This window comes from Patella vulgata, chromosome 4 (genome assembly GCF_932274485.2).
Source record: "Patella vulgata chromosome 4, xgPatVulg1.2, whole genome shotgun sequence".
NCBI classification, from domain to species: domain Eukaryota; kingdom Metazoa; phylum Mollusca; class Gastropoda; family Patellidae; genus Patella; species Patella vulgata.
Genome location: NC_065882.2, coordinates 56,533,287 through 56,601,735, shown reverse-complemented (window position 1 = coordinate 56,601,735; position 68,449 = coordinate 56,533,287). Strand labels below are relative to the sequence as shown.

Here is a 68,449-nt window from a genome sequence, read left to right as displayed (position 1 = left end):
AGTGATTTTCAACACTGTGAACGTGATAGAGGCTATAGTTTTTTACTGGATTTATTTTCAAATTTGTTGTGAAGCATTGTCTTTTTAAAAGGATGAACCCAAAGTATTATGAACACAGTCAATTTAAAATTGGGTGTAAAGCATTTGAATCTGAGCGGATGAACTCTGTTGAATTTATACAATGAGATAGGGGCACAAAGGATCGTTTTAAAATTTGGTCAACATTCATGTTTTCCTTTCGGATAAGGTGCTGTTTATGGCAATCTTACATTCGAGACATAGCTGCTTTGCGGGCCTATTTGCACTCTTTGCGTGACTATCTTTAATAGTGGCGCGACCCATGACCCACAAGCAAACGTGATTATCTGGTGATAGATCATTAGTGATGTTTTTATTATAACATTAGAGGTATTATGGGATCTTTAACGGGCAATAACAATTTGTATACGACATCGGGGTTTCTTAAAATTTCCTTGTCTCCCCCACTGGCTTCACCTCTGGCAGTTGGCAGTTCCCCATTAACACAACCACCGGTAAAGGATAGTCTACACGCACTACTAATTTGTACACTAAGCTCGAATTTTGGCATCACCCGTACGACTAGAGACAATTTCCATTTCAACCCCACAGGCGCCACACCTGATAAATTGATCGAATTTATATTCCGCATTAATAATATAAAGGTAACATATATTTGAATAATTTGTATTAATTGTTCTTTTATTTAGTAAAATATACTACTATCATACTACTATCATAGTCAATACGAATATCTGTAAAGCGGCATCACACTGTCCGAAATTGACACCATTTGGACACATGATAGAGTGGATGTTCAAATTCGGCTCTGATCGTAAAAACAACGGGCCTTTCGCGAGGGCATCTTAAGCCATGGCACCGATGATCAGACGAAGTAAATACGAAGATGACACGATTTGACAAGATGCATTACAATGGCTTAATGAAGGGCAAAATTAATGGGTATTTTTGGGTATGCCAAAGATTTGCCAGCGCTCACGAAGTTGCTGCCGGAACCTGAAAAATTTTACAGGCGGTCATACGATAGCGTAAGATGCCCGATGGTTTTACGATAAGAGTCGAATTTACGTTATCGTGTAACTGGTGTCAATTTCGAGAGATTATGACGCCCCGTAAAGCATCTTCCTGAGTCAGTCCTCAGCAATTCTACAATCATTGTGTGTCCTGCGGATATAACCTACTATACAAAATTCATATCTTCTTATTACCTTCGTCTGTGATTCGGTCGGGCGCTACCATCGTGTGACGTTCTGTAGGCATCGCATTTTCTGCCGCTGTTGATTGCTTTTCGATTAATTTTGGGGCCATCTTCGCGCTAAATTCAAAATTCCATATTCGCATTATTGGCATCTGGTGTCAATTTCGGGACAGTGTATACGAGAATTTAATCAGGAGTGCGAATTATGGGAAGGTCACGTTTTATTTCGCCCACTTCCGGTTTCCATAAGTCGAAGGAGAAAGTCAACAAAAGACACGAACTGAACGAAGCAAAGATACGAAGTTAAGTATAATTCGATGATACGACAATCAAGCCTTTTGTTGTGTATTCGTGTCTTCGCCATTGTCTTTTTATGGGCGAAGGCGAAGAAGATACCGTATAGCCGTTTTAAGTCATGATAGAGTTACAATAAAGCACATAACGCTTTAAGTTACAGAAATGGAGGGGAAGCCGGATAACCTAAAGAACACCAATGAGTTTAGGTTGGATGACAAATCTTCTTGGAAAACTTCCTATTAAAGTTCTAAAATTCCGATCTCATTTATTAGGAATCTCATAAAGTGGATTGAGTTCATTTTCTGATATTGACATGAAGAGTCTTTGTTTATGTCAACCTGTCAGATTATATTATTCGGTAGAATTACTGAATAAGGTTGCATCAATCTGTGTTATACAGAATCGATTTTCTTCATATCATATCCTGAAGAAGTATCGTTTTGTATGCAATACCAGGATCGAATTTAAGGGCACCAACAAGAAAACTGTGTCTTTAATCAACCACATTGTAACCTTAGTTACAAATAAAACACCACCTGGCTTATAGAATAATTATAACCTTATTGTTATACTTCATGTATATTTGACCAGGGCCCGCGACAGGGCGCTCAGGGCCCTGGGATAAGAAACTCGGCGATGGTGTGTGTTTGGAAGGAGGTGGGGCTTGAAAGATACATGTTCTGAGGCATCATTTTGATGTATATCTGGGGGCAACTAGAGGCCACTCACTCTCACACCAGTGTCTGTTTGAAGACGAGCGCTGATCTGATTTGCTGTGATGACACGATTTCTCAAGGCCAAGGTACGGATAAATCGATCCTGGGCTTGAGTTGTCGCCCTTGGTCGACCTGAGCGTGGTCTGTCCTGTACAGATTGTGTATCACGGTATCTGGACCATAGCCTGCTTATGACAGACTGAGAAACATTCATCGTCCGCGCCACAACCGCCTGTGTTGTGCCGAACTGTAGCATGCCAAGGGCACGTAACCTTTCATTTTGGGTAAGCCGACGCATACCAAAATTTGTTTTCTGGTCACTAAAACAATTAAACTGATGTTTCCACCCTGGAAATCAATGCCACAATGACTGTAACATTCAAAGTCAGAGTCGTGCAAATCTTGGGTTGGACCCCTATGATGATCCCAAGCATCACCTGCATTCCATGCGGTAGCTATTGGTGCGTTTGGGCGTCACATGTAACTGGAAATGTTTCTTCTGTTAGGTTCTATAGTGACTTTTTTGTAGTCATTTGCATATTTTAGTATTATGCCCCCAAAATCAAATATCCCCTACTTTTTTTGAATAGTATATATATATGGTCATGTTGTATTGTTTCACTTTCTATCTATCTAGATTTACAACACATTCAAAACAGTCCTCTCATATTACTCCAATACTATACACTCTTCACTAGCTACCAATTCAATATATAATTAGGTTTAGCATTCTGCTTCTTACATACAAATGTTTGGGCCATAGTATATACCGGAAAACACCGGAAAACAACCGGAAAACACCGGAAAACAACCGGAAAACAACCGGAAAACCACATTTTATACTGAATACCGGAAAAACACTAAATACCGGAAAACATCCTAAATACCGGAAAACACCCTAAATAGGTAACCCGGAGCCTGGTCCTCTGTGTGCGGTTTTGGACCAAGTGAGCGCCGATGAAGGAAGGTCAAGGTCATTACGATGTTCGTTTTACAAATAGCCCCCCGCCCCACCAAAAAAAAATAAAAAAATTTCCGATTTTTTTTCTCTAAAATTGTGTTGATGCCTATTATGTTTTGAATGTTTTAAAAGACGCAATCAGTCTACCTCCATCATTGACCATATTTTATTTTGTATTTTAATTTTAGTTTTCAGTAAATTTCAGTAGATTTCAGTGTTTCAGTATTTCATTAGATTAAACACTGCCCTCGGAGGGCCCCATTATATGCCGGTTGCGCCGGTCTCCTGGTTCTTACCAGTAACGCTGGCATCAGGGTGGTACGAATTAGTGGAAGGCACGACTAGGCCAACTCCTCCCTAGGTAATAAAAAATCGCATCATAAAACAGCAAGTATCATCAAAAGCGAGTTAATAAATCTCTGAATAGTTCGAGTTGAAGTTCCAGGTTTAACCGCTATGTGTCCTAATCACCAAACGAAATGGATGCCAAGCAATTCTCGGACAGACTGTAATCTGAAAAGTGTTTATCCTTTCCAAGAGCTATCCATCTCGTTGGAAGGGCTAAAAATTTACTTGTTTCTGAGCTTACTTTCATTCCAGGGTCAAATATAATCACTTGAACCATAATAATATTCAACATATTCCATCATATTCCGAGGGCCGCACACAGGATTTTTTTCTGGATTACTTTTCGAGCTTTTTCCCCCAACTTGTTGACCAGATTTCCTTGAGAAAACCCCAACTTTCGCCCAATTGTCCATGAGATAACTGCATAATCTATCTTACTGCATTGACGGGAAGTGGTAAGCTGGACGTCTGTGAAAAGGGTTGATCGATAAATTTTCAAGGAAGCAATTGTTGTTTTTGTTTGTAAAATAGAGGACTCTGGCCGATGAGGCTACTTTCCCCCCGAGAATCTCAGGCAACCAATTTGTTTTATGCACTACTATCGTAATAAAACATTACTATGTTAACCACTGGTGGCTGAAGACTTACACCGAATGCGTATTCGGAAAAAAATGTCCCCGAGAAAATGTTTTTTCCGACAATCGATATGTCTTCTTTTGCACAAATTATGCTGCACTGTGTAAGAACTTGCATCCTTTGATCTGAAGATTGTAGATGGAAAAGTATCATTTGCACTATTTCAAAGTAAACCTGCAATTTCGTATATCATCCCGTAATTTGTGATTAAAGGGGAAGACCAACGATTTTCAATAAGGTTTCCATAAATAATAAATATATATTTAGAAATAATCCCTCCTATAACATATGCAAAAAATAATTAGTTTGGAGCAAGTTTAGCGCTGTATTTTGTGATCGTTTCGCCGTTTGGCAGAAAATCTGATGAAAGGTAATCTTTATTAGGATATTAAGAACAAGAACTTACGGTGTTTTGAAGGTATAATATACAACGCGTTTGTGTAAATAAGTTTCTAAACTGGACACTGTGACACAATTTAAGCCACATGGCTAATTGTTTACATCACGTGATAGCTGGCACGTGACAGATATTAACCGAACACAAATTGGCGACCTATTCGGCTAGCGACCTATTCGACCGATCCAGTATTTTTTCCAGTATTTTTCTCTGTAAAATTATTTTCTACGGAATGTTTTTTTGTAAAACCAATTTTTCGGAAATTTTTTTTTTTGGGTGGGGGTGGGGCTATTTGTAAAACAAACATCATAATGACCTTGACCTTCCTTTATCGGCGCTCACTTGGTCCAAAACCGCACACAGAGGACCAGGCTCCGGGTTACCTATTTAGGGTGTTTTCCGGTATTTAGGATGTTTTCCGGTATTTAGTGTTTTTTCCGGTGTTTTCCTGTATTCAGTATAAAATGGTGTTTTCCGGTATATAGTATTGCCGCAAATGTTTCAACAACTTCTCTCCTGCATATCTATCAGAACTTCTTGTATTGTATAGCCCTATACGCAACCGCAGCGCCCCCACCCCTAGGCCAAGATATTAGAACATGCCCCTAAATGCCAATCTTCAAATAAAGAAAGCACTTAAAACACATCTTTTACGTAAACGTCTAACATATTACTTTTATAATGTATTTAAACCTGATGTTTGTTTTAATATTTTATTCTGTGTGCTATGTTTAGTTATTTTATTGTATTTAGTTCAACAGGCTTACAATATGAGATCTTAAAATTAATTACATTTCAAGACAAGACAAGGATACTACCAGTCGTGTTAAAAGTAAATAAACAAGATGTCACCCAAGCGATTAGAATACACTACATCAGCTACACCTACGGTCAGGCCCGTAGCCAAGCTGCTGGCTGCGGAGAAGTATTGAACCTTTTAGGGGGACGGGGGAGGTGTCTCTCTCTCCAGACGAAGCGGGTACCGGGGTTCTCCGGTGGAAAATTGGACGACCGCAAACTTGTTTTCAAGCCCATAAAATCTTTTTCTAGCAAACTTTGAACAATGAACACAGTTACAAGACAGGGGCCCACACGACGGTGGGTCATTTGGCAAGTCATTACAAAACATATGGCAGATAGTTGTCAGAGCATAACCAATAATATGTAATATATACAAACGTCTCCAAATCAATACTCCACATGATGATCCCTGACTGCTGTATATTACAAATAGTATACTTTCCACTGAATTACCGTCTTGCCTATAGATGTAAGTATTGCAGACACAGTGCTTTTACTGTGAGGCGTTCTATAGGCAAAACACAACTCCCTATTTTTTAATTTTTTTTTTTACCTTACTTATGAGGGGTACACTGACAAATGACAGAGCCCGATCCCTATTTGGCATTATCTTACTAACTACCGTGTAGGCTGCCTGGAAGGAGAGTTATGATAATTCTTAAACACGGCTTTAATCCACTGTAGGCATGCGGACGACCCCATATGACTACTCGTGCCCTTCACATATACTGTCCCCCAGTGTTTCAGACAAAGTAACAGTTGGGACACTTGTCTCTTACGGCAAGGGCCGGTAAATCAGTGAATAGTATACTTTCCACTGAATTACCGTCTTGCCTATAGATGTAAGTATTGCAGGCACAGTGCTTCTGCTCCGGAATCATTTTACGAATATCAAAACTAAGACAATGACAACAATATGAACTTTATTAACATCCAATACTAACTCAACTCACAACTCACTTAGCCCCATAACACACTTCACCCCACATCACACTTCGCCCCATAACTAGGGTGACCCATGTACTCACAGAAATACAGTCCACCGCTGATAGTTCGAGACTACCACTGAAGCGTGCACATTCGCCGTGCCGAGACCAACTTTCTGACAGTATGATACGATAAATAGCCATGGCACGTGCAATTCTCTACAAATCTATCAACTATTACAGCCGTAAAAAAATTATTGTTGACGATTTTGAATAGCAGTAAAATTAAGCTTCTTGGTTATTACAGCAGATTTAGAAATTACGTTCGTTTCATTTTTTAAATCGCTTTATCATTAACTGTACCGTTAAGAGCGGCATCTTTTGGTTCAGTACAAATAATATCCCTGATTCACTCGAGTTAGACAGGAACATGATACTAGCAGTAGTTTCATTTTACTTTTACAAGCTTCTTAAAACGATTGTTGAGCTACCTAACGTGCTTATTTCTAAATTCAATTTCTTGTTCTAGCTTTGTTATGTTTCGTAAAAAAGTAGTCTTGATTATCCCGACCTGTCAATCAGACGTAGAATGGTCGATAGGCTGGTTAAGCGAGACTAATTTCAAAACAAGGGCACGTAACCTATCTTTTACTCAAAAGTGTCTGGATGTTATGGACGACTCTTGGAACCAGTTTTCAGTCTATTATTTATACATGATTAATGGTCATAGCTTATTAAGTACAACATGATCGTTGTTTTAGTGACTATAATTGTGGGAAACTGATTTTTAGTGACTATAATTGTGTGAAACTGATTTGAGGCTTGGCATATATATAAATATTGTGGCGTAATTGTCGAGATATATGGAGATATTTATTTATGGTGGGTCACCCTACCATAACACACTTCATCCCACCACATATTTTTCCCGTTTAACCCATTTTTGGTAACCTCGGTCAATTATTCCGTACATAAGGCTTTGAACTGTTATACATTCTGTTCCCATTTTTGAATATCTTCGTGGTTTCAGTCCCGATAATTTAACCCCTATGATTCTCTCTAAATTTTAATGTCCCAGATTAAAAAGGTCATAATGGCTATTATAGATGACTACCCAAATCCCAAATTGCTTTGCAACCTTTCTTTGATTTCACACAGGTAAGCCCCCTTAAAAACTATGCTTCCACACAGGTAAGGCCCCTTCCACACAAGTAAGCCAACTAATCTATGCTTCCACACAGGTAAGCCTCTTAATCTGCTTTCACACAGGTAAGCATCATTTTGCTTCCACACAGGTAAGCCTCCTTTTGCTTCCACACAGGTAAGCCGACTAAACTATGCTTCCACACAGGTAAGCCCACTTACTTTGCTTCAACGTGACAGGGAAGCCATCTAAACTATGCTTCCACACAGGTAAGCCTCTTAATTCGCTTCCACACAGGTAAGCCCCATTTAATTTGCTTCCACACAGGTCAGCCATCTAAACTATGCTCCCCTTAAATTGCTTCCACTCAGGCAAGCCATCTAAACTTTGTTTCCACAACTTTCACAAAGGTAAGCCCCCTTTAATTTTCTTCCACACAGGTAAGCCCCCTTAATTTGCTTCCACACAGGTAAGCCCCCTTAATTTGCTTCCACACAGGTAAGCCCCCTTAATTTGCTTCCACACAGGTATACCCCTTAACTTTGCTTGCGCAGAGATAAGCCCTCTTAGTGTATGTCTTAGTGTATGTCCCATGTTAGATTGCGGACACAGTATAAATAAATTAAAACAGCCTTAGTGTATGTCCCATGTTAGATTGCGGAACAACAAGGCTGAACAGTTTCACTCTAAATTAAATTAAAACAACCTTAGTCTCTGTCCCATGTTAGATTACGGAACAACAAGGCTGAACAGGTTCACCCAAAATTATTAAAGAAAACATTAGCTTTAGTACTTGCCTGCACACAGGTAAAGCCCTTTTATATACTAAAAAAGAGGTCAACCTTAGCGTATGTTCCATGTTAGATTGAGGAAAAACAAGGCTGAACAGTCTCTCCTAAAATTATTAAAGAAAAACATTCAGTTTACTTCTTGCCGACACAGTAGAAATAAATTAAAACAACCTTATTGTATGTCCCAGGTTAGACTGCGGAACAACAAGGCTGAACAGTTTCATTCTAAATTATATACTATTCAAAAAAAGTAGGGGATATTTGATTTTGGGGGCATAATACTAAAATATGCAAATGACTACGAAAAAAGTCACTATAGAACCTAACAGAAGAAACATTTCCAGTTACATGTGACGCCCAAACGCACCAATAGCTACCGCATGGAATGCAGGTGATGCTTGGGATCATCATGGGGGTCCAACCCAAGATTTGCACGACTCTGACGTTGAATGTTACAGTCATTGTGGCATTGAATTCCAGGGTGGAAACATCAGTTTAATTGTTTTAGTGACCAGAAAACAAATTTTGATATGCGTCGGCTTACCCAAAATGAAAGGTTACGTGCCCTTGGCATGCTACAGATCGGCACAACACAGGCGGTTGTGGCGCGGACGATGAATGTTTCTCAGTCTGTCATAAGCAGGCTATGGTCCAGATACCGTGATACACAATCTGTACAGGACAGACCACGCTCAGGTCGACCAAGGGCGACAACTCAAGCCCAGGATCGATTTATCCGTACCTTGGCCTTGAGAAATCGTGTCATCACAGCAAATCAGGTCAGCGCTCGTCTTCAAACAGACACTGGTGTGAGAGTGAGTGGCCAGACGATTCGGAATCGACTGCATAGGGGTCACCTTCGGGCCCGACGTCCTCTCGTGATCCCTTGTTTGAGAGATCATCACATTCAGGCAAGACGTCGTTGGTGTAGGGATCGTCAACACTGGGATAATCGACGCTGGAGCAATGTGATGTTTTCAGATGAGTCAAGGTTCACTGTTGATTTTTTGGACAGACGTAGGAGGGTGTGGCGTCGTCGAAACGAGCGCTTCCAAGACGTTAACGTCATCAGACATGATCGATTTGGGGGTGGTTCTGTTATGGTGTGGGGAGGCATCACTGTTGCTGGAAGAACGGCTTTACATGTTGTTGCAGGGCGTGTTACAGGCCAGTACTACCGGGACAACATCTTGGCAGTCCATGTTGTGCCGTTCGCACGACGTCATGGCCGCCGTTTCATCTTCCAGGATGACAACGCAAGATGTCACAGGGCCAGGATCGTTACAGCTTACCTCCAACAACAGAACATCACCACATTACCTTGGCCAGCACTGAGTCCCGACCTCTCCCCCATCGAGCATGTCTGGGACATGCTTGGACAGAGGTTACGTCAACGTCAACAACGTCCTGCCAATGTCCAAGAACTTGCTGCTGCGTTGCAACAGGAATGGGACAATCTGGACCAAAATGACCTTAGACGTCTCATTAGGAGTATGCCACGTCGGATCAATGCTTGTTTGGCAAACAAAGGAGGATTTACCCGTTACTGACTTGGTTGTGATGCTGTGGTAACTTTGCTGTTTGACCCCAGGTATCATTTTACCCTTATAATGGTCAGTCTGTGCCTTACTTAGTCTAACGATCATTTGGAATAAATCGATGAATGTGAACTTCATTTCATTTTGTCATTTGTTTCTTCGTCAGTTTCATTAGGTGACTTTAATAACACTTAAAAATCAAATATCCCCTACTTTTTTTGAATAGTATATTAAAGAAAACATTTGCTTTACTTCTTACCGACACAGTTGAAATAAATTAAGACAACCTTATTTTGTGCTCCATGTTAGATCGCGAAACAACAAGGTTGAGCACGACTCGCCCAAATTATTGAAGAAAACATTCATAACTTTGTCTACACAGTAGAAATAAATAAGACAACCTTTGGTGGATGCTCTATGTTAAAATTATATTGCGGAACAACAAAGCCGAACAGGCTCACCCAGACAAACAGACATTTAATACATCCTAATCAATCTACCACGGCTAAACACAAGTCACGCGTCACGCATGCACGTGCGTGACCCATATCAACCTTTTTCTTCAAATACTGATATACATATAATATGTTATTACTATACCTTCTAGATTCAGATTCAGATACTTTCATGTCGAACACTTTAATAGCCGAGAACTAATACCAGATAATCCTCCATTCTAGCATCCAAGATTTTCTCTGGCCCGTTCATTATCAAAGTTTATGTCAGTCGCAAACCTTTTTCGATCTACATGTATTGCATTAGAAGTTTCGATATTTACACCAGGTATAATATTGGTCAATTTCTTCGGGGTGAACCATTTCCTCTTAACGCCTTCAGAAATTTATTTGCAAAGGGTTTACTTTCCCGTTCCACGCTGTTTGCGACATTTCAACAGATCGTGAACTTGAGCGCGAACTGACTTGACTACTCAAGTGTTTCAGACAAAGTAACAGTTGGGACACTTGTCTCTTACGGCAAGGGCCGGTAACTCAGTGAATAGTATAGGTATTTTAGAACTATGACCCGTTATTACCTTTTTGGGGGGTTTCCAGGTTAGATCAAGATGTTGGCTGAGAAAATTCATCGATACACTGCTGCTTGGATCTTGACTAAATGTGAACGATAAGCCAGATCTATCTCGCTGTGTAACCCGACTGATGGACCAGGATCGATTTGGATGCAGAAATTTACGACAGTTTCGTCATATATTCATGAAAATGGGAAATCGTAATGGCATGCCCCGAGGAACTATAGCTTACACTGCTGAAAAAAAAGCTGTTTATACAACTCACGGACATGTTTACATGAAAATTAAGGAGGTTTAAGGTGGTTGTAAGATCCATACATTTCTCAACAAAACATCCCTTTTCATTAATTAACATGACACAATCACAAACAATATACGAAATAAGCCTACCGATATGAAGCATGCTATTTATCATATTCAAAAAAGGTTACGTTTGAATAATAAATATTAATGGAGACATTTAAAAATAAACACTGTTTTCACTATGATATATGTAGGCCCACCCGTTCCAATATTATTACCGCCTAGAAGGGGGACAACAATAACGAAATATATCGGCCTATAAGGATGTAAAGGGCAACATGTTTTACCGTTCGGTAAATTTATGACCTCCATCATTGGGACATAAAGACCAAGACTCTTGTTATAGAGTGAGTTTACAAGATAATAACCCTTACCCTAACCTTAGCGAAACATAAGTCCACCACGCACACGGAAGCTTTAAATCAGGGACAGTCGAGATAACTCCACAAAAGAAAAACATATTTCAAGATATTATGAATAACCTACAACATACACATCATACCATAAGATACGAATATTCTGGAAAGTGAGTCTTTATGTATGATGGAAGTCATACCGAACGCTCAAATCTGATTGCTGTTTACCTCCCTATAGGCCGAGTTACAAGGTGTCGGTAACAAAATTTCAATTATCCTGTCGGTGGTTACATGTAATATGACCTCTTGGGACTAAACTTTCATTAGAGTCCATTTCTGACTGTGTGGAACACATTCACATTTCAGAGCTGCATATAGTTGCACCGGCTGCAATGAAAAAGTTTTCCATACAGTTTTATAAACTGAAATATATTTGTGATTTCTCTTTTGATAACAAAGGTGTGGGCGATATGCCACGATAGACCCCTCACTTCCCAATTGAATATGCCACTGACTTTTATTCCAAATTAATTAATAATCCTACGGTTGCAGCCTGTTTTGTCAATTATTCTTGTGTCAAACACATCTTTATTGAAAATCGTCTTCAAGCACATCTAATAAATATATCAAAGAAATACTGGTATTTGATTTTTCTTATTAATGTATTGAAACGTAGTAAGATCATGAATGTGTAAAGGGAAATAACCCATTCTAAGCAGTATTATATTATTTTGAAATTTATTTCGATCAGCATTTCTTAAGTTTTGTCTACATCGCAGTTCGGTCATTGCGTCTTGTATGGGCATGTTAACAATCTGGGTAAGAACATTCGGGTGGTGCCCATTTTTTTGATTGCTTATGCGCTGCCCCCGATCAAAATCACGAATATTTACCTAAAGCAGGTAGAAAATATGAATTTAGTATTCAGACAAATGTGATGAAAATTACATACAGGTCTGATGGATTCTTACTAATACTTACATTTTAAAAAACACATTTTATACTCCATGTGTGGGGACCGACGATGACTAAGTGAGTAAGAGGGTTCGCAGGCATGGAGGTCGCGGGTTAGATCCCGTTGTTGGCCGAGAAAGTTCATCGGGATATTCCGGGGTGGTTTTCCCTTGTCAGTGGTGCAGGGCAGGGGCCTGGATAGGACATCTGCCTAGTCGTTCGGATGGAACGGAAGAAAAACGAGGTCCCATGTACACATTGGCGTGTATGTAAAAGATCCATTGTCAGCTGGAATTCGATATAAGAGTAGGTCGTAGCGCCGCCAGGGGCGTGGAGACCTATGGTTTTTCATGAGGAACAAGATCTGGTCCTGGCCCCCCAAAAGACATTATTTATATGTATGTGTGTGTGTGTGTGGGGGTGGGGGGGTGGGGGCTGATTCACGGTATATGTTTGACACTAGTTAAGCATTTTGATTAGGATTATAATGTTGAAAACCGCATTGAAACCATTTGCGAGACGGCGCAAAAACTCAAGGGGACGCAAAAATTCAAAACCATGACGCAAAGCTCACCATTGCGTCCCTCTCACTTAGCCCCAGAGCGCCGCTGCACGGGCAAAATTTCCCTCATAGCACACTGTGATAATGGCCGACACCAATATTGTCCTTTAAAACCTGAACACCGAGAACACGTCCTTGCTCTAAATCAAGAGGGACTGAAATATAATTTACCCGTTTCTGTCCATCTCTTGCCAATAAAACATAATGGGGTGGGGTGTTTATGAAAATAATGTGGTAGAGACTGGTGAAGAAACACAAAATAATTGTATAACGCTCCTATCACCAAATGGCAATCTGAATGCAAAAATAATTCAGACGGTTCAACATTAGATTATTTTCCAGGGCGTTATCATTTGATAGGTATGATGCTGGCTCACAATTCCGGTGTTGGCCGGGAACTCTCCACAGGATTTCCTAGTCTGGTTCCCCTTGTTAGTTGTGCATTCTGGAAAAGTAGTCTAGTCGTTCAAATTGGGAGCAAAACTGAGGCCTGCCCGTAAACTCATTGGCATGCACTTAAAAGGAACCCCGACAGTTGACGTGTAGGTAGAACGTCGAAAATCTGGTTGAATGTATAATAATTTTTACATGTTCAATATCTTGTTGAACTCTTGTGGTGAAAAATTCCTGTAGAGTTAACTATACAGAAATGTTACCCTTTACCCACGGCATGGCGTATACCCGTCTTCATTATCCCGGTTGGGAAAGAATGGGCGGAAATTTCCACGAAACCATTTATGTCAGTTACTTCCAATAATATGGCACTTTTGGTATATATGGAAAGTAGAAAAATACTGGATTCCCCGGAAAAGACCCATGGGGCGCAAACAGAAGACAAATGTAAGGGTGTCCTTAACTGGCAGCCTGTCTCCCCGAGCGCTTCTTATGATTTAATGCCTAACAGTTGTGAGAACAAAAAGTTGGCAGGAGATAATCCAAGAATTTACTTTGGCTAAATAATGGATTTTTTCTGAATCCAGGCTTCGTAAAATAGATTATTGCGTCACGGCGTAGTTTTCTTTTAATTAAAATATTTTTGAGAAGGATTTGAAGCAACGTTTTGATAGATGAATTAGTTTGAATATGTTTTAGTCCAAAATACCATTAAAACACACAGTTTTTATTCGGGAAGGCATGTTTAAACTCTATTTTATTTCATTTTATTTTATCACCTCTTTTATATACATGTATATATCATAAACGCGCATACTACCTATGAATTAATAAACAGAGTAATAAAGAGCAATAAAATTATATTTTCCTAGCGATTGATATTATCATAGCTCCATTCATTTTTTGGAAATCCACGATTTTATAATCATTATCTCTGATTACAGAATGGACTGAAATGGGTTAAGTTTAAGATATAACTCACTTGAATGTCATGACTACCCAATTATCGGAACATGTAAGGCTGCATGCACATAATTACAGGAAACAATTTATGATCTTTTAATGTAAAACATCGTTAATAAAGATTGCGAATATTAAAAAACTCACTGAAAACAATTACATTATATATACACCTATGGGAATAATAAAAAAATCGAAGCCTATCTTCTTTCTTTTTTCATTATTTTAAACCGGCAAATATTCCTATAATTAAGACATTTCATGCATTATCATAGATGATAAAAAGTAATCAGCCACGGATCATGATGGAAAGTATACCTATCCCATTTTTCTATTTTTTTTATACCTTTGAAAATAACGTTACTTCTATTTTCCTTCTCTATAAATCATTCTCGGGGCTCATCAAGTAATGAATAATTAATAAGAATGTACAGTGTATGCAATGTACCATAACTAATATCAGATTTAAAAGTGTAACCCACACACCAACAGGAAATTAACCATGCGATACAGCATGTTTTAAACGACGTAAAATATTTAGATTTTGTAATGTATTCTTGTATCTTCTCAAAAACTTTATCCATTTCTTGTCTCAACTACGCAAAACATAACTCAATAAAGTGCTATTATTGATAGTCTTTTTATTTGTTTGAACGAATATTGCCTGATATTACAGCCATGTTTAACGACGCAATTTACCATGGAGACAGAACCACATGGAATTTGTAAGTTTTCATTCTTATTCCGAGTTAACATGGTCTAGTTAAAATGACAATATAGAAGTGGTATGTACTTAAAGCCTGTTTTTACTTTATTCACTTTACACCAATTTGATTATAATCCATTCATAATTAACTAAGAAATCTTTATTCATGGTCGCAAAACAATTTAGTCAATTTTCGAAAACAGTCTGAATTTTCTCAAACGCCGATGTCATCGTAGTGACCAACAGTTTATAAGGAATGTTTACTCAACAGCTGTATACTAGCTGGCAGTATATACTTTCAAACGTATATTGTGCAATACGTTTCAAGGTAACTAATTATTTTGTTGATGACCTTCGAATATTGTAATATTGTCAAAGCACATTTGAACGGTAACGAGATATACTCAACAGTGCTCCTTTAAGATACGTTATCTAGTTTCACTTTTTCTATAGGAGTTGTTCTTCTTGGTAACATCTTTCTGTACACCACTCTGCAGACCAGTAACAAAAAGCTACAGAGTTCTCCAATAGTAATCGCTGATAAACCCAGCCATAGACCCAACTGACCACCAATATCACTGATCAAATTCATTGACTGAAATATATTAGAAATAAATAAAAAATTTAATATCAGCTATCCACTGTGGTCCCTTTGATATGTCACGAAAAAAGGTAAAGTTAGGTTAATATTATCGCAAAATCTTACATCAGAATTTCATCTCTATTTTTCTGTTATAACCAAATACTTATTTGGTATGGTTTTAGGATGTGTTTGACTAAAGCCAATACGGACACAAAATCCCAATCTCCAAATATTATTTCAGATGCAATATGCGATCTCATCTGAATTCTTCCCTAGCAGATTGAAACATTCTAATAGTAACTCAGATACTAAGCAAACAAGCATGTTCTGAACATTTTTAAAAACTGAATATACATTTTTTTACCTCATATGATTTCTTATCTTCAATTCTTTTGAAGACCAATTCTTGAAAATACACGCGTAGTTTTACAAATTCTGTTGAGCTGAAATAATCATATATGAAATTAATTATAAAGAAAGTTGTTTCCATATTTTTAGCCTATATTATTAAAACAATGGCCATATTTCGTTCATTTCTATAGTTTAAATCTTGTTATATTTGTCTCTGTGACGACTGAGTCTGGAATAGTGTTTAAATATAACAGCTTTCTGTTTGATATGAGAGGGGCGGGTGGAGATGGGTAGCCAATGAAATGTTTTTATAGTGGGACTTTGTTCGCAGTGATCAAATGCGGACTGTTTTATTTGTCTTTGTGGCGATGGAGTCTGGAAGAGTGTTTAAATATAACCGCTTTCTGTTTGATATGAGAGGAGCGGGTGGTGATAGGTAGCCAATGGAATGTTTTTTAGTGGGGCTTTGTTCGGAGTGGTCAAATGCAGACTGGGAGTTAAATATGAATAGTGACCGCCAACACAAACAGGTCTGATACGTAATGAGCGGAGACCATCGGAAAGGTAAACAAACCAAACGAAATTTAATTAATTCTTTAAATTAAATTAGACAGGTTCTGAGTACTAGTATGGTGATCGTGTTTCAATCTATTTAAATTTCGGCCATCCCATGGTCTTGAGAGTTGACTGTAGGTTTGTCATGCGAATAGACAGATTTGCATCTCGAAAATCAGACAGCAACAAGATTGAGGCCATTGCCATATTATTATAAAATAAGTAATCAATGCTTTTATTATAATATGTAAGTCAATAATTATGTCTAAATTATAAATTATATAACATTTGAAATGAAATGAAATGAAATGGGGTTTAACGTCCTGCTGTTCTGCCCCTATACTGGGCTAATGAAGACGGGCATACGCGCGATACAGTGTGCTATGAGGGGAATTTTGCCAGGGCAGCGGCACAATCGCCTACTCTTATATCGAATTCCAGCTGCCAAGGGATCTTTTAGTGCATTCCAATGTATACACGGGACTTCGGTTTTTCGTCTCATCCGAAGGACTAGACAGCTCTCCTTGGCAGGCCCTCCGTTCTGCACCACTGACAAGGGGAAACGCCAAAAGAAATACCAATAGGCAGATTTAGCTTTTACACATGATGCATCTTTCACGATGGCACGTAAATCAAAATTTAATGTTCATAATATACAATACTTACTCCAATTTTGAATATCCTCTGAAATTACTGCTACTACTTTCCACCCTACGTGTTAGTTGATTCTTCAAATATAATAGAGAAATTGGTAAATAAGCTTATGAATTTAGAAATTCTCCACACCCCTCGACATTAAAAACACGAATTAGAATTTAATAATGGTCCATTTAAATCAATATCTTATACCGTAAAGGTATGGGCTCCTGATATCCAATAAGACGCAATTGACATTTTAAAATTACTCTGCAATAGTATCGGACGCCAATTGTATCGTTGCGCCTTGATGAACGAGACAAAATGTCAAAGCGTAAGACTACAATGGATAACTTGGCCTAGGAGTACGTCAGCCAAAGATAAAAAAAGAGTACATTCCAAGTGATTTCAAACAACAGTTCTATGTTCAAACCATACTTCCCATGTAGACTGGACTAACCAGGCACAAGCGAATGCAATTCGAATTGGACTTATCACGTATTTCGACGAACATAACTGTTTAGACACTATAATCAAATTCATAAATTAAATATAAATCAAATTATATATTCATATTACATGTATATTAATATCTGTTTTAGACCCATTTTCGCCCATTTATATAATGTTTGGTGTTTACCTCTCTATAACGTTGTTATATGTAAGCAAACGTTATTTTGGCTGTCAATAATGTGCGAATTTGGGTTCTGAAGCGCTTATTCGATGTTTCCGGACATAGTATTCTGCTGTAAATCGGTATAATATTATATAATTACTATATATGTATAATTTGCAAAGATTTGACAGGATTTGAGTTACATGGGTTGATAAAAATGTCGCGAAGTGTCATTTAGTAGATGACAAACGCGCTGAAAAACATAATTCGATGAATGAGAACAAATAATAAAGACAGAACATAAGCTAGGGCAAAGCTCGTTACTCCAATGCTCACAAAGTTATTTTTTTGGTGTGTCTTATTTTATTTGTGCGACAAACGCGTGTTTGCCTGATGGAGCACACACGAGATTGTTAATGTCAAATATTTATTGTATATACCATCGTAATAATAAATGTTTACCTCGTACGAAGAAGAGGGCCAAGCTGCCATGGAAATGGATTTTTCATACCTTTGTTCACTGCAAAAGAAAACAACAGAAAAATACATTACAGATGATCTATAGATATCAAGATTCATTGGTGACATTAAAAAACATCCAAAAAAAAGTGTAGATAATAATAAACAAAAAGGTTGTGCAATATAAAATATCATATATTGATTTTCATTGTAAGTGAATATAAATAAATAAAATATGTTAATTGGTTATTGTTATCATTATTTTATAACATAATGTGAGGCCATTACACCTTTAATTCCATTATCTCTAAGTACTGGTAACGGTCATCCCCAATTTCGAAAATGTATAGTTCAGTTCTATCAGTAGGAAAGAAATAGCGAGCTGAAATCTCGGGGTAATTGTATCAATTTGAACAGGCGACTTTTACCCATTTTCTGGAGAAAGTCTGTTTTGTGTTTAACTTATCTTTGAGTTGTTAAACGAAATATAGTTATACATTGTAGAACCATGATCTAGGTGTCTAAATGTATTTCTCTAAGATCAACCAAGCCAGCGGACACAAAAACATAAGATATAATCAATCACATCAAACAGCACATTCAAAATGAATTAAAAGCATATTTTGTTTAAACTTAAAAATAAATAAATATTGGAAATAACTTTTCAAGCTCATTTCACTTTTGATATGGTTTATAATATGTAATTTAAAGTCCTTTCAGTGTCACTGAACTTAAAATTAATCTAAAGAAAAAAACAGTTTCCAAAATCCAAGATGGCGGAGAGTGAAATGACTTTTATCTGACAAATCGTCCATTTTAGATAAATGTTGGTTGCCATTTTGAATTTCCGCCATCTGGATTTCGGACACTATTTTTTTTCTTTAGATTAATTTTAAATTCAGTGACAATGTAAACCCTTTAAATTATAAATTGCAAACCAAATCAAACAGTGAAATGACTTTAATCTGATCAATCGGCCATTTTGGGTTCATTTTGAATTCCGCTATCTTGGATTTGGGGAAGCTAGTTTTAGAGATTATTTTTCAGTTCAATTACAACAAAAACCTTATATTTGATATATTACAAGCCATACCTTGTGTGATAATCACCCATCCTATCTGGAAATTCTTTTTTTTTTCAAATTTTGGAGGCCATTTTTGAAATCAGACAAACCCCAATCGAAAATGACGTCATAGATAAATCTTTTTTAAAAATCGTGTTTAGCTAGCAATTTCGCCTCTGGAAATGATTTGTAAAAAAAATGTCTTATTGTGACACCCGTAGTTATATGTATATCAATGGATAGGCGGCCATTTTGGAAAAGATGGCCGTAACGACCACCAGGGGGTGCTGCTGAGGTGGATCCACATCCCAAAATAATCAGTAGGGTTGATGCCATCTATGTGCCAAGTTTCATGCTTTTAACCCAAAGTGCACGATATTTTGCTTAACCGCCCAACTAAAACAATAAAACACATTGAAACAATTTATTGCCGCTAGATTCAAGAACTTGATACGTAGAGAATAGGCTTTGATTGTCTGGTTTACACTCCTAATCCAGACCAGAATAAAATATATCTTACAACAATTAGTTAACTACCTCAAACATTTCGTGCGCAAAGTTTCAATAATATATCCAAATTTCTCTTATCGCAAATGATGATGTCACAAGCGATTCACATCCCCGAAATAGTCCGATCGTCAATGTAAATCCGTCGGCTTTTCGGGTAGAAATCGTGGAATAAGCTTTATTTTGTAGGTTTTGATGTTTGATTACAAAAAACCAATGTTGACATTTTTTTTGAGTAGGTCTTCACAGTATGGCAGGCCATTATTTGAGGGTAGCCATTTTGCGATAATATTCCAAATTATTTTTTATTTTTATCTTATTTATAATGTTATCGACATATCAACTGTGATTTGGCAATGTATTAATATTGGCAGGGTTCATGACTATACTTCAGATTGTTTTCCATCATTTGACGATGATATTTCCAAGATGGCGCCCATTTTAAGCGGGAAAATCGGTCGATGCGCTGATTTCGATTAAGTAGTAGTGTTTGGTGTTAATATATATGTTTTCGGGGTCACAAATCCCATTCCTGACATTTACAACCTTGTAAAATGATCACATGTTCATATTCTTAGCATATTACCAAGATGGCGGGCATTTTGGGCGGGAAAATGAGACGATGTGCAGATTTTGATTAAGTGGTAGTGTTTGGTGTCAATATGTATGTTTATGGGGGCGCAGAACCAATTTCAGACATTTATAACCTTGTTAAATGATCACATGTTCACATATTTAGTATATTTCCAATATTGCTGCCACTTGTGGTGGGAAAATCGGACGATTAAGTAGTTGTCTTTGGTGACAATATATATGTTTTCGGGGAGGCGGATTCGATTTCTGTCATATACAACTACGTAAAATGGTCGTATGTTCACCAATTTAGCATATTTCCAAGATGGTGGAAAGTTTTCTAAACACATTATTAACATTTATTTATCATCGATTTTCCTGGGAAAGTAAAGCCTATTCCTGGCATGAAGGCAAAAAGAGGATAGCGGCAGCGTCGTGCTTACGCCATGTGCCCATCTTGCGCCTGCAACGACCACACCAAGCGCTTACTACAAGATCTTTCTACGCTCATGGCCAAGATCTGGCTGCGCGAAAAGTGTTCCCACCATGATCTCGCGGTTACCAGTCAGACCGGCATACTTTCTCACCACACTCCAGTGATTTGCCTACCAGGCGTAAGGCGGTCTCTCGCCACGACTATAGAGACTGTGCCATGCTCACTCGTCCTCATTCACTTTCAAAGCAGAAAACAACCAATAACCAAGCAACCAAGAACATTTCATAGTTTTCTTGAGGTTTCCTCTTTGGGTGCGAGACTGGAGCTGACGGACGAGGCTCAGTATCTTCCCTATATATACATACAGGTCGTAACAGCGTAGCAAGCATATGGCCAGGAGCTTCGTTCCAGCCTGGCAGCAACGCGGATGATAGTGGTGGGGACGTGGCTGTAAATGAAATCCTTGCCAAGAAGCCCTCGTAGCATAGATTATGGTATCAACTGACATCCAAGATGAATGTAGAACGAATATGTGGAATGATATTGCGCTGGAGTTCAACTACTTCATTGTTGGATAATATAATCAATGGGTAAACTCGGCACAGGCTTCCAGGAACATGCTACAAGCTTATACATAGCAGAATTGGATTCAGAAACCTTTACAGTTATGTGTTTAGAAAACGTCCTGCCACAAACAAAAATATGCTGAATGTGTGAACATTCCACCATTTCACGCAGTTGTAAATGGCAGAAATAGAATCTGCGCCCCCGAAAAACAAATATTGACACAAAAACGCGACTACGTATTCAAAATCAGCACATCGTCCCATTTTGACGCCCGACATGAAAGCTATATTGGAAATATGCTAAATATGTGAACATGTGATAATTTTACACAGTTGTAAACGGCAAAAATGGAATCTGCTCCCCAAAAAATATATCCTGGTACCATAGACGACTACTGTGGATTCTGTGCCCTTGAAAACATATATATTGACACCAACGACGACTACTTAATCAATATCAGCACATCGTCTTATTTTCCCGCCAAAAATGCCCGCCATCTTGGTAATATGCTAAGTATATGAACATGTGATCATTTTACAAGGTTGTAAATGTCAGGAATGGAATCTGTAGCCCCGAAAACATATGTATTGACACCAAGCACTACTAATTAATCGAAATCAGCACAGCGTCCGATTTTCCCGCCAAAAATGGTCGCCAACTTGGAAATATCATACTGAAATGATGGAAAACAATCTGAAGTATAGTCATGAACCCTGCCAATATTAATACATTGCCAAATCACAGTTGATATGTCGATAACATTATAAATAAGGTGAAAATAATAAAATAAGTTGGAATATTATCACAAAATGGCTACCCTCAAATAATGGCCTCCCATACTATGAAGACCTACTCAGAAAAAATGTCAACATTGTTTTTTTTGTAATCAAACATCAAAACCTACAAAATAAAGCTTATTCCATGATTTCTACCCGAAAAGCCGACGGATGCCAATTATGTAACAAACCGAATCCGACTAAAAACGGTAACTGCACTTTACCTAATGTACAGTAAGTCTACGGTTGATTGATGAACTGTTAATGAGTGTAACCATTGATTCAGCAATGTGCCTTACTATGGTTAATGGACTGTTAATGAGTGTAAGCATTGGTTCAGCAATGTGCTTTAATCCAGGTGGAAGTGATAATATCTGTTATATTACAGGAATTAATAATTCATATAAAACACAATCGTTACTTTTCGTGATGATAAAATCATATCTAGTAATGTATCTATATTTCGGTACGTCTGTCTTTGTTTTACAATTTCTTCTAGCTTATTAATTACTATGAACGACTGCTGGCTAAACCGTTTTACTTACCTAATGTTTGCATATATATTTGATAATACGAATAATGTCCTAACGCTTCACACACTTAAAAGAGTCAGTCATGAAAAAATATTTTTACAAACCAACATTAGGAGACCACATTTCTAAGGAACAATCTATTTATCTACATTTTAATTGTTGGAGACAAACTTGAATGTCAATTTCCACAACCATATTGTAGCTTATCAACAACCATTAAGTATTTGAACCGACATTGTTAACACGCCCTTCATTACTTTACATTGTGCTGTTATACATGATGATCTACTGTTACACAATAATTTATTTATAGTTTAGTTCATATATTTTCACGAGATTTGTGGTTACGGGGTTTCACAGGGTCAAACAACCAAAGTTGGATTCCACAAACAATAATATACTTACTAACACGCCTGGGGGCATTTGGCATCACATGCTTTATAATCAGCTTGCCTTGTTGTCTTTATATTTTGTGCACACCATGCTTGGAAAATAAATATTAATTTTCAATTTTACAAAAACAAGCGGTTGTCATGCAAGATACGCCCACATTTTGCATGAAAAAACGATTTTTGTACAGTCAAGGACCATATTCCAGGAAGTTACGGTCCAATACGCACAAATATCGCCAGGAACCCAGATTTTTCGGATATAAACATACATATCTTAAGTTTTATCAAAACGGAATAAATATTGTGACCTCTAGAGGGTCCAAAAGCCAAAAAAAACATAAATTTTCGAAAAATCGTTGGCCATAATCAAGGAAGTTACATTCCGATATGTGCGAATATCGACAGGAACCGTGATCTTTGGGTTGTAAACATACATTGCAAGTGTCATCAAAATCGAATACAAATTTTGACCTGTAGAGTGTCCACAAGCTAAAACGTGATTTTTCGTACAATCAGGAGCCATAATCAATGAAGTGACGGTCCGATACATGCCAATATGGAAAGGGGTGGAAGTCTTTGGGAGACAAATCTACATTTCAAGTTTCGTTAAAATTGGATAAAAATTCACAAATACAATCTGGACAGAAAACTGGGCGGACGGACATTATACGTCCACAAAAAAATGTGGTAGTTGGAGACAATCTTATGCATCGGAACTGTTAAACTTAAACACAAATGTCGCAACTTGCTGCACAATAATTATTTGCAGTAACCAAGTATTATATACAGTTGTACAACTTATGACAGACACCCACATAATTTTCGGGAAGTGGGTGGCTTAAAGTCGCAACAGAGACAAACCCTACCATCGATATCTTATGCACAGGGATTTTTAAACTTTTACAAAAAAAAAAAAAGTCCTTTATAAACCAATAATTACTTAGCGACAGGAATGTATCATAAATAACAAGTAGAGTGTGGCTTTAAGCTGCAATTGTTTTTATATGTATGGATTTTAATTGGTGTCGATGTTGATCGAGTCTTCCATAACCAAGAAGATTAAATCAATTTAGAAAACTAAGAATTAGTGAAAATAACTGGTATCCTAGAGCTTATCAATACATCCATTCTATCTGTAAAAAAATACTGTCTAATAAAAATAAATGTTTTATTTTTTTTTGTTCTTTGGCATTAAATTACCTATAGTATTGTTGGTCATGTTGCACACATTTTCTATATTTTCCACATACAAAGTTGGGTTGGAACAGTTACATTCTTCCATAATCAACATCTGGTAGCAAGTTTTCATACACGATAACTTGGAATAATTTGTCTTTAAATTTTTCATATAAATATCCTCTATTAATCCTTTCGTAGCACAGTCTGCGTGTGGAGGTTCCAATCTTATCATTTCAACCTAAAAGAAACGTCAAATTATCAAACCTTTAAGTAATATCTAAAAGTGTCTCCCAATAAGTTAAGTTGCTATATATTGTATCTAAAAGAATCACTATGAATATTACTGAAATGTCAAAGACAGCTTGATATATTAGAAAGCAAAGGCCTTTGACGTTCATCAAAATAAGGTTTAATAGTATTCCCATAATTGTATCAATATTTTGTTTGATTTTCGTTACCACATATCAATTTGTGAAGATATGTAAAGAAATGCTTAGTGAGTTTAACCCAATAAGTTAAGCTGAAGTTCTTTGATGTTCGACAAAACAAAGTTTAAGAGTCTCCCCATAATAGTATCAATATTTTTTTTGTTACCACATATAATTTGTGAAGATATGTAGAGAATTTCTTACAGCGTTTAACCCAATAGATGTTGCGTAACCCGGTGATACAGAGATACCCTCCTCTACAGGAAATGGCATGGTATTTCGTGGATGAACAACAACCTTGACACCTGCTTCTGGAGATAGAGCTGGTATGTATTCACTCTGTTCAAGGTATAACTCCAGTGAAAGGCCTGGAAAACAATAAATAAATCGTAACGGACTGTGCATTTAGGCACTTCAAGAATGTATCAATTATTTTGACTGACAGAAATCATAACTGCGTTCAGCAGATGATATGAAATTAAGATTGGGAATTTGAAGGAACCATTTACATTATAGAAAGTTGGGCGGGGTGTAAAAGATGAATAACAACAAGAAACGTGTGGCCAAGCTCTAGGCTATTTAGATCCCCATTTGAGAACATTAGTCATGGAATTCGAGAATCTTTTTTATCGAAGTGTCAGAAATATTTAGTAAAGATGCTTTTTTAAATATCAATTTTGGGCAGGAAGTTCCCGAGTTATTGTCCTGGGCTCATTCGAGTGTTATTAGAGCTGGGCAAGTTGAAATTGTTTCACTTGCTATTTTACAGAAGGTAATACTGTTAATATGTATGGTTAATTTCAACTTAAATAAGCATTATCACTTCGTCAAGAAATTAAATGTCTTAAAACAACAAAAAATTAAAATTGTCGATTTAATCAAAGTTATGAACATTTAGCAACGCATGATAACAGGTATCTTTGTTTACAAACTATCCGGTTCTTATATTGCGGTTTTGCTTAGAGATATTTTATCAGGTACTATTTATAGTTTTGTTATTTAAGCTGTTTTATAGTAACAGTAATATTAATTGACGAATCTTCAGTAATATCCGTATATACTGTAAAGATATAATTAACTTAAAGTGGGCTGATTAAACAAGGATATAGATTGGAAGAATACTTTATAATTAATTATACATGTAACTATGTATCAGGGACTGGGGTCCATACATGAAAATATTATTACTATTTGGACAATAACGTTTAATAGTTCTATTATTGTAATGAAACGGGGTTCATAAAGAAAACACTCAGGGAGCGGAATGCTCTATAGACATAAGCTATTTCGCAATCTCTTTCGGTAAACAGGATAGAGAACATTATTGACCGTTTTTTTATTAATAAAGAAAAACAAGTACATGTACATTCCGATAAATGTATGCTGCTATACCAATGACTTGTGTTAGTCCCGGGCACGATTTGTTCAAGGCTAACACTCTGTTACAGTCTTTGCCTGCAAATGGCTTTTCCATTTTAATGAAATCGGGGTTTAGGTCAGGAATTCAGTAAAAGTAATTCAAGATTTAAAAAGCGGCACACGAATTTTATAATCTGATATAACGGTTTATTGACTTATTTGGTATAGGAACAAGAAACATACACAGAATAAACCCAAACATAATTGTTCTCACCAAATAAAGGTCCAGGAAACTTAGCTTTTAAAGAATCTCCTTTATCTGGATGGTTGAATGTAAAACAGTTTCCATACTTGTGATTGTGAAAAGTTGTAAAGTTCCTGTATAAAATCAATAGTATTTCATCAACCTTCAATTATAAAGGCGTTATCTGTGTGCCTTTCCGGAAGAATATTTCTCCAAACAACTACCTCCCGCTGACAAAGATGGGTGGGTGAGTAGAGAGCTGGCCAATTAAACAGGGAGTCCCGGGTTCACTCCCAGTGTTGGTCGAGAAAGTTTTTCGGGATTTGCCTGGTTCAGGAGGTCCTGGCAAGAAAAAGCGTCCATTAGACGCTTCCTTCCAAATCGAAATAAGGGTAGACCGTAGCGCCGCCGTTAGGGCAAAATGTCCGGCATAACAAGCCGGTGATTTTAGTAATTGCGTACCAGTTTAAATACATGAAAGACAGATACACTGTGATTTTTAGTGAACATTTAAGATTTTTGCCTTGTACAAATTCACCATAAACTATGAAAGTATGGGAACATGCCCATAATCTGGAAAATCAAGTTTTCGTATAAAGTTAGGGGTTACAAATATTAAATATTAAAGATACATTATGTAAGATTTAGTTAAAGAGCTGACTATTATTGCTATAATAGCATAAAAATAGATAATGTAAAATGAAAATATTGAAAAATGTATTCAAATTATTTCATTCTAAGCCAAGTTATCACTGTTTTTAGTTTTGACAAGATGTGTACATTGTGGTTATTAGGGCAATGGTATATTGGAGATTAGCCTCGCTTTCCTATTTTTAAATTAAATTCATAAATGGCGAACCGTTCTAATCTAGTTAAAATCTCGAGTATCCGATGCCATCGAGAGTTGATTATGGTCTTGTTTTGTTAATAAATGTCTAACTAATAGTTTATATATAACATTTCAGGCCTAAAGAAAGACCTGCAGTAGGCAGAATTAGCCCTTGTCTAATGTATGTTTAAATATGCCCATTTGAATATCCAATTAGTGTAGTGGGGGATAACTTAAAGGCTCGATATGTGTGGTCTCAAATATTGAATTCGATATATTTATTCCACATGTCCTAATAAACAATCCCACCGAGTCTTTAAAAATAGCTTACTGTAGATATCTGCTTTCGGACGATTCATTCGTATGTATGATAAAGCACCCATGATTAAGTTGGAAAAAGAAATCCAATATAAAACAAAGACACCGGTCTTGACCTTAGTTTTTCGTTTACATCGTATTTCTTCGCCCAGGTTTTACCATTCCTAGTCGTGGTTTAGCCAATAAAAGTAACCAAGGCACTGTTTCACAAAAACTTATATACCCTTAAAATCGTCTTAAACTAAAATTATATCCTAACTTAAGATAGATGCGTTTCACAAAACGGTTTTAAGTTAAGCATTTTTGATAAAATCCACTAAAATAATATTTTAAGTTAAAATTTTATCCTAACTTAAAATTGTGGCGTTTCACAAAACTATTTTAGGGACATTTTTAACTATGATTTTATATTGGGGAAAAATCATTTTAATTGGGTAAGATAGATAGGAATTATCCAATAAGAAGTGTGGCACTTCGGTATTTTCAAAGTATCACTGAAAGGGTGGGTCTATGGGACTGACATTTCAAATCTTGAGATCGGAACCTGTGATTTTTGGTGTATTAGTTTTAAAGTTGTTAAAGGGCGTATGCCTCTATTTTTTTAGTAGGCCTACTATAAATGGGTCTAAAACACATATTAATGTAATATGCGTGTATGTAAAGTAATTTATATTCAATTTTTTAAACAAAAAAAAGTAATTTCTAAGCAATTATAACAGTCCAAACTGAACGACAATCGTTTACGTCTAATTAGCCTATTCTTCACGTTTTTTTTTTCAAATTATTATTTCATCATTTGTGAATCAGCCATTACTATTTACTGCCGTATAATAAATAGATAGAACTCAATGACCATTGAATACCGCTCGGGTTATTCAATGGTTCAAGAGAGTGTATCCCTGCGCAGGGATAAACTCGAGTTAACCATTGAATAACCCGAGCGGTATTCATTGGTCATTGAGTTCTGTTTTTATTCTATAACTACATACAAATCTCAAAATACACTGTACTATCCAGATTATCAAAAAAAAAATCAGCACCAATAACGTTAGAATTCATCATAAGTTCCGCCCTTTTTTCTTTCTTTTTGACAAAAATTGTAGTTGCCTAGTGGTCACGTCATTACTGTTTGACGTAATTCTGAAAGTGACGTCATTCTGGACAAAATTAGTACGTTTTTAAGCCACTGAATTCAACCATAGGTTATTCAATGGCTGTATTCAATGGCTGTATTCAATGATATTTGCTTGTATTTGCATGTAGTTATAGAATAAAACTACGAAACTCAAGCGATTTAGTTTATCGATACGCATTATTTCCACTGAAGCCTGGGCTAAATCTATTTGTTAAGGCCAGCTGAATTTTCGTCAAGGTCGCTGCGATGTAAATAAGGTTAGGGCACGTGATTGTTGGCGAGATTGTAGGTTAGGGTTAGCGTAAGCATTAGGGCTAGGTCGAGGGTTAGGATTAGGATTTGTTTAAAAAATTGGCGCTTGAAGTTGGCCTTATCAAATAGATCTAACTCTGAAGCTTGCGAGTAAATCAAATGCAAAGGTCACGAAAGCACCATGCAAGTTTAAGGCCAAACCACTGATACATTTTTGCAACGAATAATAGGCAATAAACTCATTTATTCCATCTCTCTATGACTGTCTGATCATGTGCAAACATTGCTAAAGCGTGTGAAACTCTTCCCATTGATATTGTAACCGTTGGTTCAACTATATTTAAACTAAAATCAATTAAAATTGCATTTTAAATTATATTCGTGAAACGCATAAAATTTAAAACTTCATTTTGATTTTTATTAAAATGTATTTTAGTGATTTTAACTTAAGGGTTTGTGAAGCAGGGAAAAGGGGAATAAAAGCATTAATGCTTGAAAAATTATTGTGTTTGTATTCTCCCATCTGGCGATTTACACTAGTGATAATATATGTCACTGTATCGTCACAACTTCTGCGAGAAATATACCAATAGACTATTCAATACACTCCTGAATTATGACCGTTACGGTTTTCACAAAAAGAATTATGGACAGAGGACTAATGAAGGGCATAGGCTACGACAATACATGTTCAGCTCGAATGAGTGCGTATAGAAAAAACTTACTGCGGCGAACATTGAAATCCACCATATTTGCAACTAATCATGAAGGTCTTCAAGGAATGTCCCACTGAAATAGCTAAACTCTTATTTACTTTTGCTGACAAATATGCATACTTAAACGAAGCATCGAACTCTGAATCTGTCGTATTGTAGAACCCATTCACGCTTTTCTCGTCTAGGATATCCCATTGATTAAAACCAGTACTGATATAGTTCTCAAAATCGGCTGTAGATGATGTCGTCGTCGTCATCATCTGGTGGCCTTCTGTGGAGTTGTTAACATTGTTAACTGGATCCGAACTCGAACCCATAATCTGACCGGACCCCGAATCGTGCCCTGGACCCATTCCTAGAAATAAAAGTTGTATACAACTTTGGTACAAAATTCTGTTAAATTCTTAACTCAAATACCCAAGGTTACAAATTAACCCAAACCTGTTATTTTTAATATACTTTATATACTGTATATACTTTAATTTAAAGATAATGTTCTTACCCATAGCTTCCGAAAACATTTCCTTAGCGGCATCATATAGGCTGTTACCCTCAGAAAATTGATCTTTCCGGTAACTTAGCATTTGGTCAAATGGAGGTGAAAAGAGAGCTGATGATCTGACAGGGTTCATATTGCACACAGTAACACTAGGAAAATCCAGTTCTGTCACACTATTTATTTCTATTTTTACATCTGACGGATATGAGAAATATCTGAAATAAGATTTGATGCATACAATTAAAGAGCAAGGTTAACGACAACCTTTATCACATGGCAAGTTAAATTCAAAAGAGTTAAACTTCTTTCAATTAGTTTCAATTAGTTAAGAGCATCGATACCGCTGCAATATACGTCCACATTCCTGGGGGTCATGGCATGCACCAAAATAAATAATTGCAAAGTTCCAAGATGATCCATTCAAAATCGCAGCGTGCAGACGATAAACAAATAAATTCGGCGTGGCTCTGTCCCTGAGGGTTGGATATGGAACAACATAAATAGGTACAACCCTATGTTGGATCACGCCGAATTTGACCCAAATCTGTTGATAATTGCAACCTGTATATCATTTACAGACAAAATATTAACAAAAAGTGGGAGTGGAACCGCCTAAAGAGGGGGATGGGGAATCATGCACCAAAATCAATAGTTACCGTCCTTAGGGTATAAAGAATAAGTATACCAAGTTTCAAGGTTATCCATTTAGAATTGTGGCCTTCAGACTCTAAACACAAAAAAATGGGCGTGGCATAAACAGGAGAAATAAATTAAAAACACCACAAATTGGAATAGGGGCGTACACCAAAAGCAATTGTTGCCGCCCTTAGACTATAAGGAATACATATGCCAAGTTTCAAGATTATCCATTCAGAATTGTGGCCTGTATACGATAAACACAAAAATTGGGCGTGACTCTGCCCCTGGGGGTCGGGATATGCACCAAAATCAATAGTTGCCATCCTTAGGCTACAAGGAAGAACCCGATACATCCCCACAAAATATTAGATTGATTCAGTTGATACCGACCTTAAAAATTGGAACAAATATATTTTAGTTCAAAAATAAGCAAAAAATGTGAAATTTTGGAACCAGATTTGGGTGATCTACTATTCGGACAATAATTAATTTGGACAGACAAAATATTGGGCATTAGTAGGACAACTCGGGCTCCTACCGAGTTTGAAGTTCTACTGCTAATGATACCCAACTCGCGCTGAAAATTGAATTTAATGAAAACCGAAGTTTGCAGGGGCATGGATCAAAGTTTAATGTTACCCACATATAGCAACCTTCCTACTAACAAAATAGAAAATGACTAGAAAGGCATAAACAGGAGAAATAAATTAAAAACACCACAAATTGGGATAAAATGTTACGTTTATAATACCCCAAATGAAGTATATGTATGGACACCTTTACCAATTAATTAATTCCATTTAGTCGTTAGCAAGGATAATTTAGGCATGGGAAAAACAGAGTAAAATGAGAATTAGCGTTCACTGGACACAAACTAGGTCGTCATTATGAGACTAACATATAATGGTGATGCATATCTATATACATCTTTACAAAGCTCATACATGTATATTCCATTCAGTCGTTAGCAAGTGTGATTTTGACTTAAAAGAGAGAAGTGGGGTTTTACGTCCACTCCACACAAACTGGGTCATTATGGGACTAAACTATGGTACAATTTTACTTCGATAATTCACTTGAGCGAAAAGAGAAAATCCACGAGGTGGGACAAACAACACTATACCGTGTCACCTGCAAGCTGTCACACCACTTAACTAAGCTTATGTGTTAGACCAGGGACAATATAAATCATCTTATATGAATATGATATGGTAAGCATTATTCCATACTGAAATACCCGAAGGCGAAGAGAGCATAGGCCAAAAACAGTACTACAAAACAAAACAGCACTCTGGGGTCCAAAAACTTGAGGGAAGGTCAGAGAGCATTTACATTCAAACATAGGAATCTAAGTAAGTGAGCACTTCTGCTCGAACGTCGGAATATGTAGGAGATAGGCACATGAGGTCAACATTATCCCGGAGTGCCATAAATCCTGTTGTGATCTATGCCATCTTTCCCTTCAGTGATTTCAATACATGAACACTTCTAAATGTTTCTTCTTATGGTTCTTTTTTTACGTGAGCAGGTGGACAAGAGATATATCAAGTTTATGATAGTCATGCCAGTCAATAAATCTATAGGATGATCTGCTCCTAAATGCAAAATTATACACGAATTATGACTCTTTGTTATGGCTATCAAAGTCAGATTTTGACACGAGGTATATAGAAGTAATGGTGATAATCGGTAGTCATTGGGAGATAATCGTTGCTGAAAAGACACAGCTTTGGTTAAATTGTGCTGCTATAAAACCTTGCCATGTCAGCCCATACAGTTATGCACTTCCGTGTTACTATTGTGGGAGAGTGATTTTATTGGGGAATATTTTAAAGTCACCAATACTAAGTTTTAAATGTTAGATAATATGTTCCACTTCACTAGCTTTAGCTATCCTGTGTTTCTATCGACTTTCTATCCACTATCTTAAGTTAGAGTGACTTTCTTCTCACTTTTGGTATCTTGTCTTGGTTTTAACCTTTGAACCTGAGTATATTGTGGTCAGGTGATTTGGTATCCAGGGAATGTTTGGACACTTAGGTAATAGAGTTTGAGGCAATAGGTTGACTATTTTCAGTTCTCCATATTGCAACTTATTTCTGAATAGTCATAGTTTAATTAGCTAGTTTTAGATATTTCATTTCTAATATAGTTTATATAGAAGTTAGATTAAAGTATTCAATAGTTCCAGTGATTGCCAGGTAGGGTATGTATTATATTGTTTTATGTAGTTTTATCATAGTTTTCAAAGTCTTGGTCATGTTGGACATATAGTGTCAGACATATTGGATTTATAGTAAAATGTAAAGTTCCTTGGGTTTAGTAATGGTTTATAGTTAGTATATTATACATTTCACCACTTTCATTCAAATATACTTTTAAACATCTATTGCATATTCACACATTCATATATTTTATTACAGATCCTTCAAAGGTACTTCACCTTTGACAGTCTGTCTAGCCAGCAAAACCCCTCTCTAGGGTAAGCTACTTATTAAGTGTTTAGTTATTTAGATTATTTAGATTGGTATTATTACATACATATACTTTAACTTGTAGCTGTCATACAAGTTAGCAGGATGAAGTTAATTATATAGGCAGTATTTAAGATCGTGTTTAAGTGATTAAGTAAAATGGATTTATAGATAGGCCTATGTAGCATGTATCTAGTATGTATATTTCTACTACTAAAGTTATGATGCTATTATTAATTTGTAATTGTGTATAGATATAGATTTTATCAATTCAACATATGTATTATTATATATATTTAGTCTTATTTATTATGTATTTCAGGGTTTCTGTTATATCTGAATAAACCGTTGAATCGAACCCTTGGTGTGGTTTTTTTTACAACTAGAGAATGGACCCCCCGTAACACTATAACTACTGAATACAGATGAACATAATCGTTGCCTGATCCCGCAAAATTATACACCAGTTACGCCTCTTTCCTACTATGACCGCGAACGTCCGATTTTGTCACAAAAACTTCAAGATTTTTATCCAAGATAGCATATTTGGCACGAGGGACGTTCAAGTAACAAAATATAGTAGTAATATTGTAATATTGATAATTAAGTCATGTCTGATATTTTGTTGACGAGACATTCGATCAATTACATTTTCTCTTCTGTATATAAGATAATCCTGAACAGTTTTTTTTTATATAATTATTAAATGAGATTCTAAAAGTGAATTATTAGGGAAAACGCACCGCATAACCTGATAACCGCTTGTAGTAGAACCATATCGCAAAATAGTTCCAGGTTTTGACTGGATTAAAGATACTATTCAATTGCGCAACATAATAAATTGACTTAGCAGAGTTCGATATAAAAAAAATGACAAGAAGAAGTTTCTGTTAGAGCCACGGCTATATCCCTATTAAAAGTCAAATCGGAATCTAACCACGGCGAGTCCCTAGTAACTCACAATTTTTTAAAAAAATGACCGAAATAAAACATAAATCTACATTTGGTACAGAATCAGGATATTTCAAATATTTCTAGAACTTTTGATATGATGAATTTTCATAGCTCACAAATGTTTTCATACTTTAACATTGAAAAGCGATATTACAAATAACAATATAACGCTCATACAATTAATAAAAATGACAAATGACTTTTTTTATTCAATTAGTACAAATCAGTATTGCTACACTTGTCAGAAATACGATTGGAATAGATGAAAGATAAGATCAAACTTTATTGTACTAGAACATCCACTGAGACGAACAGAATACTATTATACAAAGGGAGGAATTTATAAAATGGTTGATTAAAAAGCTTATCAGAAATGTTCGTAAGAAGTCCATACAATACAGTGTTTGTTATAATTGCCGACATTAGATCTACATTAGTCTAATTTCAATAACTTACACCAATCAGATTTTCACAGATTGTCATTTGAAAGTTGTGGATTGAACTGAATACAACAGATTGTAGTCAAATAAACTTGACGTAGATGTGAGCGGAGTAACCAACAAAATATAGGGGCCTCTGGGTGAAATTTAATGTTCCTTAGATAATAATAATATGCATATAGCACATAGTCTCCTGTTATAAGTCAGATAGGGCCTAGATAATCTAAAAAAATCTCATCTATAATTCATATTTTAGTATTATTCATGAATGTTTTGGACGTCGTTAAATATGAATATAACAACTGAGATCGACAGGTAATTTAGTTATTTATTAAAGAAGTCAGCATTCCGCCAATATCCAGAAAATGGGAATAAAATTATTTTTCCAAGTCCCGATATATTTATTGAGAAAATAAAAACTATCCGTCCCTTATTAGTTGTTACTAGTGTAGATATGAACGACTTGCCTTTGTTATGCCCCATTGACAGTTTCACGCATTTTGAATCCGCAATGGTAATCATTAATGCGTACCAATGCGGATGGATATGTATATTTCATCTGTCAATCAAATAGTTCGTGCCGTTGCTGACCAACCTTTGCTCATAGTACGCAAAATCTGTCCGCACTGGTGCGCATTCGTACCATGTTAGTTGTCTGTCATGTATCCCGCACCGTCCATCATTGTCCCGTTGCAGTACGCAATATCTGCGGATAGTTTGCGCAGGGGACCGCGTACTAACTTGCGCTATGGTACGCCAATTCCTGCACTGTCAGGTATTGGTTACGCTAGTGTACTCAGTTTTAAGCATGCGTGACCATTTTGTGAGTCATTTTATGGCACGCACTGGCACGCTTCATAGAAATAGTATATATAAAGGAAAGGTATTGGGATATGGTCCATTCCGTCGGCAACTCTTCAAAATGATGAACTCCAGAGACCTTGAAGAAAGGAACCTTACTTTGCAAAACGTACATCTTTCAGCAGCTGCTGGTCTACTACTTTTGGAAGAAGATGAAAGTGAACGAAATATTGTTCTACAATCAAAACCTGACACCGACAGACCGTCTGCCTGCAGCAAGAAAAGAAAAGTCAGGAGACTCTGGGTGAGGCAATGGTTGACAAGGAGACAACGTTTTGGCCATTATGACCAGTTATTGTCGGAACTACACAAGGAAGATCGCAGAGGTTACCGGAACTTCCTACGTATCACCCCCGAATTGTTTCAAGAGATGATTGAAAAGTTGACCCCACACATGAAGAAGAATAAAACATTAATGAGAGAACCTCTTGAAGTTGGCCTGAAGTTAGCAATCACACTCTACCAGAAGTATGTAAAGCTATCGTCAAGGTCTACAAGCCAGAAGTATTAGTTTGTCCTAGAACAGAAGACCAGTGGAAGACTATTGCTGAAGGTTTTAGAAACAGATGGAATTAGCACAACTGTCTTGGAGCCGTTGACGGCAAGCATGTTGCTATGAAGAAACCCCCCTCGGGTGGATCCTTCTACTTTAACTAAAAGAACTTTCATAGCATCGTGCTCCTTGCAGTGGTGGATGCTGCGTACCAATTTCTGTACCTTGATGTTGGAGCGGAAGGTGGAGCTTCTGATGGTGGAACATGGAGCAACTGTACGTTATACAAAAAGTTGTGAAAACGTGGAGGCCTCTGATTGGTGCGGCGTCTGTGAGTGAAGCAAACCTGCCAATGAGTATATGAGAGTAAACTATGAGCACCAGTGAGTAAATTATGAGCACCAGTGAGTACACTATGAGGATCAATGAGTAAACTGTGAGCACCAATGAGTGACACACGTCAAGTGGCGGGAAGAATTCCTGACCACTGGCAGATACCTACATCAACCCATGAGCACCATTGCTGATCTTGTCGTACCAGTGATGAACCTTGCGCACCAATGCGTGACATTGAGTACCCCTGAGTGCGTGACATAATTTCCATTGACACTTTTACGCACCGGGTATGCATAGTTTGCGCATAGTTTACGAAAATGGTACGCCCTGGAGTGCGTGGCATGAGCTTGGACAAATCCAAGGTTTTGGGTCGGCACTGTCACGCATGGCACGCAATGGTACGCATAGTTTACGACTGTTTCCCGCGATGGTACGCATAGTTTCCGTCTTGGTACGAACTTTAGCGTACCAAAGCGTACCACGATTGCGTGAAAGTGTCAATGGGGCATTAGTTGTTACTGTATCGGCTAACAGCAGGCCCCAAAGGCGCTGAGTCGATCCTTGCCACTGCTACTAGCATGTTAAAATGACTACCAACTTTCTACTACTAGCAGGTTAATAAAAGGCGGGTCGGGTTGGGTAAATGAACTCAATAAACATCTTAAAAGTTTATGAATTGGGCTTCACATTTATATTATATCAAATTAAAAATAAATCCAATCTTATCTTATTATAACGCCGATATAACACCAATTAAAAAAACTTACCTGTCTAAGAGTTGATAACATTGGAACGTTAACCACCCAAGACAAAACAAAAATGTTAGAAACCATGCCAATCTTTTAAACACACTTGTAGCTCGATATATATTTACTATCGCAGTGAAACTGGTGTCCTTACAAAAACTTCCTAGTTGTTCCCGTAAACGTACATTTTCTGGTCCATGTATCTTTGGCCAGGCTGTTGTTTTTGATTGCTCCATAGTGGGAGTAACCATTAAACCCCGATATCCTGAGATTTCCTTCAAAAGGTTAATGTTAAGTGTAAATTTCAATTTTGATAAACTAAATTCATAACATAATTAATAGGCTGTCGTCACATCAAAATATGTACTTCTGATCATACCGTATCTTTTAAGCGATTACTTGAACGGTCAAATAAATAGAATGGCAACGCATTTGCAAGCCCCAACTGTATCTATCATAAATAAAGCTAATCTTAACTCTGCACATTATCAATTGGACTATATAAACCCCTCACGTTTTTTTTTTTATATCCAGCTAACTGTTTGTATCAGATCGATAAAATCCGCACAGCAAATCACGACGCGTTATATAAATTAAAGAGTTAATATGTTGTGGTGTATTAAAGATTTAACGTCCATTACATTAAATATGATATTAATGACCGGTTGATTTAATTAAATTATTTACACTTAATGGGTTGAAGTTGGTAAAAACACCAAATAATAAAGTCCGTGTATATCAAAAGTCGCCTTAAAAAGTCCTTGTATATCAAAAAGTCACTTTAAAACACACTTATAAAATCGCTGTAGTGAGAAGAGAGAGTGAGAGAGAAAGAGAGAGAGAGGGGGGGGGGGCATCTTCTCCTTTTGTCATAATAAAAACAGTTTAAAATAGGAGGCCCAGCTGACCGATGTTCGCGTGGGGAAAAAGAATCCGCTTGCTTGCTCGCGGTAAAAACCACATAGCTGGACTGGTTTAAAGTTAGTTAAAAGTCCTTTAATATTACGGTTCACAACTTCAGTGTTTAAAAGTTAAAGACATTCCATTAGGGTTTTTCTTACCTATGACTCTTCCTAGACAAAAGTTTCCTGAAAAGAAAAAGAAGAGCCAGCAGCAATTAGCTCAATTAGAAGGAGAGTTATTGTGTCCCAAAAAGTGTGACGGACAGGCAGACAGACAGACGAACCCATTTTAATAGCCCCCTGCTTTCTTCGAAAGGCGGGGGACAATTATATTATTATGTCGATCAAGATACCACAAAGAAAGTAGGCTAGGGCATATACTACCGCATTACCCTATGGCTAGGGTAAACTTGTTGGAATTAATAGTTAATGATATATTTTCGCCGATGAAACGTGAACATCAATAAATGAAGCGAAAGGTTATCGAGAATCGAAGGACTGTGATACTGATAGTGATAAGACAAGATACTCTGACCTAATCCGAACACAGCCTGTAGCGATTGTTCTTCTTCGCTAGAAATGATAGAATGTTCCGAACCATCATCGTCAGCGCTGTTGCTCGCATTTCTAATTGACCCGTTATGATAGGGAAGAACATTCGGGGCGAAATCAATGTCTGACAAGCTGTCAGTTTCTGCCGATGCCGAATTGAAATATACATCGACTGCTACACGAGTGTAAATGAAAATGAAATGAAATGGGGTTTAACGTCCTACTGTTCTGCTCCTAACCTGGGCTATGTCGCCTCTTACGTCATGTCACGTGATTTAGCTTCCGAAAGTGTTTTTTAACGTTATTTGTTACTAAAACTTCTTTAAAAAATAAAATCTGAAATGCATTAATGATTGTTTGAATTGAGTATAACTTAGTAGTAAGTGCAGGGGGGCTGCACACAAAATTTATACAAAAACAAATACACGGACAGGACATCATACTCAGGAAAACACAAACATACAGACAATTCAAAAAAAGTGAATGGATCCGGGGGCTAGCCGTAAGCGTCCACTGCGCTGTACAGTCCCGGGTCTGTAGTGATACAGATTTCACTCAAATTTGAAAACAATTAGGAATACAACCCAAAGAACCCATTGTGTAATGCCAGCATGAGTCATGATCTGCTATATGCTACACGAAATACGAATGTAAGCATATGTAGTAAAATTCAACTATACAACAAGTAACCACATCGGTGAAATGTATAAAAAAGTAGTCTAAACTCTTAAATTCAATAAAGAAAACGCTTCAGTATTCAATACATATAGGGTACATGTTCCATCGTCACAAAAAAATCAAAAACAAAACTGAATACAAAGAAGTAAGTAGGAAATGTCGACTTTCTCGAGGGACAGCCGTCTGCTGACAGAGAATGGCATCATATCTTAGAAGGTGATAAAAAAATCACAATAATAAGGGCGATAATCCAGATAAAATAACGTTAAAAGCTTAAAAACCATAAGTTCTAGCGACTAATCGGAATTATTAAGTTATGTAATTGTACAATATATAATATATTAATATAATACCCCACACAAGAAATGCAAAACAGGTATGTTGAAGAAATCGTACAATGTAAGTGTATTTATAAAGGCATAACATTAACTCTTAAGTGACCCAGAGTTTTGACGTCATAACGTCAAAAAACCCACGTCATAGTGGTCAATAGTGGTAAAATAGACTATATATTTTAAAGTCATCTCATTAAAAAACAGTGGTAGATAGACACTTCGGGTAAATGAATTAAATGATCTAGATTTAATGCCATTTTCATAAATATAAATTTAAGGCCAAAAATTACAATAGAAAATGCTATAATTTCGATACTTCGGGCAAAATTCACGTATTCACGTGATATTCATTTTTTGGCCGTTGTGAACTAAAAATCATTCGTCGTTAATCATTTTTATTTATTTAATACATTCAAATGCCGTTGTATCTAAATATTTTTTACAATTATATCATAGAATTTGGGGAAATTCTAGACTTTAGATAGATTTGAAGAGACATGACGTCACACAATTAGAATTGGCGAAAATCTGGTTGACATCGCACTTGTGACTTAGCTCTAACCTAACGTTTTACCTTTTGCGATGCAATTATTATATTTAGCCGGTCTGGTTCACAATAACAACTATTCATGTGTTCTAATTCCCCAACTTTACTATATTGTCTTTTATTAAGTACAGACTGGCCGCACCTGTATATTTTGGATTTAGGCCTACGTTTCTGATTTGTATATTATGTAGAATATAAAATGAGCATAGTATTAGTAGACGCAATCACATCCTGTAGTCTACTGCACGACCCGTCCCCAACCAATCATATTCGGGTGCCGAATCCAAGAACCGCCCCCACGTCGGCAGGAAACCACTGAGCTATAAATAGATCAATGGCGAAAACCTCCAAGTTTATCAGTATCAAAATTATGACGCTTGATTTCCAATTAATTTTACATATTTCAGGGTATATATGATGTAATTGAAGAAAACCAAATGTAGTTATTATTTTCTTTAATAAATCACATTCACAGGATCAAACATAGAGTGCTGTAGGTTAATACAACATGAATTACAACATAATTTAAATTAGCTTCTCCATATGATTATACATGACGATGACACTAACAATAAATATCTTTAGTTTAATTTACAATTATAGTACACATTACACTTACATTAAATATATTAAATATATCAAATTATTAAATATACATTACACAAACAATAAATATATTTAATTTACAATTAAATAAGAAATTATTAAATATAAATAATATTAAATTATTTTTAGTTTATCACATACTATTTGAAAATATTAAGATTGACAATTAACCTATATCAATATCAATTCAATCAATAACAATTAAAATTGCCTAGTAAACTATTACTATTAACAAGAAAATATAATCCTTAAAAGTAAACATATTTACATTCTTACTAATCATCGAAATTTTAATTGTTTAATATTTAACTCTATAATTCTCTAGCAAATGATACCTCTCAAAACAGATTTCAACACACATAGCTTTATTACAATTTTTACAGTACCACCTGGTCTGCTTACGATTATTACTTGCCCTGTCTGAACATACAATACAATCTGGTTTATACTTTTTATTGTCATATTGAGCTGGAAAATGTCTCTCGGTTAAACGTTTCACGCTTTTGTTTGAATAATTATATGTACTACTAATACTATTCCCTCTCTCGCCAATGAGTTTTTCAACAATTTTAAGACGGAATTGCTTTGTGGTTAAATTTTTTTCTGGGTAAGCTAATTTATATGCAATGTGGGCATTTACTAGTGCTATTTCCATTATAAACCCTGAAATGACCTGGTAACCCTTTCGACGTTTATAGTACCGGAATTTTCTTTATTTAATATTAGTTCAGGAGGATATATTTCACTTTTATATTTGTTGAAATTTCCGTTATCATTGATAGGTGTTATGTCATCAATGTATCGGAAGGTATAGTTTAGACTTTTAGCTACTTTGTAATCTGTTTTTCTTTTATGGTCTTGAAAGTCGAATTCGTATTTATATAAATGTGCGTTTGCCATGAATGGGGCGGGGTCAGTTCCCATTGGCAAACCAATGGTTTGTTGCATTATCTGATCCCCAACCTCAAATATGGCATTATCAATAAGGAAATGTATGATGTATTTTGTACACGGTGAACAGTCCATATGCTGATTACACTATTTGCCTTATTACACTATTTTGCCTATACCATTTTTTAGGACTTCGAACTTTGTCTAATGGTTTGGATTGTTCGTACTTGGTTTTATTTTATTTTGAAATTTTTCTTTATCAAAAACTACAGTGTCGGCATTGCGACGTTTTATAATCCATTTAGCATCTTCTGCCTTTCCCGAAAGCTCCATTAAAGGCTTTATCTACAAACCAATCTAATTTATCTTTAAGATCTGCATGTTGAAGCATAGTATACAAAGTAGAAAAATCGAACGCTTCTATTGTGTTTGCATTAATTTTTTTATTGGTTTTTTCTAATGTGTCTACTATAGGTTTATTTTTATCAATTTTGAAAAAAACCTATTAATTCCAGTATAGCTACGAAGTGTTCTGCTCCAATTAACAGGTATCACTTGGTATTCATTTCGTGGAGCGCGATGACATAAACACATTAAAATTAATCGTAAAGGCATGAAGGATTGCAGGATTTTATTTACAATATTACACAATTCCGTAGCGCACCATTTAAAATGTTTTCTGTACACTATGTTCCAATGCCCATAACCATTCACAAAACATTAAACCTTATCCCCTAACTATTAAATACATGGTGATATCCAATAATTGGTCGATATATTACCATTGTTTTTGTTATGATATTTTAGGATACATGGGTTCATATTTCTCTATCATTTTGGAATGCTATGCGTTTAAGGATACTTTTTGATTATTCCATGGTATTAACTGTTTTATATTATTCATAAAACAGAAATCCATTTGCATTTGTTTTTTGCCGATTTGTTAAACTCATTGTGTTAAAAATAAATACACTTCTGTCGTTTTCCATAACAGATTGATTAACGGAATATTGTTATTACAGATTATAAGCTGTATGCATTTCAATCATTCCATACAGTTAATCACTTTCTGTGGTTTTTGTAACAAAAATACCGATTGCTAGCAATATTGGTATTACAGATTATATGCTGTATACATTGCATTCATGAATAACACCTTTTAGTGGACATTTGCGATAAAGGAGAATCCATTAACACCGTCAATTGCGATAGTATTCCATGGTTCACCACCGTAAGTTGTACAATTTCCTAATGTAGATCAGCTCATTGAATTATCAAAATCAACAGTTTTTATCTACTGTAGAGTCTTAATTGTTTGAACAAAAGTCTATAGCTTTATATTTGATGGTAATTATGAAATCTATTTATAAATGATGAGTTATCAACCCGAGTCAATGTTTACACATCCTTTCATTGTTTTTTTTCCCTTAAACAATTAACCCATAAAATACCATATATAATGACAATCGATTAATTTGACTGGATAGATGAAGTCAGTTCCCTGTTAGTACACACATTAAGACTAATTGCCATTGACAATAGCTGAAGGACATAGGGAATTGTGGAGGTATTTATGTATAATGCTGCCTGTATGGGTTTTATAATATACATGTGCTTAATACATTACTTAAACTACAAAAAGTAAGAACTTTAGTCGCTAGACTTATACATGTGCAAAATTAAACAGATTTTTCATGTGTTAATCAAACTGTTTTGCATATCCCTCTTGTAATCAGTTTCTTTGATCATATTAGTTTCGTTGTGAAATATTTGATATTCAACGAATCCCGATCACCTATTCACATTTTCCCTTTTTTCCGCAATGAAAGACACGATTCTGTTAATTTTTAAGTGTATAATTGTTTAGAATTGTAATCAACTAGTAGAAGTCTCAGAATATCTCGTTAGAACCCTGTAATATAAAACTTCCATCATACGACAGGTAGGTCTTTCTATGCACAAGCTCCAAAATTAGGTATATAAAGATCTTGGTGAGGTGAATACCTTGACGCTAGGCCAAGTAGCTGTTCGTCTGGCTGGCTGGCTATCAGATACATCTTTTGGAATACAACATCTCTGCTTTTAACGGAGGAAGAATCATGCCACTCCCACGTGTTAAACAACCCTAGTAATGGCAACCCCCATCTTATCAAGCCCTTCACGTAATACCCCGCATATTTTAGCACTAATTTCGATGGGGTATAAGTCCAGCTTGTGATCCTATCAGAATCCTTCGTTAAAAATATCGTTACGATTATCAAGTCTCGCGCTTCTAGCTAAAATCGAGTTGCAAAGTTTAAGGTTAGATCAATGTCAAGGTTGCTGGAAATCATGGGTGATCAACAAAGGCTGTAAACTTGTCTATTTCTTTTTCTATGGAGGGCCGCCATATTTGTTTACAGTGTGTTATGTGCCACGAACTCTGATTGAACAATGCTAATTAGTCACGTGTAAACACAACGAGTGCAAAAGTTCGGGAATTGTTGAGTATTGAAGCAACGGCTAGATGTTGTAAAACTCGCGGTCGTTGCTTCAGGAACATGGGCAACCCCACAGAGATATAGCTGACTCACTCTCTGGATCTCCTGGTGACAGAACCTGTCTCAAAGATTCAAACAAAACTGTATGTGATACACTACCTTGTGTCACAGAAGAATTTCACGTTGCATTGTATATAAAATCTTCAAAGGCCTCACAATAATATTTTCTACAAAACCATAACGCAATTATCTTATAGGTATTTAAACGCCAAACACGTTCAAACCCTATGATGTCTATCCCGGCCTCTTATCTACACTGAGGCGGCTAATGGTACGTATCTCTGGGAATGCCGTATGATGATCTAAATAGACCTTAATCGCATCTTCTTATAAAGAGGATACGTGCTTGAGTCATAGACCGACTCCGGGTAATTGGTCAGAGACTTCCTTTACCTGATTGATCACTTGCACAGAAGCTACCCCGGATTTAAACAGCTACCTAGGATTTAAACACAATGTTCTTATATGAGAAAAAATCGCGAGGGGGGTGGGGGGAATGAAAGGTGGCCAGTTTTCTAGTATGGGAGACCATATTTGGATTACTAGTGACGTCATTGACCGATTTTAATCGCAAGGTACCTAATTAGCCTAAATCTAGCTGTCATCTATTTGCGGGTAACGATTTCAATACATTAGGCAGAGGGAACTTAAATAACCTCTATAGACGTATAATATTACAGAATGTCAATTCCAAAGTTAATGTTTTAATTTTACACGAGTCCGGGTAGCAAGGTTGGGTGTGGTGTGCCAAGTAGATTTAATTTTCCTTTTTGGGGCTCCACTAAGATCTAATAAACTGAGTACATGTGAATTTCCATTTCTCTCCTTAAAACTAAAGAAAAGGGCTGTAAAAAGCTATTATTTTGAAATTAAGAATAATTTAGTATTCTTTGTGACTTTCGTGAGTTTTGTAATTAAAGGTTGTTTTTTTACATAAAGCTAACCAGTAATAGATAATAAAAATATTATATAATTTAAGGAGAAAGCTAAATCGAAGAAGGGCTAGCACAAATCGGGTCATATGTGGATTCTGAGTTAGAATAAGGTTTAGGTCTAGGATTAGGTTTAGTGCTAGCCCTGTTTACATCCCGAGACCTTGACGAAATCTAAGCCCTAACCCCCACCATAACTCCCAATCATATGTGACGTCATATATGCTAGACCGTCTCCGATCTAGCGTTCTTCATAATTTAAACATAACGGCGTTTATAATATGGGGTGAGAATATTTACGAGCTGTAGATTGCAGTATTTGTTATAATTACGTCACTTTTACAGTATATATTTTAGTAGATTTGATCCAATATTTTAGATAGATCTAGCCTTGCTTTGTATTGTATATTACCGTCACCCCGTCGAGTTTTCAGCTAGGTTTAAGTTTATTAGTACGGAAAAGGAGGGGAGCTTGACAAGAACAAGGCGTCTAATCGCTGGTTAGATGTAGAAAACACAAACACCCAAAAACTCCCCACATCCAACGTCTGACGTATGCTCTCTTCTCTGCCCCACAAGTTATTAGCCTTTTGATCGTCTAGTATTGTCTCATATTGTATTTGTAATTTTTAACTTAGGACTCCATTTAAAACGTTGTGAATTTATTCTCGGATTACTCAGTTTGTGGTTACAGGAATAACAATACCACAGTTCGTTTCTAAATTTTATGTCAAGCACTGGATACATAGGTTACAAGCATAGATTACAATAGTCATTCTCTCAATCCCACTCCCATCCAAACTCGAAAGAGCGAACCTGCTGATAGAACTTGCTACATCTTCCCCTCTAAGAATCTACATCGTGTCTACCCCAGAGCTGAAATTCCACTCGTTATATATGCCTAGACTTCTGCTATAAATTATTTAATTAGCCAAATATTACGTAATTAATTTGGTGATTGATTACCAAGCCATCCTTATATGGACAGCGATAATTTTCCTATCATAAGTGATCTAGATCATAGAATTTAAAGGGGCGGAGGGGGTGTGTGTGGTCGAATGGTTAGCGCGTGCGCGCTGTATCATAAGTTATGTCATTGAGTAAATTGGCGTGGTTTCGATTCCCCGATTGTACGTGGCAAGAAGTAGGGTCGCCTGCCCAACCTCGTGGTTTTCTCCGGGTCCTCCGGTTTCCCCTCGCTGCTAAAAACCCCTACGTGCAAGCGAATTGTTGAAATAAAATTGAACCATGTGTTAGTCCCGAAATGACCTAGTTTGTGTCGAGTGGACGTTAAAGCCATTTCTCTCTCCATAGAATTTATCGTTGGCCCTAGACCCCATGTCATATTATTCTGTCAATATTTCATAAACAATTTAATTTGCGTTTTGAAATAAACTCATACTAAAGTTAATATTTATACAAGGGAGAAGACTGATAAAACATATGTATTTATCAAATTATAAATCTTGTCCTCTGGTGCATTTATATTCGCCTAATGCAATTTCGCATAAATTACCAAATAGTATTACATGGATTACTACGATTACTCCACGATTAAAAGCACGATTTCAATCGTAGCGCGTTTAAGAGCAATTGCGAACTTCGCAAGGACATTCGTAAGTATTCGTAAGACATTAGCAAACATTCATAAACATGTGTAAGGTCTAACCTTTTTCAGTATTTATCCAGGCCAATCGCTACGAATATCAAATTTTCATATAATGAGGTTTATTAGCCAGCCGTATTCGCTAGGCGCCACAGAGTAAAGTCGAATACTAACAATTTTTTACAAATGTCTTACGATCAGTACAAATGCCTTGTCAATATTACGTCCCGAGTTATGCATGTAGTCCACTTTAACATTATCGAAACTGCAATTACCAATCGCCCTTTTGTATTCATTTTTTTGTTGTAAATTTATAAGGATTAATTTTCATCGACTATCAATTTTCGCTTTCAAAGTAGATCCACTTTGTTACGATATCCTGCTGGAAGCAACAATTCTAAGCCGATATCTGTTTAATCATAATTGGATTTTGTGCATGTTGAAAATTGAAATCATGTTGATATTGACTGGCACAGCTATACGCCTTTGTATGTAATGTTATTAGCATTAATTGTCAACCGATAATTTTGAAATACGATTGGGTTGTTTAGCTCATTCAGTGTACAATCTAGTAAAGACTGTTTTTTTTTATTAAATTATTAAAGATTTTACGATAATTACTTCCAGAGTTTCTCATATTAGCTGTACAAAATATCAGGGCCTAGACGTCACTACCTAACTGCGAAATGTTATACACGGTACCGGGATGCCTGTTTGATCGCGTATACCGTTCAAACAATGGCTTCATACTGGAGTTTCCTACCAATGCAAATAGATAAAGATAGTAATAATAATAATTTATATAATAGAATCCAACTGGAACATCTGCCCTATGACACTTTTACCTTGATACAATATGGGAATGGAAGTAGATGTGTTAAAAAAAAAAAAAAAGTAAAGGTTAAAAAATACAAAGAAAAAAAACAATAACATATAAAAGATAAAAATGTAAATAAGTGTACCAGAGAATTTTTCTAAAATTGGCTAAAACATGTTAAGAGCAAAGCAGACTGTTAATCAAATAAAAGTTTAATCATTACTATGTTTGAAGATCATGGAGATAGACTGGTCATCCTGGACAATATAAAAAAATGAATACTTCAGACAGAGAACCTTAAAAGTCACAACTATAGGGAGTAAGAAGTCAGTGAAGCTGCTTTAAAACAGGGCTATTAAGAGTAGCATGGTGGGGTTAATGACAACTCTTGCTGCTTTATTTTGTATAAGTTTTAAAGGACATAGTGTTTGAGCACCAAGACCGACTAACAAAGAATAACAATTATCTAAACGTAAGGTTAGTAGGGAATTTACAAACAATTTGCATGATTCCATGTACAGGTGAAAATTACAAGCTTTACAAACTAATAAAAACTAAGTTTTGGTTTTATATTCCCTAATATCTCATTTTAATTAGGTGATTGGTTAATTACGTCCAATGACGTCAATGATTATTCAAATATGAATAATAATATGTAACTGACGTTACAATATAGTAAATTTCCACTGTATCTAAGTAAAGCCCAATTACAATATAAGTTTGAGAACGTCGAAAGGAAATGGTGAGATATTGATAAACAAAAAGGTAATGGCTATCTATATTTTGTTAACTGATGGGTCAATTTGATATACAAATACATTCCCATAGTATTACATGATATTCTATCTAATAAATCTTGTTTACGAATTTGAAAGCAATTTTTAGGTCTAGGCTATCATAATATACACTCCGGCGTCATTTGAGAATGAATATTATACATATATGCATGACTAAAATTATCAGTACTAGTGATCTGGAGAACTTCTCACTTGCGAACCCAACAGCAACATGACTGTATTATTTATGCACCATGCAAATGGTCACTATTATTAAAATACTAGATTACATGTGACCAATGATTGCTCCATAACTCTGAGAATAAAGTTTAAAGAAAAAAAAAAAGAAAAAAAACCCCAACAAAAACCGCATGCATTATAAGGTTTAAAAGTTCGTCACTCTCTTATATCACATAAATTCACTTTAAACAGACATAACAAACCGTAACTGATTTTAATTGTTTATTGATTCTTCTTTCAGTGTCCTAATTTTCAAATACTGTAACACTAGCCCTATTTTAAAATATTATCAAACTGGATTACAGTTAACTTAACTTCTCAACAATTTATAATTATCATTTCATAATGTCCAATTTTGCACTTTAAAGGTGACCGTCAGCACCTTTGGTTAACACCTTAATCTTCTTAAAATTCCATCTGAGCAATTACGAATTTGAAGGCTATGATATTTAGATCGAGGCTATGATATTGCTACACCCTTTTCTTGGCGAAAAAAGTTTGTTCTTTACTGGTTTAGAAATACCATCTATGATTCTGATATTTAGATCGAGGCTAGAAGTTTGTACTCTACTGCCTACTAGTTTAGAAACACCATCTATGATTCTGAAAATTTTCTAAGGATTATTTTTATTTAGTTCTATCTTGTTTGTAATAAATACAGTTTCGGGTTTAGTCTTTAACGATTTATTTTCTGCTTGATTGGAGTCCAATATTCATTAGTAAACTACCTTTTGTTAGGTCGAATAGTAAATGTTTGAATTTCAAGGGACATGATGATTTAATGTTTCAATATTATGAGCCATCCGTATCCATTTCAACCAACCAAACGACTGTCCTCATAAGCCTAAAATATTATCGGGGCCGATTGCAACAAGCAAGATGGTCATGGGAATGTTGCATGACAGGAGTAATTAACATAATTACTACAAAACCTAATTCCCAAGTCAAGAACACACAGCAACACAACAGCAGTTATCCACCCCTAAACTTTGGATTGTTTGTAGCAAGGTCCTGGCATTACAGTAGACTCAACGTGTTTAAACAGTGTGGACTGAAGTAGCTTCAGGGTCCCTTCCGAGATTAGGGACCCTGAAGCTTCTGCCTCTGGACTGACATAAAGACTGAAAACGATAATATTTTGATCTAATATCTTTGAGATATTTGCATCCATGCAATTACAACGTAAGCCAGCTTGAGCTTTTCCTTTTATATCCAAATGATTTGGGATCCATCGAAATGGATGCTCATAATCTAGTATATGTTGTATTCGAAACGGAGAGAGTTTCGGTTGGGATGATCTGATCTACATTATAAGATGACAAGCTTTACATCATTCATTGCGTTTTATGCCAATGACGACCTTATATCAGACGCCGAAATTGTCGTCCACGGATTTCCATCTATTTCGATTTAATTTATTTGTATTTTTTTTTTTATGAATTCTAAAACGTATTTGAACTAAATCTAGTCCAGCTGTTACCGAGAAAAATGCAATTTTAAGGAAATGGTCTTCACGTTTATATTGGATAATTTAGATTCGTGACGCGTTTAACCATGTTCCAGTACAACTCCCCAACCTTTGCGTCATAGCCCTTAATAGGGACCTTTCGCATCGGTACGAACACCAGAACGAACATATGTTCGTTTTCGTTTTCGTATCCTTTAACACGCGTTTTCGCAATCTGACGTGCGATAATTATAGCTAGATAGCGTTAAATTTTATTCCATGAACTTCTCGGTCAAGTCAAAGTTTTCAATCGATTTTTTTGGCAGATGTACAACAAATCACGCAAAATATTGCTTTTGAGCACATTCTACGAACTCTACACAATCAACAATATACATAAAGCCTCGAAAAATTGTGAGAAATTCAATATATGAAACAAGAAACATATTCGTTTGCATACCTAAGTAAATCCAGTTCCATATTCATATCGTTATTCACTGGTAGGCCGCATTCTCGGGGTGAAAATCTTGTCACCTTCGCTCCCGCTAAACCGGTCTACAAATCGGACTATCAATAATCGTGCAATCAATATGTCAACAAAGTTCTCCAATAAAATTTGCCATTTTAATAGTTCAAGCTCCAAATAGGATAGAAATCCATGACTTTTTTCCTTATAGTGCGGAGCCATATTTGCGTAGATGTGAGGTGGATCCTGCGCAGCTATTTAAAATTTGGCCAATCAGCGGTCGCGCTTGCGGTCAAAAATTCTGGGGTCAAGTGCCAGGTCATAGCATTTGTAAACAAAGCAATGTGCACGATTTACCTTGCAAATTGCTCGCGGTCGGGACGAACAGAGATCAAATGAACCCAAAAAACGTCCCACCCGTGTAGAGAAGTGGTGTATGAGAGCCACAAAAGGTATTTTGATCACACTGACGTAAAATGTGGCAGTCAGTCAGGTTTTTTCGACACTGATTAAGGATATTGGACCGTCGATTTCACTAGAAAAATGCCTTAATATCAAGGGAGATTACAAGGTCACTGCTTCTAGAAGTGTAATTCTAATGAAATCGTTCATTTTACATAACAACATACTTAAAACCTATCTAGCCTGCTGTCTTAATAACGATCATGGATAGGATAGTGTATAGCTAAGATTAAGAATGAAAAAAAAAACATACTTTGAAATAAAGGTTGAGAACTTAAAAAGTTGCAGAAATATTAAGAATAATGCGTAAATAATTTGAACTAGCTCAGAATTGTCAGGGAAAAGCCCATATGGACGAAAAAAAATTTTGCATCTACAATGTATAAGCTTACAATAGATATATGAATTCAAATAACACTTGACTGTAATTAAAAGCTGTCAAATTTTATTCTCATATAGAACACTCATTACGGATTGACGTCACAAGTACACACGAATCGATGACGTTTTCGTATTCGTTTTCGTACCGATAAAGATCCCTAACGGGGATAGTTCAGTGAATCTTTTGTTTTTATACGCCCACATTGGTCGTATAGATTATCATGTTTAAATACATGAGCGCATGAGCGTTAAAGAGAACTCTATAGATTTTCAATAATTACTGTCACAGTTAGAGCCCTTGGTCAATTCGAAAAATCTTGTGAACGCTCTAGCGGCTAAAGTTTTCATACGACGACTTTAAATTTATAAATAGTGTTTGTGTTTATTTGGTTTAATTTCTAACGATTTCTGATGATTACTGTAAGAGTTATGACCCTTAATTTCCGATTCCTTAAAAAGCACATTTTGCGTACTACTCCGGCGACTTGGGTGATATGGACGTATGTTTCGTGCCTCATATCTTGCATGGTGTAACAACTAGAAAAATATCCTTACAAGTTGTTTAAATTACCTCTTGGCAAAATTTAGCAGGCCACTCAATTACGGATTCGTTTAAAGATACATTATGGGAGATTCGATAACGAGTTTGGCAGTTCTCACTATAATAGTTAAAAACTAGATAATGTAATGGCAATTTGCTGAAAATTTCATTCAAATTGATCCACTATGAACCGAGAACTAAGCGGTTGAAATTTCCGCCTAGTCTCTAAATATCATCAATACTAAAGTCAGTACGATAAACAGCATAGTCTCGATTATCCATTTAATCGTTAAATCGTGAAGGAAAGTTATGCAGTAAATCGGCTCATAATCCACTAAAGATCGCAGGCTAGCATAACCATCTAGAGTTGATTATGGTCTGGATAGGTTAATGAATGTCTAATTAATAATTTAGATAACATTTCAGGCCCGAAGAAAGACCTGCAATAGACAGATTTAGCTCTTGCATAATGTATGTTTAACTGTAATGTATTGATTAATGAATCGTTTTTTTCGATATACACACCATAACTAATTCTATTGTAAAGTGAAGATTATTTCTCTGATATTATTTTGATTAGATCTGTGCATTATCTAACACATCGGGAAACAAAATTACAATATCCAATCTGATAATGTACACAAGAAACAGATTGTTGGATGTCGTTTTATAAATCAAGATGAATAACAATATTTATATTAGACATTATTTGTTCCTTTTGATGCATATATATTCTGGGGTCGATAGCTTATTAAAAAAGAAATTAAAAACTGCCAAAATGTGAATAGGCAGTCTATTTGCACTATCTGAAAGTTTCAGCTCAAAATATTTTAGCCGTTTGAAAATGTTAACCGGGACATTTGTAGCACCATAAGTCTTCTGTCTGACGTGGAGAGCGTCTATGGGAAACCGGTCGCCACATCCTACGTACGACCCATGCATCTTTTCTTACTACATATTTCTGTAGCCTTGTGATCGTCTAGAATTTGTCTCTAGCTGTCTTTACTTCTGCTTCACGTTGTGTATTTACTTCTTCCAGTTTCTTAAGACGTTTGTCTTACCAGGAACAATAATGCATAGTTCGCTTCTACATTTTATATAGCATATAACTGAATACAGGTATACAAGCATAGCACAAATTATAATACTATATAGCTAAAACCACTTTTCCACCTTATCCAGCCTCTCGGCTGTCTAGGAACTCAGATGTACCCTCGATCTCTGGAATCTAATGCAAGTCTGACTTACAGGGTTCCCCGGTTTCTTTTAAAGGTAAATGAATATCATGCACCATAAAGCGTGATCATGGCCCTGAACTTGTGTAATTAACAAAATGATTGGTTACTTTAAATCAAATGATGCAATTAGAATAATTCCACTCACGTGTAATTCTGGTGGTAAATAATTGACATATGTTTTCGATAAAGAGCTCTTTTTTATATGTCAACTGTCAATTACAGACTAAGTTGATTTAGTGCACACTATATATGTGAATATGTTTGAAATTACTAATTTGCCAAAGATATTAATTAATGAAATATAAAGGCATCTTATTTCAAGAGCAAAAATTCTAGCAATATTATTACACATTTTATATATGTCCGCCACTTCCAATTTTTTAAAAGTGGTTGTAAACTTTGCTACAGGGGGTAATTAAAACACAGCAAGAAAACAATACGAATTCGAAAGTATAGCAGTGAATTGTCATGTTATCCAGACAGATGGGGAATGCTTCTATTCCAACGGGCAACTGGGCGTTCTTTTTTGTTGTTTTGTTTAAAAAAAAGGTACCAGGGAACTTCAGATAGTTGTTCGGGACTACAATAAATGGACCTAACAGTCGTACAAATTATTACAATTTGTTTAAAAGCAAGGATAAACACTAACGACACAATGAGTGATGTCGTTAACAATTTTATCACCCAGGGTCGGATTAAAGAGATGCTGACTGAGCTGCATGCTACCTCCAAATGTTAATTAGTTCTAAAAATGATTTTGTAACATAAATAAATATGTCACATATTAAGGTAGAGTTTAACAATGGGGCCATCAAATTTTCGCATCTATGGCAAAGAAACCCGGGGGCATGCGCCGGGGTATTCACTCTTTTCACTGTTGATGTAAGGTACCCTTGACCTTTTCCAGCCAGAGGCCCCATGTACGCTTAATACGGCCCTGACATCACCATACAAATGTTTATTGTTTAACCGTGTGGGCGGAATCCACAAAGCGTTGGAATATAATCATATAAATATATGCATGATGATGTTTTGGACAATTATTTATAATCTCAACGGGTTTTCAGTTTCTACTCTCGTTATAATGCAACCACTCCCGACCCCATGTGGATGGTGAACTGTTAGAAATCGCGAGATCATTAATAAATGCGTGGTTGACATTTTAATAATAATAATAATAATAATTTATTTATAGAGCGCCTATAATCCAATACTTAGATTGCTCTATGGCGCTATTACATTATTGTAAAGGTATAAAATATAAAACATCTCAATAATAAGAACATTGCACAATTAGAATAAAATATGGTATACAATAATAAAAAAGTAAACTCTGAAAAAGCTTAAGCATTTAGCAATTAAAATGGCTTTTAAAAAGGTGGGTCTTTAACTTTTTCTTAAAAACAGGCAGGGAAGGGGAATCTTTAATGTGTAAATAAACTAACAAATATATAAAAAAAAATGTCTTGCATAAAAAAATGGCCATATTGAGATAGAGTATATTAGGCCTTAAAGTGCGCAAATCCTACATGAACATTCATTGAATATATTAGTTGCTTATTGATTTTGTATATAGCGGCAAAACAAATTATCCAAATAAATGATATCTTTTCTCTCTAAAAACAAACCAGTACAATATAACCTACTATTGACGAAATCATGCAAAACATTGCATTGATCTTAGTATCTAAGTATAAGTAATTGTATATTTTATACGTGTGTATAGAATCATTGATTTTATCTAGATGATAACAACCTGTTCTTCCCTTCGTATAATGATCGTGAGTTTAATATTTGTGTAGCTTCAATACTGCATACAAATATCAATTGCCCGATGATTGTGTACAGTGTACACGATTAACTAAACAGATGCCATTAAACAGGGTGGGGATCATTAATTACTTCCATTTAAAACTTTTATCTATAATAATACATTTATAGATAGCAACTCACATTAATTGCTAAAGAGGTAACCACTGGGGATATACATATATACAGCTAGAAGTAAACAAATATAACTGAAACTACTCATGGGCAACCGAATCCATAACCGAATAATTCAAATATTTAACGTACATTTACCAAAGGGAGTCACATCTAGTTTTTCGCTGTTACCTCTTAATTTTATTTTCTAATTTTCTCATTCCCGAAAGCTAATTAGATCGAATCAGTGTTTAACTGTCCTTCAATTCAGGCTTCGGGAAAACGAGGATACATCAAGTGCTCGTCTAAACAACATACTTAGTATTATTATGATGTTGAACTTCGTGTCACCTCATCGTTATATGTTCTAAATTAATAATTGCCTTTATATATTGCCAATTAATTAGATTTTTATGCAAAACACTTAAATTGTGAATGGTGAACTGTTAGAAATCGCAAGATCATTAATAAATGCGTGGCTGACATTTTAATGTGTAAATAAACTAACAAATATATAAAAAAAATGTCTTACATAAAAAAATGTCCATATTGAGATAGAGTATATTAGGCCTTAAAGGGCGCAAATCTCTAACTCAAAATTATCCATAATATCCGAAATTAAAACCATTCATTAGAAGTCAGTATCGTTCTATTTCAATCAATATTAATGTTATCTTACCGTGAACATAGTATACGGTCTGCCGATATCCAATATTTAAGACACAGTGAATATTTTAACCTCTGTGTTTTGTAATGGACAAAGCACAACTCATTTCACATGTCAATTTGAAATGGCTGATCCACAAACGACAGAGGATTTGTTTCAAATTTGGCGTGAAGCCTTGAGGTCATAAGAGGACAACCCTGTCGACATTCTGGAGTTATGCCCTCTTTTCCGAAAACATTGTAAAAACGATTCAAATTGATATGAATCATTGGGTTCCCCAATGGTCAAATCTATCGATATTCAACATTCCACAACTTTTCAAATTTGGTCTATCGATATTCTGCGTTCCACGTCTTTCCGTTCCAGATTTGTGTCCACTTTTCCGAAAACTTTGTGAACGCGATAGAGGCCATAGTTTTTAACTGGGGAGAGTACAGATTCAATCAATCATCGGCATTCACGACCTTCTATTCCGGATCAGACCTAGACCCCCCTCCCCCCGCCCACCTCTTTACCTGAAAGCTTGTGAACGCGATATAGGTTAACAATTTGTTTTTTCAAATCTCGAGTGAAGGATAATAGGGTAAACCTTATGAATATTCCGCGGCCTGTCACTTTCTCGTCAAACGGTTAACCCCTCTTTTTCAAACACCTTGATATTCAGTGTTCACGACCATCCACGACATGATAGAGGTTACAGTCTTTAATGGATTTGTTTCAAATTTGGTTTGGAGCATTGGGAGGATGAACACATTAAACTTTCGCTTCCAAGGATATCCTAATAAAAAATGATCACCTTCCAGGCTTTCCTTATGACCCTAACGTGTTATATAAAGTAATTAAGTGGAATGCATAGACTGAATGTAATGCATAGACTTTCCAAATAAGTAAATTAGAAGAGCGAATGGAGGAGAGACGAACAATTTTTACCTCAGTTTACTCGTCGAACAGGTAGTGTGCCCCTTTTCAGTTGGTTCGCCTTACCACAAAAAAGTTCATGATCATCACCAGTATTTTATGCAACAAAGAAGTTAACATTCAATAGTGCTCAACTGGCCTATCCCGAGTTACCCCCTATTTACTGTGTCATGACAAGCGGTATATCACAACATTTGTTTGAAGAATTAATATCCCATAATGGACTGTATTTGAACAGGACGACCCAATGATAGCAGATTGCAGCCATGTTGAAATGGATGCACTGTCGTCTTTTAGAGCAGGCTAAACGCAATAACATCAATTCCGGGTGTTGTTATTCAAATACTGTTATCTCAGATTGCTTTTTGGTGGTATGGGTTAATTTTTGTCCGTAGTTGGGTTAACAAGGGAATGGTGAGACATCGACCATCACTTTAGCAATACATTTTTTGCAAGTTTTCCTTAAATTAACTCAATTTTTGTTTTATATAACAGAATGGTTCTGTCAAGTTTTTTTCACAATAATGTGGTAGTATATGGTAGTATTAGGTTGTACTGGGTAGTATTGGGTAAATCGTCCTGCCGCCTATTAGATAATAATAACAATAATAATAATTTTGTATGCATAAATATTTTTTTGTCTCATGTTTAAAACACACGTTATACATTCCCTTTGGAATGTCAATAATATGACAACATAATTTGATTGAATAATAACCATTCAAAGAACGAATACACCAGATACAATGCAGGTAAATTATATATTTTTTTATATGTTTTGGTGTTTTGTTTGTTTAACGCATGTTGTCCAGCTTCACTTTGGTCACAGGAGTTATCTTCCTTGGTAATAGCTTGATGTACATCGCCCTACATACCATAAGCAAAAAGCTAATAAGTTCACCAATAGTTATAGCTGATAAACCCAACCATAGACCCAACTGACCACCAATATCACTGATCAGATTCATTGACTGAAATATATTAGAAATACATGTCATTTAATCTTTTTTGATTTTGTTTCATCAATGTTCGAAATAAAATATCAGATCTTCCCAATTGAACACTTTATTTAACCCAAATCAAAGCGCTTTAGCTTCTGTATGCTAAAGTATTCTTATCTTAAATTGTGTTAATTCTATTGGTTACTTTTCATTAAATCATGTCTTATATTTTATAATCCTTTGTAAGAGCAGAGGGAGTGGTAGAGCTTATGCCTGTTCCCTGGCCCTTTCATCCAGTTGGAATTAAATATTGTTTACACATAAATATTCATAACTTACCTCATACGATTTCGTATTTTCTATTCTTTTAAACACTAACTCTTGATAATACACTTGCAGCTTTACGAATTCTTTTGTCCTGAAAATGACAGAGACTGATTTTAATTACACGCACTATTAAATATGTTCGCATACGTATTACCATTTGAACGAGTTCAATGATGAGCAAATTTACTTAGTCTGTTGGTCGAGACTTTGGGGCACAATTCCGCTTCAAAGTAAATGTTAGTTTAGTTGAATAATTAAACTAAGTGGACTGTGGACTAAGCAGCTGTCTTTTGTCTGACAAACCTCTTGGGACAAAATAAGTCTGCTTCTTATTGAGGTAGTATGTTCAAACGTCCGTCACTGAGTATTTTATACTAAGGCTACGCATTTGTCCGTTGGTCTGACTGTACGTTAAACCCTTTGAGACACAATGACGTTAAATATAGTTGCTTCTAATGTTCACATGTGGTGTAGTTATTCAACAGATGGATTTCTTGACTGTGTTAGACGATGAGCATTTTCTGCAGAGATAAGCATCATTTTCATTGGTTGAATGACATGACATTATAGTTTTAATTATTGAGGTAGAATGTTCAAACCTGGCGTAGTTGTTCATTATGTAAATGTTTTGATCAAGTTGGGTGATGAGTATTTTCTGCTTAGGCTAGATAGCTTCCCGTCAGATCTTTTGGACACAATAACACTATTTCTATGTAGGGTGGGGGATGAAACAGATGTATTGTTAAGTTGTCTACTTTATAAAGAGACATAAGCTACATTGTAGCCCCCAACGTCCAAATGTGAATACATATACGTTGCCAAAGATACATGCTCTATACTTACTTAAAGTCTTTATGATTTACTAAAGTACTACTGGTCTTTTGCACTCTATCCGTTAGTTGTTTCTTGAATGAAAAGAACAGATTTTAAAAAATTCAATTAAATTAAACCAACATTTAGAAGAATTTTGAAATGTCATCACGATATCAAGGCAAGTAACACACTCTTTTCGGCCGCCCATATTTAAGCGTGACGAATTCATTTAAAATTCGTTATGAATCATTGTGTTCATGAGAGGACACACCCATACCAGAGTTAAGCTCCATTTGCTGAAAACCTTTTGAATGCGATACAGCCTATAGTTTATAACGGATTCTTTTCAAATTTGGTGTGAAGTATTGGGGTCATAAAGCATTTGGGATGACAATTATCCCAACATCTGGCCTTAGCCGCTCGAACTGGAGCTGAGTTGTGGAGACATAAAGATGTTTTATTTTTGAGTTCATTAGACTTATACTTGTAATTATATGTATCCTCGTTGTTTCGAATCCCTGGTTGTACCTGACATGAAGTAGGATCGCCTGTCCAATGTGTTAGTTCCCGAAATGACCTAGTTTGTGTCCAGTGGACGTTATACCAGCTACCTATTCTTTCGGGTACCCTCCTGCAGGAAGTGTAACACACAGTTGTTTTAAATGCTGGGGAGAGAGAGAGAGAGAGAGAGAGAGAGGGTAACGTCCACTCGACACAAACTAGGCCATGTCGGGACTAACATATGGTTCTATTTTAAATCAATAATTAGCTTGCGCGTAGGAGTCTTTAGCAGTGGGAGGAACCCGGAGGACCCGGAGAAACTCACGTACAAGCGCGGAATCCAAACCACGCCACTTGACTCAATGACAGGCCTTATGATGCAACACGAACGCCTTAACCATTCGTCCACGCAGCCCCCATAATGTGTTGCACTGGAAATGGAAAAGACTAAAAAAAAAGAAGACACAATGGAGAACCAGACGCGGAAGCCCGGCGATTATTGTAGTTGACCTAGATAAGTTAGTATTTACCTCGTAAGCATCAGAGGGCCACGACGCCATAGATATAGATTTTTCATATCTTTGTTCACTGAAAGGAAGAAATATAAATGAGTTATAAGTTACAGGTAAAATAAAGGGATTTGGTTTCAGTAATGGCTGAGCAGACATTAAAGTGGAATGAATAAAAACATTTACCAAACCATAGGGATAATCACTTACAGTGGTGTGCAGAGATAGGGTGGGCAGAGGGGATGACGGCTCCGGAAATGCATTGAAAGTTCGAATTTTTGCTGTTTATTTCGCTGTACAGGTCACCATACTGTCCCACAGACCCACGTGAATGTGGATTAGTGTTTTACTACAGCAGAGAACCTGTAGATATGAAATAGTTGAAGTATGTTCTGCCAAGCGATCTCATTTATGGTACATAACTCAATTTATATGGCTGATAATACGTTAATTGAAAGGAAGTTTATTTTCATCTGGTTTTACATATTTTAAGTTCAGTTTTTCCTGACATTTCTAAGCATCTTGGACATACAATCAAGGAATTCGAGTTGACCACGGGCATCAGCAAACGTCTGCACGCCACTGGACACGGACTAGTTATCTTATCGCAAAGACCACGTTGACCGTCATAAAAGTAATAAACAGAATAAATGAATATATAACAGCTGCAAGTCAAGAATAAATTTAAATACTTCCCATAATTTAAAGTACAATATACTGTTTACCAAAATTAAGAACCATTTGCTTTTTTTTTAAACAAAAAAATAATTAACGTATATAAATGGTCTTTATAGGATGCTAATACAGACGAGAGGTTGGCCATCACATCTGAACCAAGACAGCTAAAACAATAGATATATGATACTCACTAACACGCCTGCGGACATTTATCGTCACATGCGTCATAATCAGCTTGTCTTGATGTCTTTATATTCTGTGTACACTGTGCTGAAAAGATCAACATTAATTTTCAGTCTCGGAAAAGTTTACAAAATATAAATTCCTTTTTGTTTAGTGTCATTTTATAATAGTTAAAGTCGACTCACTGATAAAAATAAACAAACTTAACGGATAATAATCATGAGGTGGGTATAAGTGAAACATTTGTACACACAAATTACCTATAGTATTATTGGTCATGTTGCACACATTTTCTCTATTTTCCACGTAATAAAAAGGTTCGGAACAGTTACATTCTTCAATAATCAACATCTGATAACAAGATTTCATACACGACAACTTGGAATAATTTGTCTTCAAATTCTTCATGTAAAGATCATTTATTAAACCTTTGTTTGCACAATCTGAATGTGGAGGTTCCAATCTTATCATTTCAACCTTTAAAAAAATGACAATATAGTTCATAAAAGTCAATGCAAATACACCCTTTCCACCCTTACTATTGAACAACGACTGCCAATGTCAACGACTGGTATGTCAACACTTTACCTGTATGCCCCACATTTCAAATTTGGTGAATTGATTGCAGGCCTTAAAAGGGTGAAAATATATTGTCGACGCGATCGAGGCAAGAATGTTTGAAGGATCATTTTCAAACTTAGCATGAAGCTTGGGCACCTGGGCAGATGATTCCTATCGATTTTCAGCCTTCAGCAATTTTCTGCTTCATGAGTTATTGCCCTTGTTATTCTCATTAACTCCATAGGATTATTGCTTTCAAATTTGGTGTGAAGCCCCGGGTGACACGAGTTGACGAAGCCTATCGATTTTAGCGCCCTGTGACCTTCTGTTCCTTAGCTACGTCCCCTTTGCTGAATACATTGTCGACGCGATGAGTTTTAAACAGATCTTCTTCAAATTTAGTGATAGTGCTCTTCAACGGTATGTTCTTAAGCTGGCTCCCTTTTGCCGAAAACCTTGTCAATGTGATAGAATCTACAGTTTTTACATATTGTCTTCAAATGTAGTGGAAAACATTGGGGTTATGGGAGGATGAACTCTTCCGATATTCAGCGCCTGACGATAATCTATTCCAGAGGGACCTCCCTTTTGGATTTCCAGGGATATATTTTTCCGGAAAAGTTTGTGAACACGTTAGAGATTAAATTTCTTAATAGCATCAAAGTTGTCCTTTCGGATAATCTGCTGACTATGGCTATATTTGTCGAGACAAAGCTGCTGTGTGGGTGTATCTCCACGCTTTGCGTGGCTATCTTGTAAATATAATATATTCTTACTGCATTTAATCCGATAGATGTTGCGAAACCTGGTGATACAGAGATACCATTGTCTACAGGAAATGGCATGGTATTTCGTGGATGAACAACAACCCTGACACCTGCTTCTGGAGATAGAGCTGGTATGTATTCGTCCTGATTAAGGTATAACTCCAGGGAAAGACCTAAAAAAAACCATTAAACATATCTCCAAGAAGCCTGACATTTACATTATAAAAAGGTTACACGATTCGGTGATAGTGAACGTTCTTCCAATTGGAAATGAAATCAAATTGTATTTAAAGTCGTACTTTTATGCACTAACCAGGAAAATTAAAGCGGTATTAGGTAAGATTAGACAAAGGGTGACAGTTCGCGCTATAATAATTAAAATATCGATAATGAAAAGAGAGTATGCTGAAAATTTCAGTCAAATTACTTCTCTCTGAGCCAAGCTATTGGCGATACAATTTTTGTCTAGCCTCGAATATAATTGTTACGATACTAAAGAAAGTCTCGATTATCCAATTTTACGTTTATTTCATCAACCACGTATTTAATCTATTAAATGTCGGAGCCATCCGATGGCATCGACGGTTGATTATGGTCTTGGTAAGTTAATTAATGTTAATTAATAATTTATATAACATTTCATGCCTAACGAAAGACCTGCAAAGGGCAGATTTGGCTCTTCTATAATGTGCATAATGCATGTTTAAGAAGGGCATTCGCTATGCAATATTCTATTCGGAAAATTTGCTGTTTCAAACTGTCGGTGAGGTATAATCGAGTGGTTTATTGGCTATTACCAAGAAGAAAACACGGCGATTTACGATGAAACAGACGAGGTGTATATTTCAACTTTTAAAGAATACAACACCACATTAATTAGTTTTCAGTTTAAAGACTGGTGATTAACCCTTTCACTGCGTACACCCGGTAGTACCGGGTATTATAAAATGTCGGTAAAATACGCGTACCCGGTATTACCGTGTACTCAGTAAAGCCCTCGCTAAAATTAGTACCGTAACTGCAAGTGCCATCTATTGTATTTTCTATACACTAGAACATATTTCCACGTGTTTCAAAGCGGCAAACCGTAAAATGGCGGAGTGCATAGTGACAACGTAGATGATGCACTCTCGACGAAGTCGTGAATGACGTCTTGCTGACCAACACGTGGACAATTTCGAGGCGGGTGATACACATAATTCGTTTCCAGTTACTTGATAATGATAGTAGTCAGGACAGTGATTGGTATTATGAAGTGTGTGATTTGTTGCGCGACGTTCCGCCCATGGCTAGCTATGTCTCCCGTGCATGATGAATAAGCCCAATGTGAACACGATAGCCCTGTGTCTGCAGTAGATTCTGACAATAATTCTGATGTTGATAATAATGCTGGCCTGCTGGATCGTAAAAGACGTAGCAATTCCTGAGTCCCGAACGTGTAGATCTATTGACTGACTATATTGATAATGATATAGGACTTGGGGATGAAAGTGAAAGTAAAAACAAGGTATTGCAATCCGCACGTGGTCATGGCAGCGGGAGACGTGATGCGCGTGTTCGTGGCTGCATTGCTCATGGATGCTATTGATATTTTTGTTCATTTTTTATATCTTTATCAAAATCCAGTGAAAAAAACAATATCTTTTAAGTATTTCATGGAGAAAAATTCGTTTTCGTGTTAGCTTTAGTGAGAAATGAGAAATCCAAAATGGCCGCCATGACGTCACGTGACTACATTATTATGCAAATTTCCAAAATTCTATTTTTTCCTCTTAGCCCAACCTCATGCCCATCCCAACAGACAAAAAGATTTTTCATAAAAGCTTCCATAAGTACTGCTTGGCATTCAGTTCCAACCCCCCTTTTTTCCTCAAAATAGGGTCTAGCACAGGCAGTGGATTTACGTCTAGCATTAGTAAACGTTTACCTCACATTTGGTCTTTTTCCGCTGTGTGACAAAATAGTGAGACTGCATTTGCATAATTTTATAATACACGGTAGTCTTTGGTGAATCAAACATTTTAAAGCGCAATTTCGAAAAAAGCTCGACTATTGGACTTTGCACGGATATGTCTCTAAATAATATACCTCACAACGTCCCTGTAACAAAATAAATATTGCTCACCAAATAAAGGTCCAGGAAACGTAGTAGTTAATGAAGCCCCCTTTTCTGGATGGTTAAATGTAAAACAGTTTCCATATGTGGGATTATTGAAAGTTGTAAAGTTTCTGTAACACATGAAAAATATATACGTCAAAATTTAAAAAGAAAATGTCTACCGAATAATTGGTTTCATTTACAACGTAACAAACTAATACAATAACCAGAGCATCGCTAACGCTGCAACATCCACATTGAGATGGTACTTTTTAAAATGAAGAGAATTAAATATGAAATACTAGCTGCAATGACTGCAATATGGCAAAGGGCAATTAGGCTAGGCGTTGGGTTTGTTTTGCCAAATTTAAATAGTTGCGGTCTTCACGGTATAAGGAATAAATATGCAAAGTCCCAAGATGATCCATTCCGAATTGCAGCCTGTAGATGATAAACACAAAAAAATGGGCGTGGCTCTGCCCCTAGGGTTAGATATGGAGCAATATAAATAGATACCACCTTGTTATTGAAATGATTTATATGTTGAATTTGGACAAAATCTGTTAATATATGCAACATGTATTTACAGACAAAACAAATATGAAAAAGGTGAATGTGGTACCACACCCCTGGGATCAGGACATGCACCACAATAAATAGTTACTATTCAAGCCTGTAGACATAAAACACAAAAGTTGGGCGTGGCTCTGCCCCTGGCGGTTGGACATGGGCCAATATAAATAGGTATAACCACATGATTGATCATGCCGAACTGGATCCAAATCTATTAATAATTGCAACCTGTATATCATTTACAGAAAAAATATTAACAAAAAGCGGGCATGGCACCGCCGAGAAGGGAGGGGGGGGGGATCATGCACCAAAATTAATAGTTACCGTCCTTAGTGTATAAGGAAAAAATATACAAATTCCAAGATAATCCATTCAGAATTGTAGCCTTCGTGTATAAGGAATAAATATACAAATTTCAAGATAATCCATTCAGAATTGTAGCCTTCAGACGATAAATACAAAATTGAACGTGGCTCTGCCCCTGGGGGTCGGGACATGCGCCAAAATCAACATTTGTCGCCATTAGGCTATAAGTAATACATATGCCAAGTTCCATTCTGAAATGCGGCCTGTATACGTTCCAAGATAATCCATTCAGAATTGTAGCCTTCAGACAATAAACACAAAAATTGGGCGTGGCTCTGATTGTCGGGGGGGGGGGGGGGTCGGTATATGCACCAAAATCAATAGTTGGCGTCTTTAAGCTATGGGAAATAGATAGTATGCAGTTTCAAAAGGATCTGTTAAGAATTCTGGACTATAGGCGACACACACAAAAATCGGGCTTGGCTCGGTCCCAGCGCGTTGGGCATGTACCAAATACAAAAGAGGCCATCCTTAGGGTATAAGGAATAAGTATGAAAGGTTTTTAAGACGATCCATTAAGAATTGTTGTCTGTAGGCGACACACAGACACACAAAGAGGAAATGGGCGCGGCTCTATAATTGGGTGGGGGGGCATGCGCCCAAAACAATAGTGATGATCCTTAGTGTATAATTATTGTCCAGTAGCTAATGGCAAAATATGGTCATCAGTTACAAAAGGTTTGACCCCCCTCCCTAGTGGGTGTCCATACGAGTAAAAATCAACTGGTCAGATCGGGCACTGCTGGGGTATATAGCCACAGTAGCACCTTAAAGTACCCCAAAAAAGTGGCCAAAAATTAGGTTATATGTTAAACGACTGAAACTTTCTAGAAGCAAAGGTATCCATAGCTGGAGTAAATATTTCACAAATCTAACCAAAATTTCTGGGGGATCACGTGGCTAAGTTGGTAAGACGCTGGCTCGCTAGCCTGGAGGTCGGGTGTTCGATCCCTGCATTGGCCGAGAAAGTTCATCCAGTTTTTTCGGCGTGGTTTCCCCTTGTCAGTGATGCAGGACGGAGGGCCTGGCAAGGACAGCTGTCTAGTCGTTCGGATGGGACGAAAAACCGAGGACCCGTGTACACATTGGCGTGCACGTAAAAGATCCCTCCTTGGCAGTTTTAATTCGATATAAGAGTAGGCCGTAGCGCCGCTGCCCGGGCAAAATTTCCCTCATAGCACACTGTATGGCGTATGCCCGTCTTCATTAGCCCAGTTTCGAAGCAGAACAGTAGGACGTTTAACCCCATTTCATTTCATTTCCAAAATTTCTGGGGCTTTCCCCAAGTCAGACTACGCCCAATATCTCCTCACGGGGTTAATAATATGTCATCAGTTACATGGCTGAAACTTAACAGAAACAAAGATCCATACTTGGAAAATATAATTTCCAAAAAGCTAACCAAAAGTTTTTGGGGCTTCCCCCAAGTCAGATCGCCCTAAAGTCTGCCAGACCTCGCCCTAAAAATGGGGTTAATAATATGGTCACCAGTTACATGACTGAAAGTTAACAGAAACAAAGATCCATACTTGGAAAATATAATTTTCAAAAATCTAAACAAAAATTTGAGGGCTTTCCCCAAGTCAGATTGTTCCAAAGTCTGCCCGACCACGCCCTAAAAGTGGGGCTAATGGTCATCAGTTACATGGCTGAAACTTACCAGAAAGGCCTATACTTGAAAAATATAATTTTAAAAAATCTAACCAAATGGTTTGGGGGCTTTCCCGAAGTCAGATTGTTCTAAAGTCTGTCCGACCACGTCGTAAAAATGGGGATTTTTGTGGGGTCATCAGTTACATGGCTGAAACTTAAATATGTATCAGTGCATGGATAATTTGATTTTCAAAATCTAACCATAAATGTTGGCTCTTTCCTCGAGTTAGAGTGACCTTTATAACCTAGCCCACCCCATCACCTCTACATAAAGCTTATAATAATGTAATATGAATGATACCTTTTTGAACCGCAGCAAGATTCAAAATACTAACACAAAGTAGAACATGTTAGCTACATGTGAGAAATGGTATCAGATGCTGTAAAAAGAGTAAGCATACCATGCCGCCCAATTCACGGCATACTGCATAAATTATAGCTAAATGAGGAAATTTTAGAACTTATGGAACATTCTCAAATTTTCCACAACTTTCCAGAACCTTCCAACTTTTTCTAGAACCCCCTCCCCCAGAACCTTCCAACTCTTTTGTAAACACTGTTTCCAGAGGTTTGCATGGTTTCTAGAAGTTTCAAAATGACGATTCTAGATAGTGTGATTGCCTAAAATGGTAATAAACGATAGATTTCGATGAATTATAAATAAGCAAGACCTCATAACATAAGTTACTGCCCATATTTAGGTCTAGATGCTCAGTGGGTTACGTTACTTGAGGGGTATTTCCCACAAGTGGGTCTAAACGCTAGGTGGAGTAACTTACTTAGGGATATTACCCATAGGTAGGTCTATATGTTCGGTAGGGTAACTTACGTAAAGGGTATTGCCCACAGGTGTGTCTGTTCAGTGGGGTAACTTACTTGAGGGGTATTGCCCACAGGTAGGTCTAGATGTCTAGTGGGGTAAGTTATTTGAGGGGTATTGCCCACAGGTAAGTCTAGGTGTCCAGTGGGGTTAGTTACTTGAGGGGTATTGCCCACAGGTAGGGCTAGATGTTCATTAGGGTAAGTTACTTGAGGGGTATTGCCCACAGGTAGGTCTAAATGTTCAGTTGGTTAAGTTACTTGATGGGTATTGTCCACAGGTAGGTCTAGATGTTCCGTAATGTAAGTTACTTGAGGGGTGTTACCCACAGATAGGTCTAGATGTTCAGTGGTGTAGGTTACTTAACGGATATTGCCCACAGATAGGTCTAGATGTTCAGTAGGGTATGTTACTTGAAGGGTATTGGCAACAATATGAGAATTTCAGACTGGTTTCCCAACATTTTTTTGCTTGAAAACTGCAACAAAGATTCATGTCAGAATTTATAAAATTTTGACCGAGAAATGTATTGTTTGTCGTTATTATTGCAGTAGCTTTTGTAAAACTGCATAAAACTGATAAACATGGGCACTAATAGAGCATGAGCCCAGGGGGTTAACCTAGCTGAAAAGTGTACCAATTTTCTCCTATATGGTTGCAATGTATGTATATCTGGTATCATCAGAATGTAAGTCTGCCGGGTTTCTGGTGGTGGGTGTGGTATTCCACGCCCAAAATGCCATGATCCCCAACTAGGCTAGATTAGCTCAAAAGTGTACCACATGAAAATCGCACAGCAATGTACCACACATCTTCAGGTATTACAAAAACACTCTGACAGACATTTCTAGTGGTGGGGTACCCCTGACAGAGCTATTTAATTGCCAGACATTTGTAGTGATGGAGTATCCCTGACAAGAGTTATCTAATTTCCAGACCAAAGCTAGGCTAGATTAGCTCAATTCCGTACCACCTAAAACAGCTTTGGAGTTTTTCAGTACCACCACAGGAATTATGAATGACCACTAGCAGACACTTTTCAGCTAGGTTAACCCCCTGGGCTCCCGGTCTATAAATATGATTTATTTGACTTGGTATCGCCTTTGTCTTATTTCGTTACTATATATAACTTTTACCTCGAAAACATAAATACAGGAAATATCATTTATTCCCTATAATATTATAATTATCC

At 36.4% G+C, this 68,449-nt stretch overlaps 2 protein-coding genes across 2 annotated transcripts in view; both read right to left on the bottom strand.

Annotated features, from left to right (window-relative positions):
* Positions 1-14,971: 14,971 nt before the first annotated feature.
* LOC126818424 (degenerin-like protein asic-1) lies at positions 14,972-37,493 on the bottom strand. Its single transcript, XM_050545839.2, has 11 exons — positions 37,024-37,493; positions 30,063-30,274; positions 29,570-29,915; positions 26,341-26,444; positions 24,912-25,075; positions 24,301-24,517; positions 23,114-23,192; positions 18,257-18,314; positions 17,209-17,270; positions 16,001-16,079; positions 14,972-15,648 (listed from the first exon to the last, which is right to left on the bottom strand). The coding sequence occupies exons 1-11, from the start codon at positions 37,251-37,253 to the stop codon at positions 15,472-15,474; spliced, it is 1,728 nt and encodes a 575-aa protein (XP_050401796.1). The 5' UTR covers positions 37,254-37,493; the 3' UTR covers positions 14,972-15,471.
* Positions 37,494-57,211: 19,718 nt separating this feature from the next.
* Positions 57,212-68,449, bottom strand: part of LOC126817950 (degenerin unc-8-like) — a 12,540-nt gene continuing 1,302 nt past the window's right edge. Inside the window, exons 2-9 of the mRNA XM_050545124.2 lie at positions 63,873-63,976; positions 61,757-61,920; positions 60,680-60,896; positions 60,428-60,506; positions 59,580-59,637; positions 58,579-58,640; positions 57,748-57,826; positions 57,212-57,438 (exon numbers count right to left, since the gene is read on the bottom strand). Coding sequence (XP_050401081.2) covers positions 57,262-57,438; positions 57,748-57,826; positions 58,579-58,640; positions 59,580-59,637; positions 60,428-60,506; positions 60,680-60,896; positions 61,757-61,825 — 741 coding nt within the window. The 5' untranslated portion in view covers positions 61,826-61,920; positions 63,873-63,976 and the 3' untranslated portion in view covers positions 57,212-57,261. The remainder of the gene's footprint in view (positions 57,439-57,747; positions 57,827-58,578; positions 58,641-59,579; positions 59,638-60,427; positions 60,507-60,679; positions 60,897-61,756; positions 61,921-63,872; positions 63,977-68,449) is intronic.

What these genes read in the sequence shown, in the direction of transcription:
- LOC126818424 (XM_050545839.2), bottom strand. Translation starts at nt 37,253, where the DNA reads ATGGTTACTCCCACTATGGAGCAATCAAAAACAACAGCCTGGCCAAAG. An exon ending in TGTTATCAACTCTTAGACAG is followed by an intron (nt 30,275 to 37,023) that starts GTAAGTTTTTTT and finishes ATCTTATTTCAG; the next exon opens with ATATTTCTCATATCCGTCAG. An exon ending in CATGACCAACAATACTATAG is followed by an intron (nt 23,193 to 24,300) that starts GTAATTTAATGC and finishes TTATTTTCCAAG; the next exon opens with CATGGTGTGCACAAAATATA.